Source organism: Chionomys nivalis, chromosome 21 (genome assembly GCF_950005125.1).
Source record: "Chionomys nivalis chromosome 21, mChiNiv1.1, whole genome shotgun sequence".
NCBI classification, from domain to species: Eukaryota; Metazoa; Chordata; class Mammalia; order Rodentia; family Cricetidae; genus Chionomys; species Chionomys nivalis.
The window spans coordinates 31,484,362-31,552,219 of NC_080106.1; the positions used below are offsets into that span (position 1 = coordinate 31,484,362).

Consider the following 67,858-nt stretch of genomic DNA (forward strand, 5'->3'; position numbering starts at 1 on the left):
CTATCTGGAAGACACCCAGTATCAGACTCTGGCCTCTACTCATGAATACACACACACGTGCATGCACGCATATGACCTAGTTTCAAGAAATCTAGTAAGTAAAAATTAAGTAAAAAATAAAGTATGATAATGTAGTCTGCCCAGGCTTGCAGAGGGAGCAGGTGAGTACAGTTGAGTGTGCGGTTGGTGATGGTGAAGCCCAGCGAGACCTGGGCAGGTCTGGGCATTAGCAGGGTATTGACTCTTCAAGTTGGTGAGGTTCAAAACCTGGGAGTTGATGTGGGGTTCACCTCCAGAAGATGCGGGGCACCGTGAGTTTGGGCTTTGAAACACAGAGAAGAGTTGGTATAACTGAGTTGGTAATAGCAGTGAGCTGAGGGTTGGAATATGTCCTGCAATGCAGTTCGGAGGAATACGGCGTTGGCGGAGCTCCGGGACTGGGCGGATCTCTCGGGTGGGGCGTGGCTCCGGGAAGGGGCGTGACACAACGCCAGTGATGGGCGGGGGTGTGGCGGTGGGGCGTGGTGTGGCGCCAGGGCGTCGCGGGGCGTGGCCTCAAGGGGCGTGGCGTCGCGGGATCAGCAGAACCGGCTACCTCCCGAGTCTCCGCTGGATCCGGATCTGTCGGCTGCACCACACTCCAGTCTCCAGCCCGAGTCGTGCGCCACCATCCCGCTACCACCGCTGGGCTGCGCCTAAACGCGGGCATGAGCCCGCCCTGCGACCCACCGAGTCAGAGTCCCCAGCCCGGTCCTTGGCGCCCAGGTAAATGGGGGAGTGTGAGGCGGGGAGGGGGTCCCTAGGCCGCACCAAGCTGTGAGATCCCGGCGTCTCTCACCCTGGGGCGCCCTCGGTCACCTCAGAAACCTGCGGACTCTCCCAGCTACGGGAGTGTCTTAATTTAAGGGAGGAGGGTTCAGACGCGCCCCTCGAATCCAGCGGGACCCTGAAACTCCCTGAGCCGTCCCCCACTCAGCTCCCATCTCTGGGAATCCCAGGTCTGGACCTTCCCTCACCTGCCCTACCACGTATTCCATCAGAGAAACCCTGATCCCTGGCTTCCTTAGCTTCTTTCCGGAATCAGCCTTTCTCGCCTTCCTGCTCCCCAAATTCCAAGAGACTTCTCCCTACTGCCTACGGGACCTGCATGTGGCTTTCCGATTGATTGCAGTCCTCCGGGCCAGCAGTCTCTTGCCCTAAAATCTTCCTCCTCTGTCTCTGGGATTCTGCCCGCCTTGGAGCCAGCTAACTGGTTTCTGTCACTGAAAAGGGACAGGAGGAGAGCCTTGGGCAGACAGGAGCTCTGTGCGACCTGCCTGCCTGGAGTTGTGGGAGCAAAACAGTTACCTAGCACTTGGAGGGCTGGGATGGAGGGCTTTGATAAGCCGGGGCAGCTCGGGGCGGGTGTCAGCTCCAGCACATTCCAGCAGCCGCCAGGGCTGTGCTTTCTGCACATTCTTTGCCGGCCTTTTTCAGGGAAATGTGGCTGCCGTGTAGGCATCCCAGGTGGATCCTGGAAGCTTTGTCCCTCTCACAGTGCTTTTTCTATGTGCCTGGGTGCTGGGTATTCCTGGGCAGGGCAACAGGCTGGATGTGACCTCATCCAACAACCCCAGCTAAGGTGGGGCCCCTAGCCAAGCTCAGAGATGGTGTCAACAGCAGCACAAGTACCCTGAGGCAGCTTTGAACCAAACAGTGGAGCATAGAACCTTGTCTCTTGGACTTCGCTGGTCCTGCCGGTTGGCACGGAGATGCAGAGAAGTGAGAGCCTGCTCGCACACTCACGAACAGAGCTAGATAGTAGTGATGAGGGGGGAAAGGATGGGGACAATCATAGATTTAAAGTAGTGTCCCTCCCTAGATTGGGCACCTACTCTGTCCTCTACCAGTGTCCTGGTCACTGGGATGGAGCTATAGCTAGGTTGAAAAGGCTTGGACATGGGGAGCTGTCATTGTAGGTGTCTCTCCATGACCAAGTGACAGATGAAGGAACAGGAAAATCTCATAGTGACGCGTGATAGACCGTAACGCTGGGTGCTGTAAGACAACTAATCAGCAAGGTCAGGGTGTCAGGAGAGCCTTTAGGAGGTGGCGGACTTTCAGCCAAGATCTGAATGAGGCAGTGGAGTAGACTTGAGACCATGGGAGGGGAGTGTGTTAGAGGTAGGGAGCTGCCCTGAGAAGGCATTTACATCTTGAGAAGTGGCAGGGCACCAGGGGAAACAGATAGCATCGGTGTGGGGCACTGGACCACGTTCCTGGGGACCATGAGTGTTCAGATGTCCTGTCTCCCTTATGTTCCTCTGCCCAGTTTAGTATTTGGTCTATCTTTGTGGCTCTCCTTGGACAGGACCTTCTGGGGCATGGGAATCTGTGGGAGCGCACCCTGCTGGCCCCAGATAGCAACCACAGATGGATAGGGCAGCAGGGTAAGTAGTGGGGAGAGTTCTCCCTGCAGGAGACACCTGATTGCAGGTGTCTCTGCTGTGAGGTGGAAACAGACTGATGACAGTGAGATTGTGTCCAGATAGGGCCGATCTGCAGCCCCGATAAGATCTGATCTGTCAGAGGCGGGGCAGCATGGCCAGGCAGGCAGCAGCACTCAGGCTCGCCACTGGTGGAGCCTGTGTTTGTTCTAGAGCCAAAGCCTCCAGGCGGGATTCTGGGAGGGAGCACTCAGCATTGCCCATGAGGCAGGTGGGTAGGGAGGGCCCCAGGAGGGGATGCTGCCCTTCTTGGGGAGGACAGCAGTGTGCTGTCCAGCCTGGCTCTTTGTGGTGGCCTGGCCCAGGGCAGCTACTGTCTCTCCAAGAATAGCCAGCCACATTGATTCCAGGATAGAGGAGAGGTGTGTGTGGGGTGGGGAGGGTTGCCCCTAGAATCATGAGAATGGCTACTGGAAACCCAGCTTAGCCATCTAGGTATATGCACAGTCTCAAGGGCTTCATCCTAAAGCGGAGGATGGTATAGCTCAGGTCCTCTCACAGTTGGAAGTATCTGTCTCTGCAGGCGTGTGAGAGGCTGGTGGTAGCCATGGAGGGGCAGGGGCTTTCTCACTGCCCCTAGTTCTTGTCTATTGAGCCTTTGAGGGACCTTCTGGGGGCAGGTTAGTAATGGCTTTCTGTTTAAGACAGTATACTCCCTCTTGGCAGGGGCAGGGGTAGGCATGGACCCCTCTCTTGGTGTTCCCTTCTCTGTCCTCACCTTCCCAATCCTCTTTGCACTCCTTTTGGGGCCCTGGGTCAGTATTTGCTCCTACAACCTCAGTGGGGATGGAATGAGATCAGAGGTCAGAGCAGGCTGGCCGGTCTTAGGCTCCCCCATAATGTTGCTTTTCAGTGGTTCTGGGCTGGGTGTTCTGTGAACAGACTCAGCAGGAAGCTCTGAGACCTTGGTGGCCATGGGTTGTATAGGGGAGATGGTTGACAGAGCCAACAGGGAGTGGCCGGCACTGGGCATATGGAGGCTGGTTTGTAGTGGGGTTATGGCCTGGCCTGGGCAGGAGGGTCTGGAGCATGTACCTTCTGGCTTCACTTCCTCAGAGTAGAAAGGTTGGCTTTGAACCTTTGGCATTCCTCCTGCTTCTGCCTCCCTAGCGTTGGGATTACAGGCATACACCACCACATCCTGCCCGGGTCCTTTAGGAAAAAAAAAAATACACAAAAACAACCAATGTGAAACTGAGGAATTACAGTCATATTCCTGGTTGTCTGGGCCACCTGAGCCTGTGGCTTCTTGTAGGAAACTGGCCTTGGGAAACTTCTTGGGAAACTGGCCTTGAGTACTGTGGACTGGCTGCCAGGGGCCAGCTTAGCTTGATAGTCATCTTAGAGGGAACTCCATAGAGCCAGTACTTGTTCTTGGGACAAGACAACCCCAGAGGCAGGCGGTGGAGACAGAGCTGGGAAAATGACCCCCCCTGCCAGAGCCCAGGTGTGACAGGGATGGCGAGGACTAGCCCCGGGAGAGGCAGAGCACTTGCCGTGGGAGCATCCTGGACATGGGAGCTGGAGGAGAGGATGGATGTAAAGGGCCAAGGGGGCTGTCCCTGTACACAGGAGAGAGGTGATCACTCTGCCCCACCTCTTGTTCGCCTGTGCCCACTGGGGTGTCCCATCTGCTGCTCGTTAGGGATGCAATAGACAGGCCTCCAAGAGATTAATTAATGCCAAGGTGCTGGCGGATGAGATTCGTGCTTGCCCTAGGGCCCCATCCTGGAGACACAGATGTCCAGCTAACTCCAGAAACGCTACTGCATTGCCACCCAGTATTCCTGGAGATGTGGGGAGCCATGTTGCTAGCATAGCCTGACTCCTGAGGCTTCATGACAAAGCTTACATGGTGGCAGGCAGCCAAAGGGGGCTACAGGACAACGTTCCACTCAGGAGCGTCCTCATTCCTCTTTGGCTGTGTCCTGGGCTTGCTGTGTGACCTTAGGCTGGTGGCTTATTCTCTCTGGGCAACTTTCTTTTCCAGTGTATAATATAAAGGTGTTGGATTGGGTCATTGCTGAGATTGCCTGAGTCTGTGCTAACTGATCCCAAATCTCCCCCTGCTATTCCCATTTTTCCTGCATTGCCTAGGCTACAGCCCATGCCCCGGGTCATCCTTCCTATAATTAATGCCTGACCATGCTCAGGACATAACACTGCTTGACTTGGCTAGACCAAGTGGCCTGGCGGGGCCATGTCCCCACCCTCCGGGTGGCCTACTCCTCCTAGCTTAGGGCCAGGGTAAGTGTCTACTTCCTCAGAAGCCACAGCCTACAGTCCCACACATTCCTCAGACTTATCCAGGGCCCCACCCCCTGGACTCTGCCCTCCTACCCAGGGGACGCCAGCACCCAACAGAGCTGCCCAAGAGTCCAGGGACCAGGAGCAGGATCTGAATGGCTTGAGCTGGTGACTCCCAGCCTCTCACCAGGGCTGGGGAGAACCAGGTATAGTGTGGCAGGCAGAGGGCTTGGGGTCTGGGAAACCAAAAGTGTACTGTTTTTAACCTGGAAGTGCAGGCTTTTGTAGATAAAGAACCCTGGGCCATTTTCTGTAAGTTCTCCGCTGGGATTCCAGCACCCAGGAGACGGGTGCTCTGGCAAGTTCCTTTAAGTCTGCCCCAAAGTTTTATCAGGATGGCCAGATGCTGCCAAGCTGAGGGGCCAGGCTCCTGCAGAGCCAGCTACCTCCCCTCTTTTTTTGCTATCGCCTCCACAGCAAGCAGAACGGGAGCCAGCCAGCCAGCCCAGGAAGGGGTTAACTGCCAGCCCCAGCCTTGAGGGAGGGGACTGGGCTGGACCATTTTCCTGCTCTGCCTCCACCTCGCTTTTCCTGAATGGTTCTGCCGTCCTGGGGTGGGGAGGAAGGGAAGGAGGAAGGGCGGGCGGGCAGGCGGGCAGAGGGAGGGAGGAGTGTGGGAAGAGGAAGGAAAAAAAAGAACGAGACAGCCAGGGGAAGAGAAAGATGTCACTGGCTCTAATCTCCCTGTCATTTGGGTTTCCAGCAGGAGCTGGGCGAAGCAGCTGCTAGAACAATGCTGAGGCGGGGGAGGTGAGGAGTGTCTTGAACAGGTGATCAGGGAAGACCAAGACCGAGACACCTGGGCTTATCACCTGGGCACCCCTCCCGGCCTCAGCCCAGCTGGCACCCCAAAGGCGGAGGGGCAACCATGGCGACCAATTTCAACGACATCGTCAAGCAAGGCTATGTGAAGATGAAGAGCAGGAAGCTCGGGGTGAGCCACCCTGGCGGGGGCCCTTGTCAATAAACAGTACTGAGGACGGGTCTAGAGGCATGGTGTGTGGGGGCCCTGCCAGCACTGGGTACTGTGTGATTGTGGTTTGAGGCTTCTCAACACTGGCTGGCTGGCAGGTACCCGGTCAGCCTCTGCCTACTGCATCTCTTGCCCCAGCTGGGCTGGCTGGCATCCCAGCCACTGGACCAGTAGCGGTAGCTGACAGTCTGGCAGAGGCATCCCTGCTATTGTTAAAGTTGTGGCCACAGCAGTGGCGGTGGCAGCAGCGGAGGTTGGCAGCCACCACCGGGTAGCAGGAGTGACTGGAAAGCGAAGCTGGCAGAGCTTTGGCTCCTGGGCCTCCTCCCCTTGCTCCCCACCCCCTTTCCTCCCTTCCTCCCCACCTCTCCTATCCTCTTTTCTTTAAAGTGACCTCTCTACCCCTCACCTGCCACCACCTTGCACCCGCTTTTCAACTTGTTCTGAGCCTAGACTCATATTTTAGGTGGTTGTTTTGGGTGCTAAAGAAGTGTTAGGGAAGGGGAGTGGCTTGTTAGGAGGTAGGGGTAGGGGCATGGGGGCGGGGCAGAGGCTGACACTTCCCGATCTGTGGGTGAAATGGCCCTTGCTCTGGGATAGGCTGCTTTCTTTGGAGTTGTTGGCATTGTTGACTGTGGCCCTGAGGTGAGGCTTAGAGGGGCACATACCCATACTCAGCCCATACAGGTTTCTAGCTGGATGGGGAAAATCTCCCAGAGGCATGAGTAGGGCCCTAGGGTCCCTTTGAAACCTGTGCTCTCCTGCCCACCCCCTACTTCCAATGAGAGTATCTTCCCAGCAGGAAAGCAAGCCCTGGTGACAGGTGACTCAAGTCTATTTTTCCCAAGACTCCTGTCCCTCCCTGCTACCTCGATGGGTTAGGCTCAAGGCTTCCTGGGCTAGCCCAAGGGTGAGGAGATGTCCAGGGATCACCTGGCTTCCTCAGGGCCACCTTGGAGGGGGGTGATTCTTGTTCCTCCTGCCCTTCTGGGGTGTCTCATTTTCAGAAAATGCCCAGTAGCCCACTGCCATCGACTGGGCCATCAGGGGGTTTGAGGCAGAGTGGCTGGGCCTGTTTGAAGTCTCACTGGCCCAAGCCTGGTAGAGACCCTGCTCTTTCCTCTCAGACAAAGAACAAGGCTGAGGCCAGGCCCCAAGGCCCAGAGAACGAGGACCTCACTCCTGCCACCATTCCTTATTCCCACACTTAGATGCAGCAAGTCCCCAGGGGCCAGCGGAGCTGAGGTTCTATCCTGAGCGGGGCTTGCCAGGAAAGCACTGGCTACAGGGCAGGCAGGTAGGGTCAGCGTCAGCCCTGTTCACGGGGTGTGTGTGTGTGTGTGTGTGTGTGTGATTCCCAGGCCGCAAGCAGAGAGTGGATAGACAAGGGGAAAGAACTGGCAGGTGGGGTGTGGCCTGGCCCACACTGGTGTCTACTCTACCCAGGGGCTTCTGCTCTCCACAGACCTGAGCTTACCCTGCTACTGCAGGAGGGGCAGCACCTTGCAGTTGCCCCAGGCGGTGTTCCTGTCTCAGTCTCCTGAGAGCCGGGGTGGGCTGGGGGTCCCGAAAGGAAAGGGAAAGGATAAAGCCCGCCCTCCCCACCTACCTGCCAAGGTCTCCCTCCTTCCCTCCCGCCCTCAGCAGAGTAGAGCCTGGCAAAGTGCTTAGGAAAAGCTGATCAAAGCCCTGGGAGAAGTGAGGAGAGCTCTTGAGTGCATGGCTCCCTGGGGTTGTGTGAGTGTGTATCCTGTAACCAGGCAACCAGGGTACGGGGGGGGGGGGGGGCAGGCCTCTACTCTTATGTTGCTGCCTGCTGGGGGTGGGGGTGCTTGGGTAGCTCACACCCATTCATTTATCTGTCCATTCATCCGGCTGCCCATCTTCCTGTCCACCCTGTCCCTCACGTGGCCACTCACCTGCTCAGCGTAGCTGTCAGTAATTGCTAGCAGGTCTAAGCAAGGGGCAAGGAGTGTGAGAATATGGTATACATGGTCTCTGCTTAAAAAGGCTCAAGTGGACAGAGCAGGGCTGAGCTAGGGACAGGGGTGCAGTGGCAGACACACTTCCAGCGTTCCAGACAGGAATTTGAAGTGGCCCAGCTCTAGGGAGTTCCAGTGAGAGGGACTGTCTAGATCCATTTTGTTCTGTGACCTGCCTGCCAAAGGCCTGGTGTACCTCTGCACAGACAGAGGAGGTAGCTCGCCCAGTGACCTCCTCCTCTCCTCTACTCAGCCCAGGCCCCCTTTAAGACTCTCTTGTTTGCACTGACAGTGGTACAGGGATGCCTGGGGAATAAGCCTGCCACGCTTGAAGCCTGCTGGCAGGAGCTGGTAAATCTATCACAGACTGGCTAAAGAGAGCCTGTGGTAGGAGGGAGGGAGGGGCCCTGCAAGAAGAAGTCAGATGGGCAATTTATGGAGGTGCTGGGGCAGCCTTTCATGGAGTCTGACAGGCCAGCTTCTCTCTGGAGAAGTCACCTCCTTGGGAGTTTATGAAGCTCTAGAGAATCTCAGTGGCATAGGGCATTAGTGGTTGGGACAGGCAAGATCCTGCCAAGGAAAGCTCCTGTGTTGTGTGTGTATAACTAGTTCTAAGCTCTGCCCCTTACTCTCTGTGGGCCTCTGGTCCCCATGGGAACTCCCTGGGGCACCCTGGTGGTGAGGGAAAGTCTTGGGGCAAGAGTGATGCCCCTCACACCAGAGAGCCTTGTCTCGGCCCAAGAACAGGGCCATGGTTGTCGCGGCCCCCCTCGTCCAGCAAGGATGACGCGACCACCGGAGCTCTTCTCACTGCAGTTTTATTCAGGACCTTTCGACAGTTGTAAAATTTCTCTCTCTCCTTTTCTCCTCTCTCTCCCAGCCCTTAAGTAGGCCTGGGCCGCCAACCCCAGATTGCCAGGTGGACACTGCCCATAGGTCCAAGCATATGCAAGCAGCTGACAATCATTGCATGATAATAGCATAAGTCAGGCCTAGTTGATATTAGGAGTTGATTATCACAGAGAGCACTCGCTTTCGGGATTGCGGAGGGCGGGAGCCAGCACCATCAGGTGCGACTCCACGCAGCTCTCTACATTGCCATCAGGTGTGGCTTCATGCAGCTCGCTACACATGGTGATGCAGAGCTGGCTGTGTGTAAGGGCCACTTCCCGTCCCTGGGAGACCCTGTATGGTGGCCAGAGCTATCTGTCCTGTGGTGATGGGTGTGTCTCTGGCAATGCCATTTTAATAGGAGCTCCGCCACTTGTTAGGCCCTTCCTTCTTGCCTTCCTCATGATCCACCTGTCTGTCTCTGAAACAGAGGTGACAACAGAACTGGCCTCGAGTAATCTCAACACTGACTGGCTAGGAAGCACCCCACAAATGCTCCTCCATTACATGTTCAGCACACAGGGGGGTCATAGAACAGCTCCAGAGCTGATCACAAACACCACCTTGGTCATTTGGGGAGGACTGCCCCTCTGGTAGCTGCTATCGGGCAGTTACCCTCTCCAGGTTTTCTCTAGGCTAGGTAGGATCCAGGGAGGGATGTGGTACTGCCCCCTCAGGCTGGGTTAGCTCCAGGACAGCGTTGTTGTGGGATATGGTCCAGCAGCCACCTGACCTTTGTTCTTTCCCCACAGATCTACCGGAGGTGCTGGCTGGTATTCCGGAAATCTTCCAGCAAGGGGCCCCAGCGGCTGGAGAAGTACCCCGATGAGAAGTCAGTGTGCCTCCGAGGCTGCCCCAAGGTTAGGGGCCTGGGCCCTAGCTTCCCCTACCTGTGAGCAAAGATGACTTGCTGAGTCTTGAGGTCCGGGCGTACCTTCCTGGGGGGCACAGCTACGGGAGGCAGGGTGAAGTACCCCAGCCGGGCTAAGCCTCTTGGGATGTCCTCTCAGGTGACTGAGATCAGCAACGTCAAGTGTGTCACACGGCTCCCCAAGGAGACCAAGAGGCAGGCAGTGGCTATCATATTCACGGATGACTCGGCTCGTACTTTCACCTGTGACTCAGGTGAGGCCTCAGGGCGACAGGCTCCAACTGGTCTTCTGGGGCTGGTAACAGGCGTTGCTTCAGGCAGTGGATAACAGAGCAGGGCCAATCCTGGCAGGAAGGGTGGGAGGGGTGTGTCCCTGGTGGAATTGGTCCCCAGACTAAGGCGGGCAGGCAGGTAAGGCCCTGCCCTCCCTGCAAAGTGCAGTGGTTTAAACCAAGGCAGACTGGGTGGGCTGCTGGGGCTCTGAACTGGCAGAACTGTGAGGTGCAATTTCTCTCTAGAGCTGGAGGCAGAGGAATGGTACAAGACGCTATCAGTGGAATGTCTGGGGTCACGGCTCAACGACATCAGTCTGGGAGAGCCAGACCTCCTGGCCCCAGGAGTACAGTGCGAGCAGACAGGTGAGGCTGGCACTGGGTCTCCAGGTGGGGTGGGAGGTGGGGCCCTTGGTTAGTCCTGCTGTCCTCATCACCCTCTGTCACCGCAGATCGCTTCAATGTCTTCCTGCTGCCCTGCCCCAACCTGGACGTATACGGCGAATGCAAGCTGCAGATCACCCACGAGAACATCTACCTCTGGGACATACACAACCCCCGCGTGAAGCTCGTCTCGTGGCCCCTCTGCTCCCTGCGCCGTTACGGCCGAGATGCCACACGTTTTACCTTTGAGGCGGGCAGGTAGTACCGTCTTTCCTCCCTCCCTATACCACAGGGCCACAATGGAGGCTGCTTTCTGCATGGCATCCGCATTGCAACCCAGAGGGGATAGAAGGCTTCAGTTTTGCAGGCGAGGAACTCAGGGCCTGAAGAAGCTATTAGCTACAACAGGCAGGTCTAGTGAAGCTGCACACCAAATACATCTCCCCGGCTCAGTCACTGCTGCCAGGGCACACTCGAGCTTTGTGATTGTGGCCTCAGTACCAGTTTGCTACAGGGGATTAAAAAAGCGCCTAGCCTGCTAGGACTTCATCAGCCTGCTTAGAGCTAAAGTCTTTTAACCCTGTGTAACCTTGTGTAACCTTGGCTGAGCTACTCTTAGGCTGGATGCTTTGGTTTCCCCGTCTGTAAAACCCGAGGAAGCTGTTCACTGTGCAGAGCAGAGGGTAGCAGAAAAGCTGCGCTGGTGAATTAGTGCGCTGGTTAATTAATTAGTCAAACCACAGTGTATGTGGTAACTGCTCAGCTCATGTATACTGTGGCCCAGGTCCTAGACCACGGCTACCCTGTCCCTGGAGATCTTGGTACAGCCACAGCTGGCATACAGAACTCGCACACCCACGCAGTGCAGTTCCTGACACCTTGCCCACCTTGCTTTCTGTGTCCTTAGGATGTGTGACGCTGGGGAAGGACTCTACACCTTTCAGACACAGGAAGGGGAGCAGATATACCAGCGGGTTCACAGTGCCACCCTGGCAATCGCTGAGCAGCACAAGCGGGTCCTGCTGGAAATGGAGAAGAATGTGAGGGTGAGGCAGTGGCTGTTGTTCCAGGGCACTGGGAGGTGGGACAGACATGCCAGCTAAATCTCCACCAGCCTGTGCACAGGTGAGTCGGGCAGGGCCCTGGGCTGGTAGCCCTGTCCCCGGAACTAACACAGGGGACCCCATCTCTGTGCCATAGCTGCTGAACAAGGGCACCGAACACTACTCATACCCCTGCACACCCACCACGATGCTGCCCCGCAGTGCATACTGGCACCATATCACAGGCTCTCAGAACATTGCTGAAGCCTCCAGCTACGGTGAGTCGTTGTGTCTCTTCCCTGTGGAGGCCTCCTGGGCAAGGGTCTTTGGTCCTGGATTCAAATTCTGAGCCTGGATTTCTGACCACAGGTGAAGGGTATGGGGCAGCCCAGGCCAGCTCAGAAACAGACCTCCTGAACAGATTCATCCTGCTTAAGCCACAGCCCAGCCAGGAGGACAGCAATGAGACCCAGACTCCTTCCCAGTGACAGCTGGACTGGTGGGCGCACTGACTGCTGGGCCACCCGTTGGACGGCTAACTGCAGCAGCCCATGGACAGCCTTAAGGAGCTGTTGGCCAAGAGCCTGAAGAGAGCAAGCTGTCCCTCCTTGCCCTCCAGGGTGAGGCTGGACCTCAGCACATGGCTGGCCACACCACCTGAGCATGAGGGGCTGGAGCCACCATGGGACTATATACTGTTAATGGTTTTAATATATATGGCTTATGACATATTCTGTATTAATGAGGCGTCCCTTTATCCCTCCCCAACACATACCCATTTTTGATTCCATGACCAGGTGTGGTCAAAGCTGTTTTTGAGTATGAGGGCAGCTGTTCCTGTCCTCATTGAAAAAAACTCTCCTGCTGCCAAGACTGTTTGAGCTGCCAGGGTCAGAGGAGGGGAGCAATCAGACTGGTGCTGTCTGCGGGCTCTTCCTCAGAAGCCCAAGGGCCAAGACAGCAGGTAGCATCTGTCCTCTGGGCCAACAGTGACACAGGAAGGACCCAAACTTGACTGTACCACGTGGTAGCCTTGCACTTAGGAGTTTGAAGCAGAGGTGGCATCGGGTTGTAAAATGCACTTTCTGCACTGGCTCCTTCCTGCTCAGTAGGCTGAAGATGTCTTCGGGCAGGGCACCTGTTACCTCAGCAGTAGAGAATGGCTGGGCCAGCCTGGAAGGCTGCAGAACTGCTGTGGGGAGCACCCTGCTGCCCCCCTTTACTGAGTGGGGGTATAATGCTGCAGCAAGGGGAGTCCCTTGCCCTGGGCCAGCCACCCCAGGCCAGATTCCAAAACCAAGACCTTCCCATCTCCCGACAAGGTGCTGAGGCTCCCTGCTGAAATACAATTAAAGCAATCGATTTTCTAGTGCTGGTATTTATTGACTACCGTGCAGAAGGGCTATCTTTCTATTCACATCAAACCTTTTGTTGCGTGTTTGTTTTTTAATACTTTAGGGTTCTGATTTGTGGGAACAAACCTTGTAAATAACCACTGTTCACATTTGTGGCAGGATAAGGAGGCCCCCTCCCAGAGGGGCCCTAGAGCCAGGCAGGTGACCCAGGTAATGACCACTCAGGGGTCAGCTTGTCTGCAGAAGAAATGGGCTCAAATCCTCGGGAGGGAGGCAGAGCTGGCTCAGTCAGTGGCACGATGACGCATGAAGGAGATTATGTTGTGCTCTTTATTGCCAAAAATAAAAACTTGTAAAAAGACAACTACTGTTAATAAATATCCTTTCCTTTCTGTGCTGGTGTGGGCTTCTCCCCAGGCTGCCTGAAAACCATGGTGGGCAGGTTTGTTTCTATCTGGAGACCTGCTAAGGGCAGGGCCTGAACTTCACTGAAGAGAAAGGAAATGTGGGAGGGGTCTGTCCCCCCCGCCCCAAAGTCAGGTCAGAGAATAAAATAGCAAGTTCACCTGTGGACAGAGAGGATGGCCAGGATCTAATACTAGTCCCAAAGGGTGACATCTCAGCTTAGGGACACCAGTAAGCTGGCCCTGACCCTAGGAAGACTTGAAAGGCCACGGGCTGCTTCAGTGAAGGTCCTAATACTCAGTCCCAACAACAAGTAGGCTGTGAAAGCTACTCTCCCTGGACAGAGATTTAAACAGCTGAACTGACCAGATGTCTAAATCAGTGGCTCTCGACTGAGAAGCAATAGGGCCCCCTATTGCTAGTGAGCTAGGAAACAGGTTGGAAGGGGGTGTCTGGGGTTCTGAGGAAAACCACAGTGATCAACAAGGTAGGCCAGGGATGCTAAATGCCTAGTGAAAACTGCCTTGCCTAATACCAGCGGAACCCTGGCAATCTCTCCGGGAAGCTTGAGCAACTGCAGTCCAGAGCCTTGAAACCAGAAAGCTTCTCAAGACCTGAAGGCCAGCGGTCACCTTGAACCTAGTCTTCTGCAGCGGGCGAGCTGCGGCTAGTTTATGGTGAGCACGTCACTCTGGATCTCATGGCTTAGCTGAGTCTGTAAGTCACTCAGCTTCTTCTTTAACCCAGAGAGGGCTGAGAGGACAATGGTTTCAGGGCGCAGTGAGCCACAGGACTCCACATTGTAGTAAAACCTGAGGGACAAGAGGAGGGTGAGAGCCCTCGTGAGGCAGGCTTCCCTTCTAGCCTGTGAGACTTGATTTCATTCCTATGAGGCACTTGATCTTGGGACAGGGCTGACTTCCCTTTACCTAAAACCTATTCTGCAGAGTGGTCCAGATCCACTTTGCAGTTCCTCAGGGAAGCTACAGCTGCTTCAAAAAGGCGCTGTTGAGCTGGGCAGTGGTGGCAAACACAAGCCTTTAATCCCAGCACTTGGGAGGCAGAGGCAGGTGGATCTCTGTGAGTTCAAGGTCAGTCTGGTCTAAAGAGCAAGTTCAAGGACAGCAAGGGCTACACAGAGAAACCTTGTTTGAGGGGGAGAAAAGGCATTGCTGAAAAACTATAAAATGACTGTGTACGTGCATTTCTACATTGGAGACAGCAGGAAAGGGGGAAAAATTCATACGTGACACTGGCCACAGCTCTCCAGTTGCTTCAGGTAGGGCTATGGTCAGTTCTGCTCTGGCTTGAGCCTGAACAGACAGGCCAGAAACAGATAGCATGGGGCAATAATAAGGCCCTTTCTTCATGGTAGCTAGACAGGAATGAGGACCAACTCAGAATGTGTAACGTGAGTTTGACAGATAATTCTCCTGTTACATGGGGGGGGGGGGGGGGGGCTTGGACATATGACTGCCTAACAGCCTCTCCCATCTATATTCTTACAATTACAGTTCCAAGCAGGACTGGGCCTTACCTCTCTGGCTTGCCATTGGGGTCATAGGGAGCCTGAGACTCATCCTCATCAAGCTCGGAGTACTCGCTCTTTGGCCTGAGGACAAGCATGGGCGAAGCACAAGTGGTTATTTCTGCTTTCAGCAGGGCCCTCAGAGCACCTACCTATGGCATCTCTCATTACAGCCATCGCTGGTACCCCCACCCCCCCACAACATACCATTCCTCGGGCTTGGGATACACCGTGTGCCTAAGTGCGTTGTCTGGGTCATATTCAAAAGCCACCCCCGCAGTAGGGTTCCACTTGGCATGCTCCTTGCCAAAGCCCTTCTTGGCATAGGCTCGAAGTCTCAGCTCCTGGCCCTTCCTCAGCTTGACAATAAGGATGTCTGCAGGGAGAGGGGAGAGTGAGTCAGGAACCAAGAGAGGCCAGCTCTCCGACTTCTGACTGCAGTACTACATGAAGAAACCCGTATTGGGCAAAGGGGTCTAAAGAGACCAGGCAGCCCATCAAGAGGATAGATCTGGTCTCTGTTTCCTCTGGCCACCAGCATGCATGCGCCATCCCCTTACCATCCTGCTCCACATAGTCATTGGGGTCGTTATCCCGGTTCCGGGATGTCACCTGTAGGAATCCCAAACAAGTAAACATTAGCCTCTCACCTCTCAGTCCCCTGGCAACTGTCTCCCAGTAAATCCAAGCTGTAATCTGTCAAGTCAGGGAAAGGAGGCCTGAGAAGGAGATGGCAGAGTTGTCCAAACAGTCTGACGGCCTTTAAGAGGGTCTTTAGACAACATAGGGAACATGGAACCAATACTGCTCTGTTCAAAACCCGGACCAGTCACCGGTCATAGGGCAGGTGACTTTATGACCACATCTCGTAAAGATCCACTCCAATCCATTTGACTTGGAGCCAGAGAGAGAAGAGCAAAGGCACTGACCGGAATAACCCGGGGGCTGTTGGAGATGAGATCCCGAGAGGTAACGTGGCGAGTCTGGTCTTCATTGCACCTCACATCAAGAGTGAATTCCACGGAGCACTCAGGGCAGAACTCTTCGCACGTGCAGTCCTGAGATAGGAAGGGCATCAGGAACAAGGAGTCTGGACTCCCTGCTTCTACTAACCAGCTCCTATCAGTTTCTTCTTGGTGAAAAGGGGCTGACCACAGTCCCAGGCCTCTTCTGGGCTGTGACATCTGGGACACCATCCTCTCAGTTGCTCAGCTTATAGATAACATGTCTACAAGCTGGCAACCACACTTGCTTTCCACGGCCATTGCTGCAGGCTACTACTAGGGGACACACTGCTAACACAGCAGTGTCCAAGCAGGACTGCTTCAGAGGACCAGGGTTGTCATGGGACTATCTACCTGCAGTGCACTCTGCAGACCAGCTGGGGAATTACTGAAAATACAGTAAGTAAGGGAAGAACCAAAAAACAAAACAACATCTCTCAAGGTCCAGACTACTTGGAATAGAAAGTCCTCCTGTGGCCCATGCTAGCCTGGAATTCACTAGGTAGCTGAAGATGAACCTTAAAACTACTGATCCCCGTTATCACTTCTCAAGTGCTAGGATTACAGGCATGGGCCACAACATCCAGCTAATCTTTATTTCAAAATCTCTTAAAGAGAATTTCACCCATATAAAAAAACAGAGAGGACTGATTGCCACCTATCATATACCCACCTTCCAGCTTCCTTAATCATCAACACTTGCCATTCTTTTGGAGACAGGGTTTCTCTGTAGCTTTGGATCCTGTCCTGGAACTAACTCTTGTAGACCAGGCTGGCCTCGAACTCACAGAGATCCGCCTGCCTCTGCCTCCCAAGTGCTGGGATTAAAAGTGTGTATCACCACTGCCTGTCCCGTGTGTTCAAGTATTAAGAAGAGGAGGGTAAGGATGCTTTTAATTTATTTTCTAAAAGGTTAGGTAAAGCCGGGCGTGGTGGCGCACGCCTTTAATCCCAGCACTTGGGAGGCAGAGGCAGGCGGATCTCTGTGAGTTCGAGACCAGCCTGGTCTACAAGAGCTAGTTCCAGGACAGGCTCCAAAACCACAGAGAAACCCTGTCTCGAAAAACCAAAAAAAAAAAAAAAAAAAAAAAAAAAAAAAAAAAAGGTTAGGTAAAAATAAGGCAAATGTAGCAAAACATTAGCATTTGGTAACTACAGAGAAAAAAATTAAATGAGTGTTTATTAATATTTCCCAGACAGGCATGGTGGCACATGCCTTTAATCCCAGCACTCAAGAGGCAAAGCATGTGGATCTCTGTAAGTTCAAGGCCAGCCAAGGCTACATAGTGAGACCCTGTCTTAAACAAAAAAAACAAGAAGAATAAATGGGAGGTGAGGGGATTGGCGGTGCTGGAGAGATGGTCCAGCTGTTAAGAGCACTTGCTGCTTTTGCAGAGGACATCAGCTCAGGTCCCAAAATCTTTATCCAGTGGCTCAAAACTGCCTGCGACTCTAGTTCTGGGGGCTCTGGTGGCTTCTTCTAACTTTTTCCAGTACCCTAACCACCCTGTACATACATACATAGAAGCAGAAAAAATACACATAAAAGTGAAAAAACTATCTTTGAGGAGATGCCTGGATATGCTAAGAACATAATCATTCTGAAGCCCCATCAGAACCAAGGAGCACAGTATTAAAGCATCATTTCCACAATGGTTTTCTAAGCTATGCTACAGTCAGCAGCACAGCTGAAATGCTATTGGAAGTAAGATGTCCACAAAGATCCCCAGGAGAACTAGCCAGCAGCACCCTCTACACACATACACACACACACTTCCCGTGCCTCCAGCCTACCCCCCAACACACATACCCGGGAGTACTGCAGTTTGTCCACAATGTCATCACTAGTGAGGGGGATCAATCCTGCAAGACACAGAAAAGTGTTTCGCAGAATGGCCAAGCCATCACAGGAACTTACAAATAAGCCCCTCGGGCTGGGGACAGGAAACACCCCACTTTAATCCCTTCCACTTCTCAATGCCCAAACTCACCAAGCCTGTGAGCAATGAATTCATCATGAAGGACTGAGGAATTGGCATCAATCTGAACCCAATCGATGGCTGAGAAAGGAATGAAACAGAGTGAGCGAGAATTAATCACCATCTGAGCCCTCTGGCATCCTCCAGCATCTCCAGACCCACAGCACTGTTTTCAATACTGAAGTATTACTCAGTGCTCAGCACTCAGAAGGCAGAGGCAGGCGGATCTCTGTGAGTTTGAGGCCAGTATGGTCTATAGAGAAACCCTGTGTCAAAAAAAAAAATCAAAAAAAAAAAAAAAGAATCACTGTGTGACTCCAAAGTGATAGCCTAAGTTGCAGGCATCTAATTTAAACAAACCACACACACACACACACACACACACACACACACATATATACACACACACACCCCATACCTAACTGCCTCCAGTGAATTGGAGATAGGGCTTGCTGGTACTGTACAAAGAAATGCTCACTTAGAAAATACTGTGGGAGGGCTGGAGAGATGGCTCAGAGGTTAAGAGCATTGCCTGCTCTTCGAAAGGTCCTGAGTTCAATTCCCAGCAACCACATAGTGGCTCACAACCATCTGTAATGGGATCTGGTGCCCTCTTCTGGCCTGCAGGCATACACACAGAATATTGTATACGTAATAAATAAATAAATATTTAAAAAAAAAAAAAAGAAAATACTGTGGGAGAAGAATATTTAGGGAGTTGAATATTTCCCTAAAGAGCACTTTAAATTTGCTATCGGTGTTAATGTCAAATCCAAGAACAAAAGCTATTTGGGCATTTAAAAGTCGGAGGAAACCAGGGTTGAAGGAATGGTTCAGTGGTTAAGAGGATCCCAGCAACCATGTCAGATGGCTCGCAACTGTCTGGAACCCTAGTTCCAGGAGGATCTGAGACCCCTGGCCTCCTCTGGCACCTGCCTTTGCCTGCAAATACCTACAAACAGAGACATAATTAAAATAATTTAAAAATTTAAAAGTTAGGAAAAAAAATCCTAGAACTAACACTACTCATGGTCCACACTCATTTTAGATATAAACAGATCGATCACCCATTTAGGATTTCAGTGTTACTCCCATTAGAGGATGGTCACTGAATGTCTTCAATAGGGAAGGAATAGTAAAATAAAAACCAATTCCTTCCAGTTCATTGCTGAGAGTATAGGACTGTGTGCTTAGAGGCTTCACTTAAACATGCACCTAGTCATTCATAAGCAAACACCTGGATGTGAACAATGAAATTCAGAAATCAAATGGTGCTGGAGCCCAATTCTCAAATAACTGGCGTGGACTTAAGGAAAAGAGGTCAATGGTGGGCCCAACCTGCTCTGCTCTGCAGTACTTCCTCAACTCAAGCAAGGACCACATCCAGGTTTTCCCATGCCCTTACTCTACCTCCCTTCATGCCCATCCTCACACACTGAAAACTGAAAACTGTCAGCCTCTCAAAACCTGTGTGTCTACAGATGCTGCTACTCCCTTACGAACTCCTTCCACTCAAACAAACAAAACTGTTCAGATCCCCCTGAAGACACCTGTCATATTTTGCCTTGTGTTTGCCCATGTCTTGTCTCTACATCTTACTTGGAACTTAGATGATCTACACATGCAGTGAAAATAAGAGATCCATTAAAAAAGACACCTACCAGAACAGATGAAGAAAATGTAATATTACACACACACATGCACACACACTGGGTATCATTCAACCATAAAGAACAAAAGTATGTCATTTGCAGGAAGAAGTCATAACTCTCATGTGGAGTCTCAACTTTTAAGAAGGGAGAATTTGGGGCTGGAGAAATGGCTCAGAGGTTAAGAGCATTTGCTGTTCTTCCAGGGGTCCTGAGTTCAATTCCCAGCAACCACATGGTGGTTCACAACTATCTATGAGATCTGGTGTCCACTTATGGTATGCAGGCATACATGCAGACAGAACACTGTATACATAATAAGTCCTTTAAAAGGGGGGGGGGGGAGGAGTGGTTCAGGGTCTGCGAGATGGATCTGCCGAGTAAAGGCACTTACTTGTCAAGATCCCTAGCACCCATATGGTAGAAGAGAATCCCACCCACAAACTGTAGTGTGATCTCCACACATGTACTCTTGTGCCCAGGGACATACAAATATACATAAATAAATACAACGTTTTAAAGAAGAGAGAGAGGGAGAGACAAGAAAGTATAGCAAGGTACTATCAGGAAAGGGGAGGGGGGACCAGTGGGAGGGGAATAAAAGGAAGGGATCGGGGAATAACAATCCAAATACTCTGTGTGTGTGTGCGAGTGCATAAAAATGTCACGACGAAACCCATTATTTTGTACAATTAACATACATTTTCAAAAGACACCCACTAGTACCCCAACACTGACTTAAAAGTCAAGGCGCGGTATCTTTTCGACTTCGGTAATCCCGGGTATCACCTGCTAACGACTTCCTATCGTCTACCCCCTATGGATGAGGAGGCCGCAGCTCTCAGCTGTTTAACAGTGTTCGGTCCTAATTTCTGTTGCTTTGGGGTAGATGAAACAGTGCTGGAAGCCAGGCTGCTGGGCACGGCACGCACCGAGGCTGGCCTAGGCGGCCCCAGGCCACTGGGCAGCACCGCGGTGTTCTCAGCCCCCCTACCTGGAGCGGAGGGCCGGTGGCAGGGCCCCGAGGGAGGGTCGCATACCTATTATGGGCACCTCGGCGATGAAGACCCTCCGAATGGAATTGGCCACCCTGCAGGAGGAAAGTCAGGCAGTGTGAGCGGCCCTGAAACCACAGCCCCGCAAGAGGTCCGAGCACCCGGCCGCTCGCTTCTCCCCTCGTCGCCTTACGCCAGGTCCGTGTTCTCGATAATGAACTTGACGTTCTCTTCGGTGAGTTCAGTGATCCTCACAGTGGGCTGGTTGGCGTACGGCATCGCGACCTGCTGCCAGCCTCCCGCGCCGGTCCCGCGGCGCGCCTGCGCGGCCACCAGCAATTTGTCGGCGGGGTCCCCTGCGCTTCCGGCTAGACGTGCTCGCAGCGCCACCTGTTGACTGGAGGCCGGAACTCTCCTGGCCTGCGTTTTCTAACTACTCTCTCCAAAATGCACCAGGTCCTAAGGGCTCTTGAAATCCCCAAGATATATAACACAAAACTACCTGTACGAGGTTATTCATGCCAGTATTATTTGTAATTGCTAAAAATAACGGACTTGGATTGGATTCCCAGCACCCACATGGCGACTAACGTCTTAACTCGACCCAACGGGCCCTCTTCGGCCATCTAAGGGCACCAAGTATATACATGGTGCACAGACATGCATGTAAGCAAAATATCCATATACATAAATAATTTTAAAAACTCTGCCTTTTGTCCTTGGATCTGTTTGTAAAACTTTCAGCTACTTCTCCAGCACCATGCATGCCGCCATGCGCCCCACCATGACGATAAGGAACTAAGTCTCTGAAACTTTATGAAGCAAGGAGACTTTTGACTAGTGTGTGAGGGCTTCATTTACTAATGTGAAAATTTGACACACTTGTTTGAGGGAACATCTGCTGGTTTCTGAAAGAGGGATCAAGGCTCGGAAGGTTCTCAGAGGGGCCATGTGAAGATTCGTGTAGGTCTCACCTCATTAAAGAAACTTCTCTTTGCAAAAAATGGAGACCATTACAAAAAAACAAACAACCTCCCCCAAAAAACAAACAAAAACCTTCCACAACCAATTAAAACGCAGAGAACAAGCCCCGGGTGGTGGTGGTGCACACCTTTAATCCCAGAGCTCGGGAGGCAGAGGCAGGCGGATCTCTGTGAGTTCGAGACCAGCCTGGTTTACAAGAGCTAGTTCCAGGACAGGCACCAAAGCCACAGAGAAACCCTGTCTCGAAAAACCAAAACCAAAACCAAACCAAAACAAAAAAACCAAAAACGCAGATAACAAGAGATTGTTGGGTGCCCAGTCTCAACTGCTATATCTACAACTAATTCAATACCTGAGGCCCAGGGATCATTGTAAAAGAGGGAGTGAAAAGCTTGGAAGAGCCAGAGGAACATTAAGTTTGCCATGAGATAAAGTCTCCTAGAAAAGTTACAAACGCCACACATGACGAAGTCCCACCAACATGACTGCCCAAAGGAGACATGAACAATGACACCAATGGACATTCTAACACGGAAGGGGGAGGGAGCTCAACTCTACACAGACCCGGGGGTGCTGCAAGTGGGAGAAATAACCTTGCTCAGGGAAGGGCCCTGCAGTGGGTTATCCATTAGAGTATCAAACGCCCTGAGATCATATAAATAACTTTATAAGGCCTGAGCAGGTTGTATTTATGTATTAGGAATGTGTATGTGTGACAATAACAAGACAGGACATGAGTTTGAGAGGTGTACGGAAGGAGTGGGAGGGAAGAAAGGGAAAGGGGAAATGATGTGGCTGTATCATAATTTTAAAAATAAAAATTATAAAAATAATTAAAAATGCAACGAATAGGAATACAACGAAACCTTTTTTAAAAATGAAGTTGTACACAGATAAACAAGAGGGCTGACCCAAGTGTGTAAGACGATTCATGTGCGAGAATGAGGGCCCGAGTTCCAATCCTCAGAGCTCATGGGAAGCAGGGCATGGCAATGCAGGGCACAGCAATGTAGCATTTCAGTTTTAGAGCTTTTAGCTGGAAGGTGGAGAGAGAGGAACCCCTGGAAGTGCTCCACCAGTTAGATTCCGTACAAAGGACGTCCTCAGGCCAGTTGAAGTACTATCACACACACACACTCGCACACATACACACACTTCAGCTTGAGCGCTGTATTTTACTATGTATATGTACATGATGGTACCAGCACATGATGTATGTAGAATCAAAGGACAACGTGGGACTCCATCCTCTCCTTCCACCAGGTGGGTCCCTGGGACTGAACTTAGGATGTCAGGCCTGATTGCTAGTGCCCTTACCCACTGAGACGCCCCAAAGGTCCCCAAGTATGCTTCAGCAACGATACACACACTTCCTTTCTGCTCTTGCTCGTCCGATGTTCTTCTGAAGCAAAGATACAATGCTCTCCAGATCTGTGTAGTTGCTCCTGAGGAGTTTAAACGGGCCTCACAAAAGCGGCAGCTACTCACGCTGACAAAAGAGGTAAACAGAACCCCCGAGGGAACTACACTCAGAGGGCGAAAGTTACCAGAGAAGAGTTTGCTGAAACGAGTGACATTTCTTCCTGCGATAGAGGGAGGCCTGCTCCACAGTACACACCATCCCAGTGAGCTATGAATCACGTTCGTCTGCTGAGAGAGAGAGGGATGCTATAAAGGATAAAGTGTAATGGCTATGGCAGTAATTTTATGGGATGGCAAGAGGCAAAAAAAGAAAAAAAAATCAGAGGTACAGAAAGAGCCTGACAGAAAGCTGAGACAAAATCTGAAGCTTGACTTTCCCTATCAGTTGACTTAAACAAAAAAGCTCTTCCAAAGTTCAATTCCCAGCAACCACATGGTGGCTCACAACCATCTGTAATGAGGTCTAGTGTCCTCTTCTGGCCCACAGGCATACACACAGACAGAATATTGTATACATAATAAATATTAAAGAAAAAAGAAAAGCACAGCAGAAGACAGTGCTAACCATGGGGCAGCCAGCATAGAGGACTATGAAAGCAAAGGGCTGCCCTTAGAGACCAAGTGTAGACAAGGGAGCTCATGGCCTGGGGAGAGTTTTTATCCTTGTTTGACTGAGAGAATACTTAGGTCCAGAATGCAGAGCTGTCCCAGTGACCCTGAAGGTATAATGCAGTGCCGAGGCCGGAACTCAGGCCTCTTCCCCACACTACTGTCTACTGCTGGAGTCTAGGATACTTAACATTGTCTAGATGGAAACTGGACAACAGGAAATTGTTTCAAACATATTTATTATTTTTACAGATTCTAAATACACTAGTGACCTTGTGATTCATGCTGGTCTCTGTGATGCCAGGCCTGGGATCACATTTCTGGCCAGGCTCAGCATGACTGTCCAGAAGGCACCTGTCTCGGGGGAGGCAGCTTTCTGAGGGGACCCAGACAAGCAATGGTCAGTAGCAAATACCTCTGTGAGCACACTGTCTGTCCTGCACTGGGGAGGAGTTGCTGCTGTGTGGTGGTTTCTATCCCTGGCTGTGAGCTCCTAAGAACTTTTCTCAGGCGATTTTGTTTGAGACGAGCCTGGCTTTGAACTCTCAATCCTGCTGTGGCAGTCCCCTGAGTGGTGAGAATATAGGTTACCATGCCCAGCTCCCAGAGAGCAGTTCTAAGGTCAAGGCATGATCAAGATGCCTGAGACCATGGCAGAGTCATGCCAAGTTTCTGTGGCTTGAAAGCTTGGATTTAAGTCTCATTTTTCAGTCACACAGTTGCAATGCAGAAAGGCATCGGGGGCCAGGCCTGGTATTAGGAACTGAAGAAGTGGCCTGATTCCAGATTAGAACAGGAGCAAGTGCATTGTGATTTCCGGCCTCATGGCTATCATCGTAACTCCAAGTTCTTCCCTGTGTTCTCGTTAACATCTTATTTGATGGATGGCGCATCTTGTCAAAGCCCGTCATATGTACTGCTGCTCCTTCCAGGTACGTGGGTTCCCCTTTCATCGGCGCTGGTTTAGACCTGTTAGGTTCTTGAGCTAACACAGGGACAGAAACAGAGAGAGTGGTGAAGCTTGTCTTACCTCTGAGACTACAATAGGAATCCCTGGGTTATTCAAGGTAGTAGGTACAATTATGACACAGATTCAAGCATTCTGGGGACCCAGAGGCAGAAGTGATTTTTTTTTCTTTTTTGAGAAAGCTTGTCATTAAGAATTTTTTTTTTTTTTTTTAATTTTCGAGACAGGGTTTCTCTGTAGCTCTTGGTTCCTGTCCTGGAACTAGCTCTTGTAGACCAGGCTGGCCTCGAACTCACAGAGATCCTCCTGCCTCTGCCTCCTGAGTGCTGGGATTAAAGGCGTGCGCCACCACCGCCCGGCAAGAAAGCTTGTCATATAGCCAAGCTGGCCTGGAACTTTTTATCCTCCTGCCTCAGCATAATGAGTGATGGAATACAGGTTTGTACTGTCTCTCCAACCAAGCTCTAGTAACTGTTTCTTGATGCCAGCAAAGAAGGGGTGGGGTATTTATTTGAGAATTAGATACTGAGACTAAACCAAGATCAGCTTTATGCAGCTTGCAAGCCAAAGCTATTTGGGTTGGTGACATGTTACAAACAGCCCAGGACCAGAGTGGAGTGGGAGGCAGGCAGTGGTGAACTGGGCAGGACTTACCGTGACCGCTGCACCCATCAGTCCTTGCACCAGTGCTTCTCCAGTGGACTTCACCTAAGAGGGGTCTGGGTCAGATTCTGTTAAGCCCCTGAGTGAGCTCAAAGGGGAAACAGAAAGGACAATTGAGGAAGCCTACGAGCCCGACAGTGGAGTCAAGATGGATTAATGTACTGGAAAAGAGCCTACGGACAACTCGGGCACAGACACACAGAGCAGACAGCCTCAAACTCACAGAGATCCACCTGCCTTTGCCTCTGAGTGCTGGAATTAAAGGTGTGCACCACCACCACCCTGCAGACAGTAAACTTTTAAGGCTAGCATGAGGAAAAAACTGCCAGCCTCCTTGGGAAGGCCTTTGGGACCGTCAGTTAAGAACAGGAAGCAAGAGAACAGCCAGGTGATCAGGTATGGTTTGAGGTCAACAGGTGTGCCTACTGAAAAGGGTTTCCAAATGTCCAGTCCCCAACTACCTGCTTAGCTGTGTGGCCCATGTTCATTGCATCATTAATCCGGTTTTCCAGGAAACGCCAAGTATCTTCAAAGTCCGGGGAGGAGTCCTGCATCATCACCAGCTCTGTTGTGTTGTAGATGCCAGCCAGCACTGCACGGCGAGTGTACCAGTTAAACTGCAGAGAGACCCACCCAGCAGGCAGGAAATCACTGCTCTGTGCGCAAAGGAAGTCCTGAGTTTTTCTCACTCAAGACCTCAGGGACTCCCAGGCTCCCTCCTCATTTCCTCTCTCTCTCACTGACACACATGGCCCTCTGGATACTACTACTGCTCTGAACTTGGCTGGGCATCAAAGCTGTCTGTGAGATGAAAACTGTAAGCTCCTGGTCCCAACCTCCTAGGCTGAGAGTCAGAGAATTAAACACTAGGAACCAGGAGGTTTAACCAGCAGCCAGGGTGATTTGACTGGTGAAGTGCCCTGAGTCCTGGGGAGGGTCCACAATCCAACAGTCACGACTAAACCACATGGGGAGAGCTGCCGCAGGATCAGGGGCAGGTTATAACATCTGGATGAAGCTGAGAGTTCAAGTCCCCGGTGACTTCTGCCAGCTCTGGAAATTGCTCTTCAGAGGACCAGCTCAGCTACTCAGTGTTTTATTCCTTTAATTTCTTTGCTCTCTAATTTTGTTTTCCACCATCTCTGTTGGTGGTTGTTGTTCCCACACAGAGAAAGTTATTAAAGCACTTCGTTACAAGTGTGGAGGGAGGATGTATCTGTGCACCTTGCCATCCCCGAGACCTCAAAGTACTATCACATTTTAATTTCCTTTATGAAGTGTATATATATATTTTAATATCCCACCAGAAATATGGAAGCATTTAACAAGTCATATTCTTCCTGGTGCCTCCTTATAGAGGCTTATTGATCTCTCAGCAAAATGGGTCAAGATGGGGGAGGAGTTTCTTTGTAAAGCAATGTCTCAAAGTCAGTCTCAGCAAAGGCAGACACGGGGGAATCTGCTGCAGAATCTATGTCTCAGGAGACTGAGGGGAAATGGTTATGACAGAGCTGCCCTGTCATAAGGCCCCAAGGTCTGTGCCCCCTCCACAAGTGGGAGGGAGAGTCAATGGTTCATGCTCAAATGCTGGTCACCAGAGGACAATGGTCCACATGCCACTCTGGCTCATCAAAGACCTTTCCCCCTGAGATGGGAATGACACTGCTGCCCTTCCAGACTTTTCATCAAAGAAATTTCACAAACTTCAAGAAACGCCTGGCCCAAGCCTTTGCTAGCAAGCTATGGGCCTACAGAAAATACTCACATCAGTGGACTGGTCCCCAGCATAGTGCCACATGTCATCCACCATGGTGGTGAGCAAGTTCAGGCTGGGCGGGATGTTGTGAGGAAGCAGGAGGATGCTGAGGGCCTGAAGAACAAATGACAGAGGAGGTACTGAGTGCAGGAAACGGCAGCACACACAGGACTCACATGGGGGGGGTGTCACAGGGGACAGTCTAGTTCTTGCTCTTTGAAACCCATTATGGGTGGAGGTAGCAGCAAGAAACCCTGACTAGAGGTGATGGGGCCAGGAGCATGGTTTTGTCCTAAGATGACCTAATTAGAGTCTCCGGGCCAACATTTGAAACTGGGAATACTGACAGCTGAAGGGGTCACTCCTGTACAAGAGTCCTGGAAGCAAGGATGGAAAGGGTACCTCATTCAGTCACAGTAGATTCCTGTTGACACTAGTGCCAGAACCAATCCTAGAGTCTCCCTTAGCAAATACCAGTCTCTCCAGGCCCGACAGAACAAGCTCTCGACGCTTTACCAACTCTATAATCCTCTGAGCTGGCGAGAGGTCCTTCACTAGCAGGAAAGCGTTCCCTTGTAAAGGGCCCAGAAGGCAGCAGTGTGCTGACTCAGGTGGGCAGCTGACACCCAGTACCTCTCTGCCCGGGCTTTATGAGCTCTAGGTGGTCAAAGTCCGTCAGCTGGCTGACCAAGGTCACACATTCAAGTCTTCCAGCTGGACAGAGGATACTGGGTGCTTGAGTCATCCTCGTTGCTGATGTAATTTTTAACTCAGAAAAAGGCCACACTGTGACATGCTTCAGAAAGGAGAAAAATGGAGGCAGTCCTTGGAATGAATACTCCTTTGGCAAGCATTACCCTAGCAACACACCAAGAAGCCTAGTACTGAAGACCTGAAACACAACAGAGTATTCAATGAGTAAAGATGGCTGGTACAAGCTCCTGACTATTCTGACCTTGTTCAAGGAAGACTGCTCCTCCTTGAAGACCTGATGGCACTCTCAGGCTACTGGGTCCACCTGTGATATGAACTAGTATGCAGGGCCACTCACAGGTCCAGGATCTTGACTCAGAAGGCTTGAAATTGCTCCCTATGGTGTGTCCTAGCAAGAACCGAGCTCTGTCAAGTGTGCTAGGCTTTCCTGGCCCTATGGTAAAGACTCATGAACTAGCTTCTCAGCAGTGTGCATGGTGAGGGGGTGGGATATCATTACTGTTGCTCTGGAGCTTTAACATGGACTGTGTACCCGGGGCCAATGCTCAATGTAGGGGATCAGCATTCTCAGTCTGGTTTCCACTGCATCCCTCAGGAACTGGTCTGTCTTCCTCTTCCTGGAAGAGGGAAAGAAAACAGTGTGTCACTAGCTCAAAAGCAGGGGCAACACTGCCTACTCAGTCCCAGCAGCGCCTGAGGAAAACTGTCACTCAGGCTACTGATTGCAGACCCATCTAAGCTGCGGGGTATTAGCACTGCTCTCTTGGTGTTACTCGTATCCGCTTCCTGGGGGACAGTTGCTAGAGCAAGAGGCCCACTCCATGCTGCGACTTACTCTGCCTGGCCCAACTGTACCAGCTTCTGCTCCTCTTCCAGTATGTGGGTAAGGCGAGCATTGCACTGGGTAACAAAGTGCAGAATCAGCTCACTGCCGTCACTCCCAAACATGCTGGCTGCTGCGCTGGAGAGACCCAAGGACTATAGGAGAGATAGCAGAAAAAGTGAGCAAGCATATTGGAGCTGAAAGCACAATTATCACAACACCTCTTTCCTTAACAGGGACTGGATTTTCAGAGGAGACCCCTGGCTCTCGCTCTGAGCTCATGTGATTTTAGGGATCAGCACTGGTCCACTGAGCCCTTTAGTTTATGCAGAGCATGGCTCCAGGCCTGCATGCTGGAATTCAGTGCCTGGCTCAGGGGGTGGGTGCATGACCAAATACAGAACTCAGGAATCTACCTTAGGAATTTTGCTTAGTATGAAAAGGTTCTAGTTTCATTTTTGTTGCTGTGACAACACCCCAGCACTCTGGAAGTGAAGACAGGCGGGTCTCTGAGTTTGAGGCCAGCCTGGTGTACAGATCAAGTTCCAGGACAGGCAGGGCTACACAGAGAAATGTTGTATGTAAAAAACAAACAAACAAAACAAAAAAACCCAGAGCAACATGGGAAGAAAGTTTATTTGGCTTCCTATTCCAGGTTTTATATACAGGAACTCAAGCAGCTAGTCTTTTCATATCTACAGTCCAGAGCAGAGAGAGACAAGTCTACCCACCCTCGTTGCTTGTTTGATGTTGCTTAGTGCCCAGAGAGCTTTCTCTGTGCTTACATGAAACGGTGCCATCCACATTCACCTCAATTAATAATCCAGACAATCCCCCAGAGGCATGCCCACAGGCCAACCTGATTTAGATCAATTTCTCAGTCAAGGATTCTCAGGTGACTCTAGGTTGTGGAAAGTTGGCAACTAAAAACTAAGCCTCACGGGAGGGAGAGTCCTCTTTCTACGGGACTGCTGCTCCACTTCAGCCCCGCATGGGAGCCCGCTGCAAAGGAGCCCAAAAAGAACCATGCGATGATCCCCCTGGTGAACACATCCTAGCAACACCGACTATGACACTGGACCAGGCTCCTTCTGGACTTTACTTCGTTACAAGGGTCAAAGTACCCCTTTCTATTATAGGCCAGTTAGAGCTGAGCTGTAGCACTAAACCTGGGGCTCTAGCCAACTCTGCTCAGAGAGAATACTCTCTTCCTGACATGCTCCCTTCACCTAGAGCTCCAGCACAGTGGGCCTGACAGGTTCTGTCTTTTAATCATTCAATTACTTTTGTAGGGTGGGGATCAAACCTAGGGTCTGTGCACAGTAAACAAGCGTTTGACCACTGATCTTCTGTCAGATGTTTAAACACATTTCTTTCCATTAGAACCACTGAGGAGCTAAACAAGCCAGAGACGGCCTTTGTTTTCCTGATCCATATTGATTGTTGAGAATCTACTGGAGACAGTGACAGGAACAGACAGCAGGAAAGGAACAAAAGTACGTTACTATGACTTCCTCCTGCAGGGCAGGGGAACTGCCTCTCTTCTGTAGACGAGCAGGGCCGTGAAGGAGAGAGCAGCAGTGCTGACATGAATGACTGCAGGTCGCTGAGCACATCACACACGCCATCTCAACGTCCTGTGTACTAGCTCCACTCGGTGGGCAGGTTGTGGCTATATTTCACAAACCAGGAAACTGAGGCTTACAGTTCTCACCCACAAACTGAGTCGGCGGTCTATAGTTATCATGTATCCAGTATGAAAGAAGGTAAGAGGAGCCGGGTGGTGGTGGCGCACGCCTTTAATCCCAGCACTCGGGAGGCAGAGGCAGGCGGATCTCTGTGAGTTCGAGACCAGCCTGGTCTACAAGAGCTAGTTCCAGGTCAGGAACCAAAAGCTACGGAGAAACCCTGTCTCGAAAAATCCAAAAAAAAAAAAAAAAAAAAAAAGGTAAGAGGAAAAGCCAGTTAACAGAGGGTACCGTTTTGTTCACTTTTTCCAAACAATCCTATTAGTTTCTCTCACATTTGTGAAATCTCTATCAATTTCTTCCCTCCCCAGAAATTTCTGCTTCCTCCTACTCCTTACCAACCTTAGGTTCCCCAAGCTATCACATGTACTCTGAAAAGAAATCAAAAGCCATCCTGTGGGGATTCCCTTAATGTTTACAAACTAAACCCAGTGAATTTGAGACTAGTCTAGTCTACATAATGAATTCCAGGATAGTCAGGCTATATGGAGAAACCATCACACACACACACACACACACACACACAGGGGTGGGGGTGAGAAAGGGGGAAAAGAAAAAGAAAAAAATGCAAAGCTGTCTTCTCCAATGTGTAAGGCCAGTCCTTCCACCCATTTTCCAGATCTTGCAGCTCTTGCCTTAGGAATCTCATGGTTTTGATTTCGCCTGCCTTCTTCTATTATCTCCACCCTCTCTTGTGCTTCATTTTTTCCCCACGCTCAACTTCCATCCTGCTTCTGTGCTTGACACAGTCTTCTCAGCCTAATGGTTCTCTACTTCCTCAGTGTCACAGCCCCTTCCCTCCGACTTCTGACTTCACTATAATAGCTGATTGCTAGCTGTGGAAGGTATCTTTTGTTCTCTCTCCAGTACCGAGATGCTCTAACCCAGAGCTACTCCTATACCCTCCTTCTTCCCCAGCCCTTCTCTTGATGGGCTCTCAATACATAGCCCAGACAGCCCTCAACTTGCAGCAGTCCTCCTGCCTCAAAGTCCCACGTGCTGGGGTTAGAGGTGTAAGGCACTACATAAAGTGGGATTCTCTGCGCTTTATGCTCTTGCATACACTCACATCCACACATGCTACAATATTCAAACAGCCATCTGCAGTCCTCCTAGCTCCTCCAGTGCAGACCCATTATACAGGCTCGACACCTCCAGCCTGGAGGAGGGACGGATGGAAACCAAACTGTACAGAAGACAAAATGCTAGGCCCAGATAGTGAAGCACGGGAAGAAGCATATCCCCGCCCCTAGTTTCTGCATACAATCAGAACAGCTCTCATTAACAACATTAAGCCTAAGGCCAGAGGATGGACCAATCTCTGGAGCTATTTATCCACCTTAAAGTTCACTACTATACACCTTCATCTGTCCAGGACAGTGAATAATGTTTACTGGGTATTGAAGACAGACAAGGCACTTTGAGACACAGGCATAGGCAACGACTTTCTAAAAAGGACCAACAACACAGGAGACAGAGAATTGACAGACAGGATTATATCAAATTAAAAAGCCTTTGTATAGCAAAGGAAACAATCATCAGAGTGAAGAGACAGCCTGCGAAGAAATCTTTGTTAAGGACATGTAACCGATAATATTTAGCATCTCTAAAGAACTCCAGCTCCTTCACTCAGAGCGGGCAGTAACACTACCACCAATTTAGCCATGGCTACGAGGAGGGACTGGTGCCTTCTTGGCAAGGAGACGCTGATGAAATGCAGGGACAGCGGAAGATAGGGCTGTCACAGCTACATGTCACTAAGGTGATGTGACAAACTCTAAGTTGCCTGCACATCTGTCACAGTCATCAACTACAGTCTGAATGATCAGGGTGTGGTAGCGCAGACCCTCAATCCCAGCACGCAAGGCAGAGGAGAAAGAACCTTTAGAAATTCTTCAAGGACAAGCCTCTGGACCTGGGCTCGAGAAGGTATGAGTCGTATTCTGTGCTCCAGGCTCTCAAACATGAGAAGCTGGGACAGAAAGACAAGGCGCCATGCACCAAGGCTCCCAGGCAGGAAGCTGGAGATAGATAGTAAGTCCGCAGAACCCCTCTGCAAGGCCTGGGTGTAGCTGCAGCAATAAACACAAAGCCGGCACAAACAAGACAAAATGAAACAACACCCCCAAAATTAAACAAAAAACAAACCATGCAATCAGCAAATACATTAATGAACTGAACACAAAGCCTCATGAGAAAAACACAATAAATACGTGAAAAATATTCTTAACCACCGGAGAAGCACAGAAGTGTTTTGAGGGCGGGGAGATGCCTAGTAGTTAAGAGAGCTTGTTCTTCTCTCCAGTTCAGTTCCCAGCACCCACACTGCTCGGCTCACAATCTCCTCTGCCTCTGGCTCCAAGAGATCCAATGCCCTCCAACTGGCATATATACACATACACACACATACTCACTCTCATAATAATAATAATAAATTTTTATTTAAAACAAAACTTCTTGCCGGGCGATGGTGGCGCACGCCTTTAATCCCAGCACTGCCAGGCGATGGTGGCACACGCCTTTAATCCCAGCACTTGGGAGGCAGAGGCAGGTGGATCTCTGTGAGTTCGAGACCAGCCTGGTCTACAGAGTGAGTTCCAGGACAGGCTCCAAAGCCACAGAGAAACCCTGTCTCGAAAAACCAAAAAAAAAAAAAAAAAAAAAAAAAAAAAAAAAAAAAAAACTTCTTTGAGGGATGGGCATGCACAAACCTACAATCTGAGTTCTTGGAAGATGAATGTAGGAAGATCAGTAGTTTGGAGTTCAAGGCCAACCTCAGAGACAGACAACTCTGAGGCCAGTCTAGCCAACCTCAGATTACTTTAAAACAAACAAAAATTTGCTTTGAGAGTCCACCCTACCCTGGTCAAGATACAAGAAATGATGTCAAGGATATGCAAGAGAAATTTGGGGAGGACTTCACTATGAAACTGTAGCTGGCCTGGAACTGTGTAGTTCACTGGCCTCAACCTTGTGGTGATATCCCTGCCTCTGCCTCTCAAGACCTGGGATTACAGGCATGAGCCACTATGCCTGTCGATAAAGAAGGTGGGGACTTTAGACACTGCTGGTGGCAATGTAACTAGTACAGGCACTGTGGAAATAAGTATGGAAATTCCCAAAAAACTAAAAAGGAACTGCCATGTGATCTAGCTATACTACACAATGGTGTATACCTCAACGAGTCTAAGTTAGTGTTCACAGAGAAACTTACACATTTATGTTTATTGCTATATTACTCTCAGTAGTCAGGATATGATATGGATCTAGTCCTGATCTGCCCATTAACAGATGGATGGATAAAGAAATTCTGTTAATTATATACAAAAGAATTATATTCCGATGTAAAGAAGGAAATTGTTGTGGAATATTATTTTAACTAGGCAAAGATGTGTTACATTTGTTTATGCTGCAGAATATTACTTTAACTGTGTAAAGGTGTGTTACATTTGTTTATGCTGCAGAATATTACTTTAACTATGTAAAGATGTGTTACATTTGTTTACGCTGCAGAATATTACTTTAACTATGTAAAGATGTGTTACATTTGTTTACGCTGCAGAATATTACTTTAACTATGTAAAGGTGTGTTACATTTGTTACACTGCAGAATATTTAACTATGTAAAGATGTGTTACATTTGTTTATACTGCAGAATATTACTTTAACCGTGTAAAGGTGTGTTACATTTGTTTACACTGCAGAATATTACTTTAACTATGTAAAGATGTGTTACATTTGTTTATACTGCAGAATATTACTTTAAATGTGTAAAGGTGTGTTACATTTGTTTACACTGCAGAATATTACTTTAACTATGTAAAGATGTGTTACATTTGTTTATACTGCAGAATATTACTTTAAATGTGTAAAGGTGTGTTACATTTGTTTATGCTGCAGAATATTTAACTATGTAAAGGTGTGTTACATTTGTTTATGCTGCATTGCTTAATTATGCAATCCTAGTATTTTGGGGGCAGAGTCAACAGGGCTACTGCAAGTCTGAGGCTGGCCTTGTCTACTTAGTGAGTTCCAGACTGGCCCAGGCTACATAGTAAGACCCTTTCTCTAAATTAAAAAAAGAAAGAAAGAAAGAAAGAAAGAAAGAAAGAAAGAAAGAAAGAAAGAAAGAAAGAAAGAAAGAAAGAAATGAAAAGAAAAAATAGGAGCTATCAAGATGGCTTAGCACAGAAAGGCCCCAGGTTGCCAAGGCTGGACCACCTGAATTCAATCACTGAGACCCACATGACAGAAGACAAGACCCTCCTCCTCTAATTTCTATCTATATTCTGTGAGTTCTAGGCCAGCCTGTTCTACATAGCAAGCCATTTCTATCCTATGGGGAAGAAAGTCAAAGATAACCCAGACAATCCTGTGCCTGTGAAGCTGTGAGCTAGACTGGAAGAAAGCAGAACGTCTGTGGTTCTGGCTCTGGGTTCACCTGGGTCTGCTGCCCCACCTCATCTCTACCCACCTGGGCTCCTTCCGCAATGGCCTCTGCAGTCCAGCCATGCGCAGGCACAAACTCCAGGGCTGCTGTCAAGATGCGATGCTGCAGCTGCTCCTCACTCTCGTGGTCCTCTTCCTCCTCTCCACTCTGGTCTGTGTACCTGATACAGAGCCCAGCACACATCACCTCACTGTCTACAGCCTGGCATCAGAACGAGCCCAACCGGAAACAAAGGATGGGTCTCCTATAGGCATGTTAGGAGGGGCTTCTGCATTAGTATGGATGTTTTAATACCAACAAGGTTCAAATCCTATCATCCTTGCCCTCTTCCCACAGGAAGAAAGTGTCCAGGAATTTGAGTTCTTATGATAAGAAGACAATGGCCCTGTCCCAGCCTAGGTTTCTGCTTATCATCCTTAGACAAGTGGGTCCAACCTGGGGCCCATAGGCTACCTGTGCCCCAGGAGAGCTATGGCTAAACGTATTTATAGATGACATAGTCATGTTGTAGAGTGATAGGTTGGCCACTCGTGATAGAACATGGTGTTTAAAGGTTTTTCTTCTGTCTGTACTGGGCTGTTACTCCAAAAAAGTAAGAAAAATGGTTATTTTATTTATAGGTATAAATACTCAAAAAATATTTATTGAGTTGCAAGTATTTAGCTAGATATCTGCCAGCAATCCCAGCACATGGCAGGTTGAGACAGGAGGAAGTTCTGGAGTTTAAGGCCAGTCTCAAATACTCAAGAACATGTCTCAAATCAATCAATCAATCAATTGATCAATCAAATAACAGGGCTGGAAAATATCTCAGCAGTTAAGAGCACTGACTACTGCTTCTGAGCTCGGTTCCCAGAACCCACACCGGGCAGCTCACAACTGTCAGTAACTTAGCGCTAGAACAGCAGTTCTCAATCTGTGGGTCTCAACCCCTTGAGGGTTGAGCGACCCTTTCACAGGGGTTGCTTACGACCATCAGAAAACACAGATATTTACATTATGATTAATAACAGCAGCAAAATTACAGTTACTAAGTAGCAATGAAAGTAATTTTATGGTTGGGGGTGACGACAACATGAGAAACTGTATTAAAGGGCCACAGCATTAGGAAGGTTGAGAGCCACTGCACTAGGGGATCTGATGCCCAGTTCTGGCCTTTTTGGCACCAGCACCCATGTGCACATACCACAAAAGACAGATACACACACACACACTTTTTGGCATCAGTACCCACCCATGTGCACATACCAAGATACACACACACAATTTTCTAAAAGAGTACTTTAAAAGCCAGGCGGTGGTAGTGCCAGCACTTGGGAGGCAGACACAGGTGGATCTCTGAGTTTGAGGCCAGCCTAGTCTACAAGAGCTAGTTCCAGGACAGCTAGGGCTGTTATACAGAAAAATCCTGTCTCGAGAAACCAAAATAAAATAAAGTAAAAAATAAAGTACTTTACAAAAACTAGTAAAACTGGGCTAGGCATGGACATGCATACCTTTAATTTAGCACTCAGGAAGGCAGAGGTAGGGGATCTCTGTGAGTTGTAGGCCAGCATAGTCTACAAGGAGAGTTCCAGCTCAACCAGGGTTACATAGTGAGACCTTGTCTCAAAACAAGCAAACAAAACTTGGTAGGAAAATTGAAAGAAAAAAAAAATTGAACACTCTAATCTTCCATTGTGGAAAGTTCAATTTTCAATGGCAGGATTAACAAGAAAAACAGATCTGCTGTAGATGCACTCGGGAGACAAAGGCAGGAGGACTCTGTGAGTTCGAGGCCAGTCTGCTCTATATAACCAGTTCTAGGACGGTCAGAAGAGAGACCCTGTCTTAAAAGAACAAAACCAACCAAACAAACAAAAAACCCAGATCTAATGGAAATGTAGTTATTATTACCTTGTAAAAGCTAAGTCTGCCCTACATAGGCAATGAAATTTTAAACGTGTTTATCTTTTGCCTCTGCTCTCAACAGTTCTGTATCCCAGGCAAGCAACAGAAAGCAGCAAAGCACAGTAGCTGACTCCTGCAATCCCAGCACTTTGGAGACTGGGGCTGGAGGATTCCCAGAGCTCGAGGCCATCAGGGCTATCAGCCTGGGGTGTAGAGTTAAAGACCTGCCAGTTCCACAAGACCCTAGCAGAAAGGAAAGAGGGAAGGGGAGGAGAGGAAGGGGAGGGGAATAGAAGGAAGAAGGAGGGGCTGGTGAGGAGGAAGCTGCATTCTGAAGCATGCCAAGTGACCAGCAATGGGTAGATACGGACACAATGCTTACCTGGGGGGCTGACGAGGAAGCTCTGAGTCGGGTGTTTCTGACCCTGGTGTCTCAGAATGTTGCTGAGAAAAAGACTGAGGAGGCTGCCGCTTCTGCTCTTCTGAAGACCTCAAGCCCACAGAAGTGTGGAGGGCACGCGGCATCAGAGGTGACCGGCAGCGGGCCACTGAAACAGAAACAAGACTGTTGTTCAGGGACATTCACCGTGGAGCACCGCCTGAGACCCAGAGTGGTGATAAAAGTGAGGAGGAACACTCTGCAGGCACTCATTCCAGTGTTGAGTAACCAAAAGACACCTTGTAAACAGAAGCCTTGAGACACATAAATCAGTTAACCGAAGACCTAGCTGTCTCACTGGCCTGTCTGTAGCACCAGTCAGCTGTATGGCTCTATAAAACATTTCCCTCAGTATACAGATTAAAATAATTGTCTTAATTATTACCGTGTGTGCATGACGTACATGGATAGTCATTCAATGACACACGCTTGGAGCTCAGAGGGTTCCTTTGTGGAGTTGGTTTTCTTTTTTAACCCTTACATCCATTCTGGGAATGGAACTCAGGTTGCCAGGTTTATTTGTCAAGCACCTTTACCCATTGAACCATCTTGCTGGCCCCATAATATTCAGCTTTTAAAATCCCACAGATTAAGAGTGTTAATCTCAACTTGTTCAGTGGCAATGTTAAGGTACCCTTCAAACATGAAATGCTATACCTATGTACATAACAAGCCTACGTTCCAAGTGTTTACATGGCATTTCTTTTCCTTCTTTATCATGTTTTTGTATATTGTATGCATATGCATGTTTGTGTGTATTGTGTGCATGTGCGTGTTTGTATGTATGTACATAGGTGAGCATGCACAAGTATGTGGAGGCTTCAGGTCAGTTTTGGAAATCATTCTCAATCTGTTCTTCTACTTTATTGATTGATAGGGTCTCTGCAACAGAATCAGAGCTTACTGATATGGTTAGTCTTGCTGGCTTGCTTGAACTAGAGATCTCCGGTCTCCACCTCCGGGCTTCTTTCTTTCAGTTTTTATTTTTCTGTTTGTTTTGTTTCTGAGACAAGATCTCACTATGGAGTCCTGACTGGACTGACACTCAAACACCCAGAAATATGCCTCTCTGACTCCTTAGTGCTGGATTAAAGGCATGTACCACCACAGGTTTTATGTTTTAAAGGTGTGTTGTATGTGGGCTCTAAAGACCAGAATTCTGGTTCTCATACTCAAGCACTCTAACCTCTGAGCCAGCCCCCTAGCCCTTGCAGCCCCTTACTTTAGGAAATATCAGCAGTGTCTCCTGTGTAAAAATCCTTACTAATTTTTTCTTCCTCAACATTTTATCATCAGATTACATGATGGATTGCAAACATCTGGATATCCACTCCAGTTTCTACAGATATGTTCTTCACCAGCATATTTCTGATTATTTAGTGCAGATCTCAAGGGTTCTGCATCTCCAACATTTCAGTCCATGTATCACTAGAGCTCACTGATTACTGTCCCTTTATGAACTGTTTATATATGATGAAATATACAAATCTTAAATATATCATTCTGTGAGCAATGTAAAGAAATACACCTGTATAACATGAATCCTATGTAGACATTACTATCACCCCAGAAAATTCCCTCTCACCTTTTCAGCTCCCATACCTCTGTTCTGAAACTCACACCCTAGGTTTTTGCTTGCCCTTGGATTTCTTTAATTTACATATTCTAATGTTTTTCTCTGAAGTTTCTTTTGTTTCATATATATTTTAAAATTTTGATTGTTTGTTTGTCAAGACAGGGTATCTCTGTGTACCTGAATGTCCTGGCACTCACTCTGTAAACCAGGCTGGCCTCGAATTTAGAGACTTGCTTGGATTAAAGGCATGCACCACCATCGTTTGGCTAATTTTTAAAGATTTATTTATGTGTATGAGTGTTTTGCCTGCAAGTATGTATATGTATCCCATGTCTGCCTGATGACCACAAGGAGAGAAGAGGGGGTTGGGAAGTGAACCCTGGGTATCTGCAAAAACAGCACACACTCTTAATGATGAGCCATTTCCCAAGCCCTGCTTAGTATATTTTTTTCAAAGATGTATTTTCTTTTAATGAGTCTTTTGCCTGCATGTGTGTATCTGCACCATGTGAAGGCCTGTGTCCATGGAGACCAGAAGAGAATATCAGATCCATGACTGTTAGAAACTGAACTTGTGTCCTCTGGAAGACCTGCCAGTGCTCTTAACCACTGAGCCTTCTCTCCAGGACATTATTTAGTTTTTAATTATATATTTTGGTGTCAGTTTGTGTGTGGGGATGAAGAAGACATGAGATGCCCTGGAGCTGGAGTTGCAGGTGGTTGTGAGCTGTTCAACATGTGTGCTGGGAATCCAACTTGGGTCCTCTCAAGAGCAGTATGAACTCTTAACTGCTGGGCCATTTCTCTAGCTTCCCAGATGAGTTTATTTTAAAAAGATTATCCTATGCAACTCTTTAAGAAGTCTACAAGAGGGGGCTGGAGAGGTGGCTCAGCGGTTAAGAGCATTGCCTGCTCTTCCAAAGGTCCTGAGTTCAATTCCCAGCAACCACATGGTGGCTCACAACCATCTGTAATGAGGTCTGGTGCCCTCTTCTGGCCTGTAGGCATACACACAGAACATTGTATACATAATAAATAAATAAATATTTAAAAAAAAAAAAAAGAAGTCTACAAGAACACTTAGGAATGCTTTACTTTCTGTGACTCTTTGAGAACCCATGTTCCTGGATCTGTCTTTCTTTCGAGTGCCTCTTTTCTTTTAACCCTTGTGCTCAAGCCTACATTAAAATCTCTTCATTAAACCGTTTTAAACATGTACACACAAAATATCAAAAGATCAGCTTATATTATTTTGAGACAGTCTTCCAAATAGTTCAGATTGAGACAGGACTATACAAGTTTTAAAAAGAAAATCGTAATAAGAATGAAAAACATGGGGTTGGAGAGATGGCTCAGAGATTAAGGGTACTGGCTGCTCTTCCAGAGGTACTGAGTTCAATTCCCAGCAACTACGTGGTGGATCACAACCATCTATAACTCTTTTCTGGCCTGCAGGCATACATGCAGGCAGAGCACTCATCAATATATAGATAAATCATGATGGCACACTCTTTTAAGCATTCAGGAAGCAAGGACGGACAGGCCAGTCTCTCTGAATTTAAGGCCAGTCATAGCAAGTTCCAGTCAGTCAAGGACACAGAGTGAGACCTTGTCTCAAAAGTTTTAGAAAGGGAGGGGTGCTTTGGAGGCCCCTGTTGCAAAGTGCTTGCATAGAGCTACAAAAGACGAATGTTTGGCTTTTCAGGGTCCAGCCATTATAAAGTTGCTGCGAATACACTTCAATGTTTTGTAGACACAATTTCTTGATTAAATACCCAAGATTGAGTTTCTTGGACCCTGGTATTATTTTTACTAAACATACCTTGTCTGAAACTTAGGATAAAATTGACAAAAAGGAAGTCACTGAAAACAATAATATGGAAAGAAACATAGAACACCATGCATAAAATCAGCATTTTGTTATATATGCACAGAAAATTGAGCAAATACCCACAAAATATGAAGTGAGGGGTTTCCCAAAGTATGGCTGTGAAATCTCTGCAGCTCGGAAATTTTAGTTGCATACTTATGTTAATGTGTTAGTGTGAAAATATTCTATTTTTGGACAGTGATTTTTGCTTTTCCACTTAATAACAGCGTCCAAAGTTTTCTTTTTAAAATAAAAGTCTAGATTAACGTGGAAGTAAAAATACTGAACATTCGGCAGCAATGATAGTAAGAGAATGTCACCAACTTAGTGACGTGGTGTGGCAATGACTGACTCTGGGGAAAGACCGGGCTGGACGCTCTCCGGCGGTTCCACTTGTCCCTCCAGCGAGGCTGGCCCAGTGCCCATGGCAACGGAACTGAGAACACGTCTGCAACGGACGAGCTCGGTGACCTTGGGTACACCGAGCCCTCTCTGAAGCTCCATTACCTCTGGGGAACCGGGGTGACAGGCCTGCTCCGCTGCTTTTGCCCCTCACAGCTCCAGTTTGTGAGGAGACCCACTAAGTGATTTGGTTTTTTCCCCAACTCGAGACTCCAGGGGCTCCACGCCGATGCCCTTCACCTTTACCTTGCTATCCCCCACCATGGCCTTTCTCGCCCTATGCCAAGCCCAGGCCCGCGAAGCTTCTCCTTCCCCGCTCTCCCCCGCGCCCGGCCTCGGTCGTCACCTCACCGGGCAGGCATCGCAGCTGCAGGAGCCTCCAGCCTACCCGGCCGAGGACGCCAGACACTGCTGCCGTCGCCGCCATCTTGGAAGTGGGCACGCACGCCGACGGCGGCGACGTGCCGGGCAGCGTCACGCCGTCGGGCGGGGAGGGGGGGAGGCGCGTCTACCTTCTAGGACTGGGTGCTGCGCCGCGTCTTCCCGCGAGAGACCGGAGACGAGAAGCCGGCGTCTGTGGAGCGGGTATTCAGGGTAGGAGGAAGGTGAGCTCGTTCTGGGCAGCTCGAGCACCCGATCGGGCCTAACGGGCCTCCTCGGGCCCACTCTCATCCTCCGTCCTCTCGTTTCCGCTCCCCGCGCCGTCATTGGCTTGCCTGGGGGAAGCCGGTGTGAGGGATCACGGTGACCATCATGGCCCTGCATGCGGCGGCATTTCTATCGCCGGGGCTCTTCTGCCGCCTCTTTTTCTCGTGAAACCCGGAGCTGGCATCGGGATCGCCAGTTTACTCCTAGCCATCTGTGGTGACCTTGGGTCTCCTTCAGGGCATCTGGCGGAAAGCACGAAAGCTGGGGAGAACCTGGAGTCACAGGTTGTCCCTTTGAGCTTGGCACTTATTTCCGACTTATCTAGGATGCTTGTTTATAAAAACAAACCCAGGCTTTTGCCCGGATAGTTGACCCTGTGGTCCAGGGATCTAGCTTTAACAAACCATTTGTAAGGTTGGGAGAGGCTTGCCTCTTAGCGTCTGGCGTACCTGAGTCCAGGTTGCAGTCTTCAGAGGGGACCTGAGCGACTCGCTGCTCCCCCTGGGAAGGAGCAAATAGTGTGTATTTATTATCATGATCATGGAGGGAGCATTTATGTGGAGGCCAGAGGACAAGTTTGTTTTTCATCAGACTGTGGCCACCTCCCTCGTGACAGGGTCTCTAGTGGCCTGAAGCTCACCAGTTAAGGCTGGACCGACTGGCCAGTCTGCCCTCCTCCAGCTCCCCGGTGCTGGATTACTTACCCGGCCAAATAAGCTTTAAAAAAAAAAAAAGCCGGGCGGTGGTGGCGCACGCCTTTAATCCCAGCACTCGGGAGGCAGAGACAGGCGGATCTCTGTGAGTTCGAGACCAGCCTGGTCTACAAGAGCTAGTTCCAGGACAGACTCCAAAACCACAGAGAAACCCTGTCTCAAAAAACCAAAAAAAAAAAAAAAAAAACATATATTCTATTTCGTATTATTTTATGGGGGTTTGACACGTGTAGAATGGAAGTCAGGATAACTTTCAGGAGTGAGTCCTCTACTTCCTTGGGTTCTGAGGATTGAACTCAGGTTGTCAGGCTAGTATAGCAAGCGCCCTTACCCATTGAATCATCTCAATGGCCCACACATCCAGCTTTTCTGTGGGTTCTGGGACTCGAACTCAAAGCCTTGTACTCGCAAAGCGTCTGCTCTACCTACCTAGCCATCCCCAGAGCCCTTAATGATCTTGAGATGAGTTTCACTGAAGGGTCCAGGCTGTCCTCAGAACTCGGGATCCCTCTTCAGTATCCTAAGAGGGTTGGGATTACAGGCAAGCGCCATTCTCGGCTATTAAATTGGTGTTTGTTTGATTTTGTGGTATTGAAGTCTGAACTCAGGACCGTATACATGCTAGCTAAGTACATACCACTGAACTGTACCCCCGTCCCTAATGAGTGACACCTGCAACAATGTATTGTGTCATATCCAGCCCTCTTAAATGGGACCAAGAGCCTAAGAATCTGCTTGTTGGGTGCCTTAAAGATAAATATGCCCATCTCCAGTCGTCAGATGTTTGCTCTTGTTCTTACTGCCCGCTGGTAACTTTTTTTTAAAACAGGGTCTCACTACGTAGCTGAACTTGATGTGTAGACTAGACTGGCCTTGAACTCCCAGAGATCTGCCTACCTTTGTCTAGGAAGTTCTGGTACTAAAGGTGAACACCACCACATGGGGCTGCTAGGAACATTTTTGGAAAGCCTTGGGTGGCTGCTGTCAGCCTGAGAAGCATCTAACAAACAAGATCAATTATGTGACGTTGACGTCCACTTCACCTCTCTGAAGTTGTGAAACAGCCCTGAGTCACAGCTCCTGAGTATGCTGGCTTAGGCGCTGGATTTATATATATATATAGTTCTGGTTTTAAAAAATCTGATCAAAATTGTCACACTTTGGCTCTAGAGCTTAAAAAAAATTGCCTTTTCAGGAAAGGTTGACTGAAAACTGTAGGTGTGTGTGTGTGTTGGTGAGGGGAGGTTTAAGGTTTAATCTACTCATGAGGTCCCTCTTGTTATGGGAAGAAGAATGTTCTGTTTACACTCCGCTAACTTACTGGCACAGTCCCACTGGCACTGGATGTCAAAGGCGAGGCTCTCTGTGGGTTCTAAGGATGGAAAGGAAGCTTTGCATTCTCCCCTCACAAGCATCTGTAAGGAGAGAGGTTTTACCAAGACTGTTGGAAGCAAAGACAAACTGCAGATTATTTCATTGAGCTCTGTGGACCAGCATCTGCCGAGTGCTTTACATAGCTTGCTGTTCCAGGGATTCTTACCAGTCGTATAAATATGAGGTTGTTTATTGACAAGGAGACTCAGAAAGTCTGACTTGCCATAGTCCTGTCCCTAATGAAACAAGTAGTGGACAGATGTTCAGGCTCTTCATTTTTAATAACTTGCCACCCATCAGTAAGTACTCTTGCCTTCCCTGCAGGCTCTTAAATGTGAGATTGATCCCATGTTACCCAATTGAGAGATTTGCAAGGTTTCTTTCTCAAAATCATGTGTCAGTTAGAAGCTGTTCATTCTTGACGGTGTGCTTTTTAGGGATTTAAAATCCCACACTAAAGAACCAAAGACTCCTGCCTGTCTGATAACCACGTGGTGTCCTCTTGGGCTTTGTGCTGAGTCAGGATAGCACAGAGCTGGTGTTCGCAGGAAGAAACTAGCCAAAAAGCTGTGGTGGAGTGAGAATGCAATAGGGAGGGAGTCACGTTGGAGTGGAAGTCAGGTGTTGAATCTAGCCAGCTGAGGGTTTCAATTTTGCTGTAGACATTAAAACCATTAGTAGCATTTCTGAAATGGCAAAGCACTGTGTAATCAAAGGTGACGCTGGTTAAAGGTCATAGTTTTTAGATACAAAGGTGAACAGTTTTCAAACCAAGCATGATGTTGCATACCTGTAATCCTAGTACTTGGGTATTAGAGGAGGCAGGATCAGAAGTTCAAGGCCAGCCTGGGCTAGATGAGACCCCCCCCCACCCCGCAAAAAAAAAAAAAAAGTAACAGGAAAATGAAATAAGTTATGTTTTATTTTTGTGTGTGTGGCCATTTGTACCCCACCTGCACATGTGGAGGTCACAGGACAACCTGTAGAAGTCAGTTCTTTCTCTCCATGTGGTACATGAAGACTGATCTCAGATCATCAAGGTTGGCCACAAGTGTTTTTACTGGCTGGTGCATCTGCTGCCTCTGGATGTTTTTATAGAAGGGAAGTGTAAGGGCATGTGACCTAAATACAGCCGGGAGTGTGGGGTGTCACTCTTACAGAGCTGGCCATCTCTGCAGAAGTCAGAAGTGTTCAGCATGAGTCTGCTGCCACTGCTTCTTTGTTTCCCATATTTGAAGCTGGAAACTTGGTGCATTAATGTTTAAGGAAGGAGGAGCTGACAGATATCCCTTGGCCTTCTTCACAGTGGGCAGACTTGCATATCAGGTGGAAGAGAAAGCTAACCTGGGTGGGATGCTTTCATAGTTATGCAGGTTTGCATTTGAGTCCCAGCTTTTGTTTTACTCACACGATATTGTACTGTACATTGGGAATAACCTAACATCAGCTATTCTGAGAGTCATTTGAGATAATGTGTGTATAAGGTGTGTTTCAAAGAGGCTGGCTAATGTGAAATGTTGAAAATAGTGTTGGTCACTGTAGATTTGGTGCAATTGAATTTTTATAAGTAATGTCAAGAAATATACGTAATGAAAATGTTTAATTTGCAAATTTTAAATATCTTTTTTAAAAACTATAACTATGGTTAGGCTAGCTGCCAGTGTGTTGCCTTCCTCTATGAGTCACCTCTGCCTAATGAATGCCCTGTTTGTTTTATAGTCAGCTCAGACTTGATTCTAACCCCCTTTTGTTGACGTTGCTATATCCGTCTTGTCTACCTGTCATGTCAGGGAATGTTGGGATTATGAAACCTTGAGACTGAAGGTTCATTTACTGAGAATCTTAGGGTTTACACCAAGCTATAATGCATCCTCAGCTGGAGGTTGTTAGAAGTAGGTTATGATTCTAATCATACTCGATGATAACCCGGGGATTAAATTCCACTGTTGTCTTGATTTCTCTTGCCAGTAGCTTTTAGGTACGGCTGCACTGCAGGAATGGCAGAGTTTGGGATCTCCCCTGGCCAGCTTGTGGCAGTGTTCTGGGACAAGTCATCTCCTGAGGAGGCCCTAAAAAAACTGGTGGATAATCTTCAAGGGTTAACTGGCAGCGAGGGCCAAGTGTTCACGGAGAACCTCAGCCAGCTGCTGCAGTGTGAGTGCCTCCTGCTGTTCCTGTCTTCCTTATGCTTGAGTTTTGTCGGTCACCCCATTTTTTGAGCACACTTGAGCATATTGTTGGTAGTTTCTGTTCTTTTCTTTGGTGGCTGTTCCTCATTCTAAAAATCTCCTTTTTTCTTATGGAGGTTGAGGAATTAGTGTGATGGGGCAGAACAGAGTCTTAGCCCCCTTCTGCTGCTATCGGGGGCTTTATTCTCCTGTGGTGATACCGTACCCTCTGTGGGAGGTCTGTGGGAGTATGGGGAGGTGGCTCCCCGGGTAGGCAACTGTTCCTTATTCTTTTCAGCTGCCCATAAAGAATCCAGCTTTGACGTTATTCTGTCGGGTGTAGTCCCAGGAAGCACCTCTGTGCACAGTGCTGAGGTTCTGGCTGAGATGGCCCGAATCCTTCGGCCAGGAGGATGCCTCTTTCTGAAAGAACCAGTGGAGATAACTGTAGGTAAGAATGTCTTTACTCAGAAGGTGGATGTTTAGCACAGCCGAGTCTTTGCATGTGCACACTGTCTCCCCAGCCAGAGGGACCACTTGGAGATAAGCATTCCTGTAGTAGTTTTTCCCAGCTTTGACCATGACGCCATTAATGGGGGTTTTCCTTGACAGTTAACAATGACAAAATGAAGACGGCCTCTAAGCTGTGTTCTGCCCTGACTCTTTCTGGCCTTGTGGAAGTTAAAGAGGTAGGTGTGTAGAGATAGCCGTCCTTGTTAGGCATGTAAACCTTGGGGGATAGAGTTTGTCCATATAGCTGGGGGCAAGTAAGGTTAGAGGTGCTGCACAGAGTTAGAAGGTAATTTGAAGCTTGCTGCCTGAGAGATAAAATACGAGATGCCTTGAAGAAGAAGCCCTTGGGAGCAGATCCCTTCTGAAGACTCTGAGTGGCTGTTACTAGTCTTCCTGGAACTGTTTAACAGTGGTGGCTGTGCTTCAGGGGAACAGAAGAAGGTTTGCTGCTTCTCCCCGTCTCAGTACACAACCCTTAGGCCTAGATGGAATGCTGTCCCTTAGACGCTGGTGGGACTGCGGATGGGTGTTGTGCCTTTATGACAACTGAATAGAGTTAAGCAGAGGCATTTATACTTCCGTATTCTTCTCTAGAAGCTAAACATAAAAATATTAGCATTTCCTTGGTTTTGGAGAGGTGTTATTCCATGATAACTGTTATTGTTATATTTCTGATTTTTAAAAATGCTATTCAGGGCCTTAAGTTCTTTTCTGAGACAGACTCACTGTTGGATGTTGTCCAGGCTGGCCACAAGGCCGGCTTGGCAAGACAGTGGCTGAAGAAGCATGAACTGATGCGATGGATATCTTCAATTACAGTTGCAACGGGAGTCCTTAAGCTCGGAGGAGGTGCAGTCTGTCCAGGAACACCTGGGCTACCACAGTGACAGCCTGCTCGTAGTTCATATCACTGGCAAGAAGCCAAACTTTGAAGTGGGCTCTTCCAGCCAGCTTAAGCTTTTAACCAACAAGAAGACTTCTTCAGGTAAGGCTAGCCTGAGGACATCCTATATGGGTGGGCCTGAGGAGCATGTTAGAAATTGAACCATGATCTAAATATTCTTAGATTAGTCCTTTCATTTTTGCCATTTGCCAGTTGCAGAATGTTCCCTGCGCTTTTATCTTAGACTTATTAGTATTCAAACCTGTAATAATGTGTAGCTGTTCCCTAGTGCGCTGAAGGCCCCCTCATCTTGGAGGCCTGAGTCTCTTGTTCAGTTGATGCTGTTTCTTCAGGCTCTGGGAGGATGGGTTTATTCTCAGGAGACATCATTATGGGGCTAATGGTGCACACGGGCTCTCGTTCAGTTTCCAGGGCTTTTTTCTTTTCCCTTTTCTCTTTTGACTGGGAGGGATTGAAATAGGCTTTCTCTATGTATCCCTGACTGTCCTGGACCTTGCTCTGTAGACCTTGCTGGCCTGGAACTCATTCAGAGAGATCATCTGCCTCTGCCTCCCAAGTGCTAGGATTGAAGGCGTGCGCCACCACCTCCTGGCTAGGGCTTTTTTCCTGTGCCTGTAAAGTCACAAACTTATTTCTAAAGATTGTTTGCTAGTTTGATTTGTGCATGTTTTGTATATTTCAGAATTTTAAAATTGTAAACATTGTTTAATTTTTTTCTATGTGCAACAGCCATTTTTAACATGCCCTTTTGAGCTAACGTTTTCATATACAATGTATTCATACAGAAAAATGTTTTTGTCTTGACATTTTCATATGCATCATTGTACCTTGCTCCTACCATCCCCTGTAGATACTATTTTAATGCTTTTGTCAGAGCTGTAATCACAGTGTTGTTGGTTTGATTTTGATGGAACATCCTCCAGGCTGCATCCTGTTGAAATGCTAAAAAACAAAACTCATGTTTCTTCTGCTCAAAAGTTACGTCATATTTGTGTGCATGCATTGCTCGTCTCTCGTCCTTGCTGTGACTGCTTTCTTTTGTCTCAGTTGTTTCTTGGCTGTGAGGAATGCAGAGATATAATAGATGCTTGCGGCATATCCATATCCATACTGCATTCTTCTGTTATCTAGCCTCCAGTCTTTTTTGTTGTTGTTGTTGTTGTTTCTATTTTTTTGAGACAGGATTTCTTTGTGTAATCTTGACTGTCCTGGAACTAACTCTGTAGACCAGGCTGGCTTCGAACTTACAGAGATCCTCCTGCCTCTGCCTCTCAAGTACTAGGATTAAAGGTGTGCACCACCCCTACCTAGCTAGCCTCAATCTTTATGAAGTACTTTAACCTCAATTTCTGGTCCCCACTTCTTTGTCTTTTGAGTGGCAGGAATTAGAGGCCTGTGTTCTCAAACTTGGTCTCAGGAAATATTTGGACCTTTGATTTCATGGTTCCTGGAGGGTTGGGATGGCTTAGGTCAGCGGTTGACCCTGTGGACGTTCTGAGCATCCAGCTGTGGCAGTGATGACCCCTGGTGGTGGACGGACCCTAAAAGCCTTACTGAGGATCTGCCCCTCTAAACCCCCAGCCAAGAGGCTCTTAGATGGTTTCTGGTGTCCTGACCCAAATGCACAATGTTCTGTCCACCAGCAGCCTAGAGTCTGTTTCCTTATGTAACAGGCTCACATAGGCTAAATCTTTGCTATTTTTGAAGTTGCTGATACTTCTCTCATTTGATTCTTAAATTATCTGCAGTAGACAGGGGGAGTGCCAAAACCTATGTTACCGGGGTGTAAACTGAGGTGATAAGAAAAAGGCAGCATGGAATGGAGGTTGTAGCCTCATCTACCCTCAGCTATAAGACTAGGGTGGCAGGCACCTCACAGATTCCTTAGTAGGCTTAGGTGAGATAATGGAAGCGCTGGTGGACTGCCTAGCACAAACCAGGCATGCAGCAAATGCAGACTTGACTGTGTGGAGCTGAGTGTGAGCCTCCCCTCTGTCTGTCTTTCTCTTCTAGTCTCCACTGGTGCTAAGGCTTGCTTGTAGTTTGCTTCTCACTGTTTAAAGAGTTCTTTTTCTTTTATGTTGGACTAGTGAAGCCCGTTGTGGATCCTGCTGCTGCCAAGCTCTGGACTCTCTCAGCCAACGACATGGAGGATGACATGGTGAGTTGGCCCTGAAAGTCACTTGACTGCTCCCTCTCGGGCTTCACATTGAGTGTGAACAGCTGTAGTGAAAGTGGCCTTAAATTTTTGTTTTGTTTTGTTTTAATTTTGTGTGTATGAGTGTTTGTCTGTCTGTTTATCTGTATGTATGTACATGGTATGCATGCCTGGTACCCTGGAAGCCCAGAAGAGGGTATTAGATCCCCTGGAACTGGAGTCAAGTTATAGGCAGTTATTAGGTGCTGAGTGGGCACTAGAAACCACACCACATTCTCTGCTAGAGCAGCAAGTACTTTAACCACTGAGCGTGTCTCCAGCTCTGAGAGTGGCCTTTAGATTTGTAAGTGTGAATGTGTTTAAGACACAGCACATAGCAGTGCCTGAGTTTGGTATCTTTTATTAGTAGTGTTTTAAATTTATTTCTATAGTATCTTTTCCATGTAGATGGAAGTTTCTGTCCTGCCTAGTCCCACAACCATTCAGTCCCAAAGAAACACACAAAGACTTATATTAACTATAAACTGTTTGGCCTATTGCTGAGGCTAACTAGCTCTTACAACTTGAATTAACCCATAATTCTTATCTATGTTTAGCCACGTGGCTTGGTACCTTTTTCAATAAGTTATTCCCATCTTGCTTTTTTCTCCTTCTGGGTTACGACTGGCTCTCTCTGCCTTTCCCCATCCCAGAATTCTTAGTCTGGTTGCCCCACTTCCTACCTGACTACTGGCCAATCAGCGTTTTATGAAATCAAATATGAATGACAAATCTTTGCAGCGTTTAAGAGCATTTTCCCCTACAGATTTTCTTGTCTTCCCTTTACATGAAATAGTAAAGATTCTTGTAGACTTAAACCAGGAGAGGATTTAGCAGCTGAGGTATTTTATTGGCCTCTGTCTAGGCAATTGAATACTGACTAAACAAAATTCAGTGAAAGTCACTGAATGCTCACTGTCTTGAACTTAGTGTTCGCACCTTTGATCTGTCATATCTATAAGAAATTTAAACTGGGCCATGGTGGCAAATATCTTTAATTCCAGAACTTGGGAGGTAGAGGCAGATGAATTGCTGAGTTTGAGGCCATCCTGGTTCCAGAACAGCTATGGCTACACAGAGAAACCCTGTCTTAAAAAACCAAAAAGAAAGAAAGAGAGAGAAAGAAAGAAAATTGTTTAAACACCCTTTTACTATTGAGACAAGAGTGATGAGCAAAATACACCATGGCTGATGCTCTCAGAATTTATAGATATAACTCTTCACATTTACAAAAAAGTTACACAGATATATGTGTGATTTTTTTATATGTATAATTATTTGCTTTTATTCCTCTGAAATTTTATGGGAAATGTTTTGCTTCCATTGACTTTATTCCCATGATTATCCATATGTTGAAATAAAGAAATGTCTCTTTATTTCACCTGCTCCCACCCTCACTATGCACACGCGTGTGTGTACACGTACATGCACACACGTTCTCTACATAGTATCAGCCAGTTTTGCAGCTATTTCTGGCCTTATGCAGTTTTCCATGGACCGTCGGCCTCTTCAGCACATGGCATAGTTCACAGTGGGTGTAGCTTTGACTTTGTCTTGTACGTGCATGCTCTTGACCTGTGATTACCTCAGCTTTTCATCAGAGAGACCGTGGCTGTGTTCTTAAATGTTGTGCTCACTCTCCAGGATCTCATTGACTCAGATGAACTGCTAGATCCAGAAGATTTAAAGAAGCCCGATCCAGCCTCCCTGAAGGCCCCTTCATGTGGGGAAGGGAAAAAGAGGAAGGCCTGTAAGAACTGGTGAGTGCTGGGGGCAGGTCTGGGCTGCAGCTTCTTCTCCAGTGGTCATCTGTTCTGTGCCTCTTCTCCTGAGAACGGGTTTTCCTGTGAGATGTGAGGTGCACAGAGAACTAGGTGGAATAAGAAGTATCCTGACTGAGCATCCCAGTACTCGGGAGGCCAAAGCAGGCAGATCTCTCTTGAGTTCCAGCTACCCTGATCTACATAGAGAGTTCCAGGCCAGCAAGGCTTCCACAGTGAAACCCTGCCTCAAAACAACCAAAGGAGAAAAGAAAAGAAAAGTATCATAGTATTCCCAATTCCCAGGTCAGAAGTCATTTTAAGCGCTCAGAGACTGTCCTGCTGTTTTCTGTCTTCAGAGGACCCTGATAATAAGACAGGCCAGCTGTCTTTAATCCTTCCCTAAATCCTTGATCCAGAAGGTCACTTTCTCCATTTTGTAAAGAGATCCTTGGGGCCCTCGTTTCTTGATACCATTTTGGGTGGTTTGTCGTGTGTCAGGTGTCATTTGCTCTCTTGTGCACTGACCACCCAGTGCATCTTTTTTTTTTTTCAAGACAGGGTTCCTTTGTAGCTTGGAAGCCTGTCCTGGAACTAGCTCTTGTAGCCCAGACTGGCCTCAAACTCACAGAGATCCACCTGCCTTGCCTCCCGAGTGCTGGGATTGAAGGCGTGCACCACCACCGCTGGGCTCATCCAGTGCATCTTTGCAGTCTTAAAAAGCCAAGTCTGTGGTCCTGGGCGAAGTGTTTATTTTGTTTATGAGTTTTTGTCTGAGTAGCATGCGACTTAGATGTTGAACCTCTTTGGTTCTTTTTGTTTGCGTATTTTTGAGATGGGGGTTTTACTTTGAAGCCCTAGCTGGCCTGGAACTTGCTTTGTAGAGCGGGGTGGCCTTGGATCACAGAGACTGAGTGTTGACTTTAGATCAGCATCTTGCTGGTTCTGTCATTTTTTTCCCCCCTCGTTTACATTTTTCAGGTTTTTCCTTTTGTTCCTTTCTGGGAGATTATCAATCTTCTAAACCTTTAGTTATTATTTTCTTCCTCCTATCATGATTTTAGTTTGTAGTTTTCTCTTTGCTATTGTGCCCTCCCCCCAATATGTTGATTATCGTTTTTCATTTGGATATAAAGAAGCTAATATCCTCCCCTGACTTTTTGAGACAGGGGCTCTCTATATCCCTGACTGTCCTGGAACTCACTGTGTAGACCAGACTGGCTTCGAACTCACCGAGCTGCTTCTGCATTTGCCTCTCAGTGCTGAGATTAAAAGTATGTGCCATCATGCCCTACTCTGCTTTTTATGTTGCTGGGTTTTTGTTTGTTTGTTTGTTTGTTTATTCATTTTATTTTGTTTTTGATTTTTCAAAGCAGGGTTTCTGTCCTTGGCTCTCCTGGAACTAAGTCTGTAGACCAGGCTGGCCTTGAACTTAGAGATTCACCTGCCTCTGTCTCCTGGGTGCCACTACCACCCAGCTTTTTTGTTACTTAATTGTTTTTGTACACTGGTACCCATGAAGGGAACCAAACTTGAGTCCTCTGCAAGAGCAGTATGCACTTGTTAACTGCTGGTCCATCTCTTCAGTCCTTTCTCTCCTTTTCTGTTCCTTCCAAGATGCCTTTTTCTTCTTGTTGGCCTCCTGTTCCCTGGTTAGAGGATTTCCTAGGATGCTTGGTGGTCATAACCTTCATAATTTAAAAGTGAAGGACAGAGTCAGGTGTGGTGGTGCTAGTGAGAATCCCAGCATGCAGGAGGCTGAGGCAGGGTTGCAAGTTCAAAGTTAGCTTGGACTATATAACAAGACTCTCAAAAACTGGTTAACACAAACAAGAACACGCTGATCATGGTAACCGAGCATCTAGGTGGACTGACTGGTTCACTTTATCAGCCTAGGTGGGTGTTTGGAGGCCCGGATTCCCAGCGCCCTGTGTCTTATACTCAGGTTGGCTGGATTGCTCAGGGGAAGTCCTCCAATGTCTGCTGCTGGCCCTTTGGCACCCTGAGGTTTCCGCGGGCAGTAGGAGTGGTTTATCTGTTGATTCTCCAACAGTATCGTTTCTGTAGCTCTGGAGGTTTGAGAGGTGAAGTTGTAGGTATCTGTGTCATTCTGTCCTGACGTGGAAGCTTTGTGTTGGTGTTTGTGCTAGTGTGGGGCAGGCTTGGCTTGTTTATTCACCCACCGATTGTTTTTATTATATTTTTCATTTGTTTTTTAAGATAGTCTCTCAATATAGTTCAGGCAGACCTTAAACTTGGAGTTGTTCTCCAGCACTGGGATTTCAGGCCTGACTACCACGTGCAGCCCTCATCAGGCTCCAGGTGTTCCAACTTCCCAACATTTACAAATGAGAGGATTGCAAGAGAAAATTCAGATTTTCTTCTGTTTATTGCTTTTGTATGTTTGTGGTGTTGGGGATTAAGCCCAGGGTCCTATACAGCTAGGCGTGTGCGCTGCCACTGAACTGCATCTCAGTTCCTCCTGTTCTTGAGTTTGGAAACTGGCAACTTTGCTGTCTTCCCCAGCAGCCTCACCCCGAGCCTGCTGGTTCCATAGCATTAACTTGAAAAGTCTAGAAATGTATATAGCTCTGTTAGAGGTGGCAAGTCTATTCACCAGCCATTGGTTTTCCCTAGCACCTGTGGCCTTGCAGAAGAACTGGAAAGAGAGAAGTCAAAGGAGCAGGGCACTCAGCCCAAGTCAGCCTGTGGAAATGTACGTACCTGCCCCTTACCATCGTGTGCCCACTCCTGTGACATCAGGACACAGACTAGCTGAACTCAAGGGATTTGTATCGGGTTTTCTCAAGGGCCAGTGTGAAAGGCCATGTATGTAGCTGTGATGAGAGAGGCTGTCCTGAGAAGGGTCAGCATTCTCGAGCCCGTGTTCAAGTTATTTCTTTATTTTGCTACCCAAGTCTCTTCCTTGGTGTGGGATGTGGTTAACTCGGCGATTTGGCTGACGTTGCTGTGATCCTATAGTGGTCCTCAGGGCTGCCTGAGATACCAGCCCTCTTGCCTCCTTCAGACGGGGCTTGCCCGGTAGCTCAGGCAGGCCGTAAACTTGTCTCAGCCTCCCAAGCACAGCAGTTACAGGTGTATATCACCTCACCTGACTGGAACCCTTACTGATTGACTTTTCATAAAACAAGAGACCTGTGGGCATACTAAGATGTCCTTTGGCCCTTACTTAGCCTCTCTGGGTGACTCTCGCTCTCTCCACAGTGCTACCTGGGAGACGCTTTTCGATGCGCCAACTGCCCCTACCTTGGGATGCCAGCCTTCAAGCCTGGAGAACAGGTGCTCCTGAACAACAGCAATCTCCAGGATGCCTAGGAGGAACCTCAGGCACACACCCCCTCCTCCAGCCAACTCCTAACCCTCAGCCCCACCACTGCCTCCTCCCACTCTGAGAACATCCGCAGGGAGAGGCTTGTAGCAGAGTGAAGCCACGGTGGTGCGGTGCTGTGCGGTGCTGCTATGTCTTGAAGACCAAGGTGTGAGGGACCTGCCTCTTGATAGTGTTAGAAGAAGGTGCACCCTAAGGAACTCCGCTCCTGGTGGGACCGTGCTGACCTCTCCACCCTTGAAGCTAGACCCTTGAGTATTTATGCTGTAGAAGCGCCAGGCTCTTCTCGGTGATGCTGCCACCTACTGATCTTCAGTGTGCAATTCTTGGAGCCATGGGTCAGCTGTCAGAGGGCCTCAGGGGCACCAAAGAAGTCACTCCCCAGTTGCTGTGATCCATCTGTGTCCCTCTGCCCTTCCCTCACCCCATTTTGCTGTAGTGTTGTATCTGTGTCCTGATGTCATCTCTGTTAAGCAATAGACAGTAAACTTCTGTGTTTCTACGTGTCCCTTGTGATGTGTGTATATGTGTGGGGTCTGCCACAGTCATCCACATTCAACTTGGACTATGGAAGTCACACGGGAGTGGGGCCAGAGCTGCCTTTATAGAGTAGGGCCTGTCTCCATCTCCTGTAGGAGAGTCCAGGTTGAGAAGGGCAGGAGAAGCAGGCCAGGCCAGCAGCAGTAAATGTCAGAACGGGGGCCCCTTTATTCTCCCTGCTGCCCATCCACACACCTATAATCCATCGTGCCTGGTCATTTCTGTTTTAAATAAAAATACCACTGTTAACCTGTCCTTGAAACTTAATTCTCCTAGCTTGTTTCTGCTGCTTAAGAAGCAGAATCTCCATTGGCCCAAGCGACCCTTGCCTTGTGTTGCCTCTCCTCCAATTACAGCAAGACCCGGATGACATTGGAGTTTCTCTTCTGATAGGAGAAGCTCCAATAAAGTGAAAGGCTTTGTAGGTAGACTCACAGTCCCTGCCGCTCTTACTGTTAGTTATAAGGGAGATTATCCTGAGTGAGCATGGCCAGGCTATTGATCCTTTAAAAGGTCTAGAAAACAAAGTGTTTGTCTTACTGCCCATGCAGAAGCTGGCTGTGAAGGGGATTTGTTTTGAATTTTATTTTTTTATGTACACTGGCATGAATGTTTCAGATCCCCTGGAACTAGAGTTACAGTTATGAGCTGTCACGTGGGTGCTGGGAATTAAACCCGGGTCCTCTGGAAGAGCAGCCAGTGCTCCTAACTGCTGAGCCATCTTTCTACCCCTAGTTGTGAAATTTTGAGAAGTAAACAGCATGCCCCAATGTACAGCTCCCAAGAAAATGGGGGCTGCATCCCTACAACTACAAGGAGCTAGGTTCTGCCAGCACTGTGTCATCTTGGAAGAGGACTTAAAGGGTTTCTAATGAGAGCACAGCCTGCGCCTGAGGTAAGGCCTGGATCCGTGGATAGAGCACTTGCTATGCACAGGGCCTTGGTTTTGATTCCCAGTACCAAAACCAAAAGCTTTTCTCTGGCCAGAGCCAATGACTGAGATAATAAGTGGGTATGTGGCTGACTGGTTTGTCACCCAGCAACGAAAACTGACAGCCACAGACTGTTGATTGCTTCTGCAGTTGCCAAGGTGAGGGACAAACATTTTTTGGCCTCTGGGTCGAGGAGGAGCTCCTGGGCCAGAGCTTCCTTGTGAGCTTAGTAAATGCCACAAGCCCTTGAGACCTGCTTGCTGATTTCCAGCGACAGCTGACAGGACAACGGTGCCGGTGCCGTTGACAGGCCCCGGTGGCAGTCCTGCGATGGCAGAGAGTGCCCCTGCCCAGATCACGGCTGGACACTGAGGGCTGGTGGAGCACAGTTTGTCGCTGAGCAGAGTCTTGATTCTGTGATGCCTGCCTAAGGGGAAGTTTAGCCGTTTGTAAGCTTAGGGTAGAGAATCCAGAAACTGTCAGCTGTCACTGAATTCAACCTGAGTTTCCGTGAATGCAGGTGTGGGCCTGGGAGCCTTTGTAATGATTTGTTTGTGTGTGTGAGGGCATACAAGCCATGCTGCACACATGGGGGTCGGAGGGGCTGGTTCTTCCATCATGTGGGTCCCAGGAATCAAGTTCAGGGCTTCAGGCTTGGCAGCCATAATCTTTACCCACTGAACTATTTCACTGGCCCTTGTTTTCTTTTGAGACTGGGTTACTGTAGGCCAAGCTGTCCTCCATCTCCCTCCCTCTCCTCTTCCCCTTGTCTGAAACAAGGTCTGGCTACCCTAGCCTGGAACTCACAGTGATCCTCCTCAGCCTCCCAAATATTAGCATTGCAAGAATTGTGCCATAATGCCAAACCTGGTCTTAAAATTTGTTTTTTTCCATTTTTTGTGTATATGTCTATGTACCAGATTTGTTTAGTGCCCATGGACACCAGAAGAGGGTATCAGATCCCAGGGACTGGATTTAGAGCTGTGAGCCACTGTATGTGCTGAGAATCAAACCTGGTCCTCTGCAAAAGCAGCTAAGTTCTTTTTTGTTTTTTGTTTTGTTTTGTTTTGTTTTTGTTTGTTTGTTTTTTAAGATAGGGTTTTTTCTGTGTTGCTTTGGAGCCTGTCTTGGAACTCACTCTGTATTCCAGGCTGGCCTTGAAATCACAGATCCGCCTGTCTCTGCCTCCCAAGTGCTGCAATTAAAGGCGAATGAACACCTCCACTGCCTGACTTCTTAACTCTCTAAGGTTTCTGGCTTAGTGTGGCATCAAGTCACCCCTCGTGCTGAAATCATCCGCTTAGTACTGGCAGCAGAGACAAGCCACATCTTCCCTGAACTTTGGTGACTGCTGGGACTTAAGGGGGCTTGGAGCTGAGGTGTGGAGGGGGAATGAGTGAGGCAGGCTGCTGAGGTGAAGGTACTCCCTAGGTGTTTGCAGGTGCTTCTGGTTGGGAGGGGTTTACAGGGAAGCCGGCCATGGCTGGAAGCACCTGGCTGATAGCTCTCTGCTGATAGGGAACAGTGTTGCTTCACCTAGTATGTGGGGGATGGAGATGGAGGCTAAGCAGAAACCCTACCAGCTAAGGGTGGAGGTGTGGCCAGCTGGGAACACAGCAGGATTAGCTTGAACAGTTTAACACCTGCTGTCCATTAGAATCCCTGGCAGCTTCCAGAAATAAAAGACAACCTCCTATGCCTGAGTTTTATTAACAAAGACCAGTTAAATCAGAATCTTCTGGAGTGGGTCTAGGGCAGCAGTGCTTTGTAAGGCTTTCCCAGGTGTTTCTAAAGTATTCTGAACTAGAGAAAATTTTTTCATACATCAGAAAACAAGCTAAAAATTTCCCCACTGGGCATTGCAGTGAACACCTGTAATACCAGCTCTTAGGAGGTTGAGGCACAAAGATTGAAAGTTTGAAGCTAGCCTAGGCAAAAGTTCTAGGTCAGGCTAGGCTAGAAGATGAAACTGTCAAAAAGCCAGCCCAACACTGGTGGTGGTGCATGCCTCTAATCCCAGCAGTTGGGAGGCAGAGGCAGGCAGATCTCTGAGTTCGAAGCCTGTCTGGTCTACAAAGTGAGCCAAGATAGTCAGGGCTACACAAAGAAACTGTCTCAAAAAGCCAACCAACCAACCAACAAACCCAAATTCCAACGAGCTCTATTTGAAGAACAAGAACCTAGGATGGATTCAGGTAGCCATTAAGAGAATGGAGGGGTGAGTTATACGGCCACACCATGGGACTTGGAGTGAGCGGTAGGATTGAGCGGTAGGGGTGAACTATAGCCGTGGAACAGCTGCAGGTGCTGTGTGTGTGCATGAGCACACACAGGAGAGAGAGACGGGGTTGAAAGGATACACACATCTACACTAAACGAGTTCATGTGACAAGAATCTCCGGAAGACTGGTGAGCACACCCAGGACCAGGCATGTTCTGGAGTGGAGATGAGAAGGGAAGTGGGTGTTTAGGGAAAGTTGGCTGGTTGGTTAGTTGAATGCTGGGTCTCATACAAATAGCCTAGGCTGGCCTGGAACTCACTTTGTAGCTTATACTAACCTCCAAAGGAGTCCTCCTGCCTCGGCCTCCCGAGTATTAGGTAGGTGTGAGCCACCACATCCACTAGCAAGGCTGTTTATTTTTGTAGTGGTGGAGTCAACCCAAGGCCTCTACACAAGCTCAGCACACCTAACCCCTGGCTCCAGCCGCTCATCGTTGTCTCCCTTGAGCTGGGGAGAGGGATCTAGATTTTTTGTTTTGTTTTTGTTTTTTGAGACAGGGTTTTTCTGTAGCTTTGGAGCCTGTCCTGGAACTAGCTCTTGTAGACCAGGCTGGCCTCGAACTCACAGAGATCCACCTGCCTCTGCCTCCCGAGTGCTGGGATTAAAGGCGTGCACCACCATGCCCCAGCCTGGGATCTAGAATTTTATGATTGATTAATGTACCTAACACATGCATGTGTTTTGTATTTGGGGATACTTCATTTGTATAACCGAGGAAATGTAAACACTGGGCCTTAAGAAAAGTTCCACTAGGCCAGAAAAAAGTCCTGGACCCCCTGTCACGGGCCTTCAGGGACTGTCCCATGTATGGAACAGCAGATACACAGAGTCCACACAGCCTGGAAACCCCAGCAGGCAGGAAGCAAAGGCAGGAGGCAGAGGGCTCGAGGCCAGTCTGATAACAAGAGTCTATCTGAAAAATAAAAGTTAAGAAATAAAGGTAGCATGCAATACCAATAATATGGAGAAAGTCCCCACAGAGCAGGTGAATACTGACAAAAACCGTACATTTTTTCACTTCTTTGTGTGTGAACGCATGTGCTTGTCACAGTTTGTGTGAGGAACTCAGAGGACAATTTGGAGCTGGGTCTCTCCTTTAATAGGTGGTTTCCAACATCAAGCCTAGGGAGTTGTTAGGCTTGGTGGCAAGTGCCATTACCTGCTGTGCCATCTCACTGGCCCTGGGCAAAATTTCTGCTAAAAATGACATAACTAGCCGGGCGGTGGTGGCTCACGCCTTTAATCCCAGCACTCGGGAGGCAGAGGGAGGCGAATCTCTGTGAGTTTGAGACCAGCCTGGTCTACAAGAGCTAGTTCCGGGACAGGCTCCAAAACCACAGAGAAACCCTGTCTCGAAAAACCAAAAAAAAAAAAAAAAAAAAGACATAGCTATATAAAATATGAGAGCAAGACAGGAACTGTAAAAGGCATAGGGAGATGTGATGAAGATGCTCACCAGCAAAGGTCGAAGGTCGCCTGAGGACAGACAATTCTGGGTGCTGGGAATGTCACAAGAAGAAAATGCTGAAATGGAATAGAACAGAATCAGCCCAAATTACTTGTATTGGAACGTCATACGGGGGGGACTCCTGCTACATATGCATACTTACATACATGCATATACAATTTTATGAGTCACTTAGCAATTAAATTTTTTTGAAATGTGTTTCTGTTGGCATCTATAAATGTGCACCATGTGTATGCAGTACCCATAGAGGTTATGAGAGGGCATGGGATCCCCTGGAACTGGAGTTACAGATGATAGTTAGTGGCTGTGTGGATGCAGGGAACTGAAACCAGTTCTCTGGAAGAGTGGCTGATGCTCTTAACCACTGAGCCATCTCTCCAACCTAAAATTTTAAAACTTAAAAGCCTTGGGAAATCATCAAGAGCTATGTAGAAGTAGGCAATAAAAACCCACATTGAAATTGAAAGGAAAAAACCCACAAAATATCAAAATAATTACTTAGAGATGCAATTTAATAATTATCCAGAAATTGAGAGTTGATCTGTAGGTCTGGAGAGAGAGCTCAGAAGCTAAGAACTCAGTGCTTTTCCTGAGTACTGAGTTCAGTTCCCAGCACCTGGGTCAGGCGGCTCACAACAGCCTGTGAATCCAGCTTCAGGGGATCTGACACCTTCTGGCCTCTTGGCAGCAACACAAACTGACACACACATACACACACACACACACACAAATCTTCAAAGAAAATGTCATCTATAAGAGACAGGAAGAAAGGGAGAACGAGAGTGAGAAAGAGTGTGTGTGTGTGTGTGTGTGTGTGTGTGTGTGTGAGAGAGAGAGAGAGAGAGAGAGGCCCATCATGGTGGCCCATGGCTTTAATCCCAGCACTCAGGAGGCAGAGAGGCGGGTGGATCTCTGAGCTCTAGGCAAGTGTAAGTACAGTCTACATAGTGAGTTCTGGAACGTCAGGAATACATAGAGAAACTCTGTCGCAAAAGAAGAAGAAGAAGAAGAAGAAGAAGAAGAAGAAGAAGAAGAAGAAGAAGAAGAAGAAGAAGAAGAAGAAGAAGAAGAAGAAGAAGAAGAAGAAGGAAAAGAAAGAAAGGAAAAAGAAAAAAATAATTTATAGATTTTTATTTTTAAAAGGTGGTGGTATTTCACATGGAAAATAATAGTTTTATTCAAAACCATCCTTAGTTCCTGGGAACCCTGTACACAGTGTACTGTGAATTGTCAAGGAGGCCTCATCAATTCTCAACCCGCCTGGCCTGCAGCTGCTGCCGCTTGACAAAGTCCTGGCATTTCAACATTGCTGCCACAGCTCTCCGACATTGCCGTCACAGCTCCGGTCACAGCTCCCCGCCACCATTTTACTTTCATTTTTATGATTCTCACTATGTGTTGTGGGAGTTCCTTATGCCTCTTCCTTTGGGAAATTTTGTGGGCTTTGGTGAAGGATGAGAACACATACAATGGCAGTCTCTTTAAACAAAATAATTCTTTAGAAAACATCCCTGCCACTGTAGAACCATGTAGCATGATAACTTTGCCTACTTCCACAAGACTCCCCATTGTGACCCCCTGATTTTGCCAAGAATAGAAAAGTTAAGGATTTACTAACTGGGCCTACCTAGTCCCGGGGATGAAAAACACAGTCAAGAGAAACAATGTACCCAGATTCAGAGCCTGAGGTCATTAAGGTCAAGAGTTTAGTATAGAATACTGTCCAGGATTAGTGGTTTACTGGATGAATGACAAGATCTGGTCTGCCCCATGAAGGTGAGGGGCAGATTCTGTTAAGCAATTAGACTGGTTTTATCCCCCTCTGCCATATACAGGAGTATACCCTGAAGGACTCAGAATGCTATGGTATAATGGAAAAACAGTAAGCCCTCAGGACCCTCCCCTGTGGGAACTTATGAGGGGAGCAGGCCCATATCATAAGACTAAGGCACACAAGAACGCAATTAGGAGATAGCTCAATGCTTGCTGTGCTACATGGTACAAACGCCGCACCAAGCCCCTTGAAGAATGAAAATTGCTCTTGGGTTTGTTTCTCAGGACTCAGTGTCTGACACCTCCTGACCACAGAGGCAGACACCATGCAAGAGGAATCTAAGAGGGCACCTGGCGGGGTCACTGAAACTTAGAACACAAGAGGCGTTTACAGTCTTGCTAAACGTAGTGGTTCTTTGCGTCCAGAAAATGGCCTGTAATGACGTTAATGGCTGCTTTCACCCCAGGATCATTAAGTCTGCTTTCAGTACTGCTTGTGGTTAAACTTTAGAGCAATTTCAGAGTCCAAAGCTGCAGCCTATTTTCAATAAACGGGCAGCCACTCTGATTCAAGCTCAGATGGCGTCAGTCTCCTTCCCTCGCTGACTCCACATTTCCTCTTTGGGACCCGAAACCCTGCTGCAGCCAGACTCGGGTACACAGCCTTACTTTGAAGGCATGCTGTGGTCAGGTGTTGTTCACGTATGTAACTCTGGCAAACAGGCGGCTGAGGCAGGACTGAGTTCAAAGTGAACCTGGAGTACATAGGAGACTCTACTACCTCACACAATCAACCCACCTCCCCCTATAGAACCCCATGAGTTAGCTACAACAGTCTAGAACACTCTGGATTGTGCTTACAGCCTTGCCCTCCTGCTTCCTTTGCTGTCTTGCCACGGTGACATATGTCGGGAGGGGACAGTGATGCTCTCTTGGCAGGGATTCCTTCACTCCAGGGAGGGAAGCTTCCCCCTGGCCCTCAGGGACTTCGGGCTTCATCCCATGTGTGCCTTTCTAGGGGCCTGACAGCTGGTGACCTGTGGCAGGAGTTCTTTACATCTGCAGACCCTGTGACGTTCAGAAACCACAGGCTCCAAAGTGCTCAGAAGTCCCTCCCTCCCATTCATCTGTGGATGGATGAATAGGTGTGCACATATGCCAACTGAACCCATTGAAATCTTTTGTTGTTACTGTTTTCTTTTTTGTTTGTTTGTTTGTTTGTTTTGTGTGTGTATGATAGGGTTTTCTCTGTGTAACAGCCCTGGCTGTCCTGGAACTAGCTCTTGTAGACCAGGTTGGCCTTGAATTCACAAAGATCTGCCTGCCTCTGCCTTCTGAGTGCTGGGATTAAAGGCGTGCGCCACTGTTGCCCGGCTATTTTTCCCCCATTGAAGTTTTATGTGTACTCTAGACTTGCCTCAAACTTGCATCTTCCTAACTTCAGCATGCCAGCAGGTCTCACGTCTAGACAAAGTCCTGAGTATTTCATCCCTGCTGTGGCTGTGTTGGCTTTGGAGAACAGCATTGCTGGTGTCCTAGTCCCTATTGCTGTGATAGACGTGGTGACCTAAATCAGCTTGGAGAGGAAAGGGTTTATTGGCCTGCGTATCTCAAGCCATAGTTCACCATGGAGAGAAAGTAAGGAATGACTAAGCGGCCATAGAAAAACACGGCTTCCTGGCTGCACCCGATGGCTTGCTCAGCCTTATACAGCCTAGGACCACCTGCCCCAGGGTGGTCCTGCCCACCATGGGCTGGGAGTGGGCTGGGAGTGGGCTGGGCCCTCCCACATCAGTCACTAATCAAAAGGTCTCATAGACCTGCCTGCAGGCTGATCAGAGGGAGGTATTTCCTTAGTTGAGCTCCCTCTTCTCAGATCAATCTAGATTGTATGGAGTTGACAAATCAACCAACCAATGCAGGTAGGGAATGCCCACATCCTGGCAAAGGGACCACAGGGCCACAGCAGGGTTTCTGTAAGGGCAGCATGAGAAGCAGGAAGGCAGGGACTTAACAAGGTCCACCCTCAAGAGGTCAGTGGAGGTCCAAGTTCGTTGTTGTGGAGAAGTGGGAGGGAGGGGAAGCGAGGGTCTGAGAGCCCACAGCTAGGTCTCGGCAGAGACTGGAGGCAGAAGAGAGAGAGGCGGGGCGTGTGGAGAGGATGTGGCAAGGAAAAGGATCCCGCACCCGAGTCTGGTTGAAGACTTTGCCTACCGAGAGCCCAAAATGTCAGCAAAGCTAACAAAACTTGCCACGAAAATTGCCCACACAGAGACATACTTCCTCTTAACAGAGATGATTCAAACGCGGCTGTTAGCGCGAGCCTTGCTGAAGGCCAAAGCGTGTGTGACCTTTAACCTCAAAAGTCCTGACGGGTTTACAGCGGGAAAGGCGTATCTTCTTTGAGAATCTCACAAATATGATAGTGAATTTCTTTTGTAGTCAAAACATGTATTAGCTCCCTTGTGACCTAGGACAGTAAGGCCTTTAATCCCTTGGATCTGTGTCTTTATCTCCTCAGCCTGGACCATGCTCCAGGGTACTCGAGAAACCACCCTGTGATCTCATTTTGAAATTTCCCCAGTTTGGCACGGTGGCTCATGCCTTTAATCCCAGCACTCCAGAGGCACAGGCAAGTAGATGTCTGAGTTCTAGGAGAGCCAGGGCTACATAGTAACACCCAGTCTAAAGGGAGGAAGGGAGGGGAGGAGAGAGGGGGAGAGGGTGGGAGAGAGGAGTATCCTAGAGACCCTTGGAAGGTTTGACTTCAGAAGTCTCTAAGGCTGTACCTACACGGCTCTTGCTAACTCTGGGGACACACCACATCTCAAGTGTTTTCCTGCCCATTCCCTAAGTGCCTTTCTTCCCTCCTTATTTTCTCTGTATGGGTGTTTTGTCAGCATGCATGTCTGTGTACCATGTGCATGCCTGGTACCTTTGGAGGCCAGAAGAAGGCTTCTGAAACCCTGGGGACTGAAGTTACAGACAGTTGTGGGCCGCTGGGTGGGTGCTGGAATCAAACTGGGGTCCTTTGAAAGAGCAGCCAGTGCTTGTAGCTCTTAATCACTAAGCCACTTCTTGATAAATACCAAATCTGCTTCATACTGAATTACTCTGAAATTTTTTTTTTTTGTGTGTGGAAAAGTTAAGAATCCTGATGGAGGTCTTCGGAAAGACCCCAGAGCCTGGCTGTGGTGGTGCATGCCTTTAATCCTCGGGATTAAAGCTCTCAGGAGGCAGAGGCAGGCGGATCTCAGAGTTTGAGGTCAGCCTGGTCTACAGAGTGAGTTCTAGAACAGCCTACACAGAGAAATCCTGTTTCAAAAAACAAAACCAAAAGATGTGGACTCTTATAATTGTATTAGTCATCGTGTTTTTATCAGAGCAGTAGAGAAAAAGAACTAAGACGAAGGGGTTCTCGATATGTTCCCCAGGCTGCTCTTGGGTGCAAGCAATCCTCCTGCCTCAGTCAGCTGTGCTTCACTGGCCCTGGCTTTATGATTCCTATTTTGTTTTGTTTTGTTTTTGGAGACAGGTTCTCATACATTCCAGGCTATCCTCAAATTTACTAAACTACAGAAGCTGGCTTTGAACTCCTGATCCTCTTGCCTCTACTTTCCAGGTACTGGGATTACAAGCTTGAGCCAACATGCTTAACTGATAATGAGTTTTAAAACCTCACAAAAGCTGGATCACAGATATCTAAACGCTGTTTGGTACTTGTGGCCTTATGATAAACTGATGTCAGAGATAGACAATTATAGATGAAGGAAGTAGAAGCACCGTCCGGTGCTCTTGGTAGCCTTCTAAGCACCTGTGCTGTCCCCCTTCCCCCTATTTCTGCTAACTCCGCCAGGGAACCATTCAACCAGACACCCCTGCCTAGGTGCCTTCTGTAGCTTCAATCTAGGTGCATCCCCCCCTCCCCCGTTAGTCTTGACCCTCTATTATAGTGCCAGCGCGCCCCCTACTGGCAAATTGGAGAACTGCCCAATTTCAATTTCCACATCTTCAGCGGTGCTTCGAGTCCAGGTGTAAGTGATTCTCTGGCAATTCCTTTCCTCACAGGTGTTTCTTTAGGAATCCATTCAGTCACGGCTGACAAAATATATCATCGAATGTCCGCTATATAAATAATTCATTTACTGAGTTAGCTGACCCAAACTACCAGAGACTATAAACTTATTGGGGGAATCTATGTCCCCCCCCCCAAGTGACAAGTGACATTTGGTCAAGATTAGGCATGTGTATGTTGGCCTGGGGGTGTCCTACAAAACTAAGGAGACTTTGGAAGGCCTCATGGGGTGGTGGTATTGGCAGTGAGCGCTGAAAGGAACCTGTATTTCAGAAATGAACAGAGGAGGCCCATTCAAGTCAGAAGGAGCAAAGTACGCCTCGCCCCTTCCCAGGGTCCACCCGCCCTTCCCGTCCTGTTCCTCTCTCATTAGTCACGAGAGTCTCCAAGCCACAGTTCCTCAATGCCCCAGGACTGTGGTGGCACTTTGCCACACACCTTCACCCTCCCTCTCCTGACCACTTGGGTTTAGAACGCTGATTTTGTTGCCCATTGTGGCCCCACACATTCCCTGCCCAGTGGCCTGGAGACAATCCCTGTATTCCCTCCAGAGTCCACAGGAAATCTGTCACCCTTCAAAGGTCTCTGTGGTCTGCCCTTCCCATCTGAGTTTACCCAAAGGGTTGCCGCTGAAGACTTCAACAGCCAAGGAAAGCCAAGTGAGCAGAACCGAGCATACCCTGAGAGCGTCCAGGTTCTAGAATACAGGATACAGGCCTTCAGGCCCCAGTTCTTGCTCCTCCTCTGTCAGTAGGGTCTCCTCTTTGCCAAACTGGTCATCCTTTCTCTAGCCCCTGGGATCCAGAGGCTATTTTTTCACAAGGACTAAGCTGAGGCTGCCTCAGGACTGTGGGACACTCCTGGTCTTCAAGAAAGAGAAGCCCACTATGGTAGAAGGAATCTTGGGTTCCTTAGGAAGCCATTTCATGGCCACCAGCCTCCAGATTGTTAGTGTTGATTTTATTCCCGCCCCCTTGGCATTTGTTATGCAGTGCCAAAACTGGCCACAAGGTGGAAGCAACAAGTTAAAAACCTTCTTCCAGATAACTCATTAATGCAGCCCAGCTCAGACTGCCTTCAGCCTGGCAGAATCCAGGGAAGAGAAGATCTTGGCTTGTGCTATATAATCTGACCCAGAAAGAAAGGCATGCTGGATAGGCAAAGATGATCTGGAATATCAAGACCCTAACTCTTCCCACAGCCTGTTGTGGCTCCTGCTCTGAACTAGGCTTGGACAGAGGGGTCTCCCAGACTTCTGTGCCAATCTTTCAGTGACTCAGGATGATCCTAGAAAGCTCATAGAGCCCCCAGTGGAATGGCAGAGCCAGGTCTACAAGTACACACAGACATAGTTTGGAGAACCAGCAGCAGAGGCCAATGTCAAGACAACCCCTAAGTGCTTGAGAGGAAACCCCAGGGACTGTGCCCCCCACGCACAGCAGGAACTCAGGAGGGGCCAGGGGCCAGGGGCAGGCTGGAGCTGGGGGCAAAGAAGATGAAGGAGGCTGGGCGGGGGCGCTTAAGTGATCAAGCTACTAAAAACCCACGGGACCCAGGGCCCCATGAAGTCAGCTTAACCATAGAACTAAGTTTCAGGTAGGGAGGCGGCCAAGGCTCGGAAAGGGGATGGTTGACAATTTCCCAGAGTCAGACAGGCTGCAGGGAGGGGACTCAGAAACGAAAGGGAAGGGACATGGGCAGCAGGAAGACAAGCACATGCAGAAGGATCTGGATATGTTTGCCACAGGTTTCAGCACAGGAAGGATAACTTCAGCTTCCTGGGGGGCTAGGATAGGGACTGGTCTTGGGGTGATTGGGAGACCTGGGGTGCAGAGAAGACAGGCCCTCCTTGGGACTCCTTTGGACACTTTCCCTGGAATGCAGAGGGAGGAGGGGCCCTTGTGAAGGTCCTACTGTGTCCACCTCTGCTCTGCCTGCCCCGCCCACCCCGTGTCCCCACGTTTCCACCTCTCACTTGTATGGGACTGAGTCTCTCCCTCAGCCTCAGTTAACCCTTTCTGACCTGGGCAGAGCAGGACCAACTGTCCTATGAGGATGCTTCCAGTGTGACTGGCCAAAGTGGAAAAGGTTCTTCACCGTGGAGACAGAACACACCGACCCAGACTAAAGGAGGAGGGTTTTAATGGGAGTTTTTGGGGTCTGTATCTTGAGTCCATAAAAGGGGACAGGGACCCCCACTCCATGGCTTCTCTTGCGCTCTTCAGGCCTCCACTGGATGCAGGGAGCTTTGGGTTGAGATCATGGACACCAACGCTGGAGTCTCCAAATGCTCCCGGGGGCATGATCACAGGCTATGACTCCAGGCTTCTGAGGTATCTGAGGGCCTTCTTCACATGTTTGTCTTTGGGGTCTGAACAGATGTTCTTGCCCTGGACAGTCACAAACCTACACAGGGGAAGCCAGTGGGTGTGAAAACAGCAAGACCTTCTGGAGCTCCGCAACCAGCCGCGCCGGCATCGACCTGAACTCGGAGGTCCGCGGGCAATAACAGGATGAAGTCACATATGCCATTAGCAAGTCTTTACTACTGGGGTCCTGACTCCATTCCAGCCTTTGTAGAGCCAGGGTTACAGGACTTCATGCCTGGTCCCCAGAAGCCCCAGGCCTGACAAGTAGAGCTGACACAGAGAGGCTTGGGTTGCCTGCTATCCTCTTCTCAGCTCGGACCCAGAGTGGGGACGTGACTGAACTGCTGCCTACTGGC

At 48.6% G+C, this 67,858-nt stretch overlaps 5 protein-coding genes across 9 annotated transcripts in view; 2 read left to right on the plus strand and 3 right to left on the minus strand.

The window, feature by feature from the left end:
- The first annotated feature begins 5,425 nt into the window (after positions 1 to 5,425).
- Dok4 (docking protein 4) lies at positions 5,426 to 12,724 on the plus strand. Its single transcript, XM_057753786.1, has 8 exons — positions 5,426 to 5,727; positions 9,392 to 9,499; positions 9,650 to 9,764; positions 10,029 to 10,148; positions 10,235 to 10,424; positions 11,074 to 11,212; positions 11,367 to 11,487; positions 11,579 to 12,724. The coding sequence occupies exons 1-8, from the start codon at positions 5,662 to 5,664 to the stop codon at positions 11,695 to 11,697; spliced, it is 978 nt and encodes a 325-aa protein (XP_057609769.1). The 5' UTR covers positions 5,426 to 5,661; the 3' UTR covers positions 11,698 to 12,724.
- Positions 12,725 to 12,875: 151 nt separating this feature from the next.
- Positions 12,876 to 20,436, minus strand: Polr2c (RNA polymerase II subunit C). The gene is made up of 9 exons (XM_057753787.1): positions 20,318 to 20,436; positions 20,170 to 20,219; positions 17,493 to 17,561; positions 17,312 to 17,364; positions 15,427 to 15,555; positions 15,058 to 15,109; positions 14,705 to 14,873; positions 14,507 to 14,581; positions 12,876 to 13,781 (listed from the first exon to the last, which is right to left on the minus strand). The coding sequence occupies exons 1-9, from the start codon at positions 20,401 to 20,403 to the stop codon at positions 13,637 to 13,639; spliced, it is 828 nt and encodes a 275-aa protein (XP_057609770.1). The 5' UTR covers positions 20,404 to 20,436; the 3' UTR covers positions 12,876 to 13,636.
- A 2,933-nt stretch (positions 20,437 to 23,369) lies between these two features.
- Positions 23,370 to 40,898, minus strand: Coq9 (coenzyme Q9). 3 transcript variants are annotated; one of them, XM_057754336.1, is made up of 9 exons: positions 40,789 to 40,898; positions 36,533 to 36,698; positions 34,285 to 34,420; positions 28,075 to 28,217; positions 27,772 to 27,856; positions 26,535 to 26,639; positions 25,231 to 25,386; positions 24,761 to 24,814; positions 23,370 to 24,124 (listed from the first exon to the last, which is right to left on the minus strand). In XM_057754336.1, the coding sequence occupies exons 1-9, from the start codon at positions 40,862 to 40,864 to the stop codon at positions 24,089 to 24,091; spliced, it is 957 nt and encodes a 318-aa protein (XP_057610319.1). In that variant the 5' UTR covers positions 40,865 to 40,898; the 3' UTR covers positions 23,370 to 24,088. The 3 variants fall into 3 exon arrangements, with proteins under 3 accessions (XP_057610319.1, XP_057610320.1, XP_057610321.1); XM_057754337.1 differs by having other exon boundaries at positions 40,784 to 40,861; XM_057754338.1 differs by having other exon boundaries at positions 40,684 to 40,801.
- A 41-nt stretch (positions 40,899 to 40,939) lies between these two features.
- Ciapin1 (cytokine induced apoptosis inhibitor 1) lies at positions 40,940 to 56,736 on the plus strand. 3 transcript variants are annotated; one of them, XM_057754322.1, is made up of 9 exons: positions 40,940 to 41,042; positions 45,141 to 45,326; positions 45,639 to 45,791; positions 45,953 to 46,029; positions 46,673 to 46,838; positions 48,848 to 48,918; positions 50,599 to 50,714; positions 53,352 to 53,430; positions 53,940 to 56,736. In XM_057754322.1, exons 2-9 carry the CDS (start codon positions 45,170 to 45,172, stop codon positions 54,048 to 54,050), a joined length of 930 nt encoding a protein of 309 aa, XP_057610305.1. In that variant the 5' UTR covers positions 40,940 to 41,042; positions 45,141 to 45,169; the 3' UTR covers positions 54,051 to 56,736. The 3 variants fall into 3 exon arrangements, with proteins under 3 accessions (XP_057610305.1, XP_057610306.1, XP_057610307.1); XM_057754323.1 differs by having other exon boundaries at positions 45,144 to 45,326; XM_057754324.1 differs by lacking the exon at positions 40,940 to 41,042 and adding an exon at positions 41,335 to 41,369 and having other exon boundaries at positions 45,144 to 45,326.
- A 10,533-nt stretch (positions 56,737 to 67,269) lies between these two features.
- Positions 67,270 to 67,858, minus strand: part of Ccl17 (C-C motif chemokine ligand 17) — a 1,860-nt gene continuing 1,271 nt past the window's right edge. The window contains exon 3 of the mRNA XM_057754234.1: positions 67,270 to 67,539. Within this exon, the coding sequence (XP_057610217.1) occupies positions 67,446 to 67,539 (94 nt within the window). The 3' untranslated portion in view covers positions 67,270 to 67,445. The remainder of the gene's footprint in view (positions 67,540 to 67,858) is intronic.

What these genes read in the sequence shown, in the direction of transcription:
- Dok4 (XM_057753786.1), top strand. Translation starts at nt 5,662, where the DNA reads ATGGCGACCAATTTCAACGACATCGTCAAGCAAGGCTATGTGAAGATG. An exon ending in TGAAGAGCAGGAAGCTCGGG is followed by an intron (nt 5,728 to 9,391) that starts GTGAGCCACCCT and finishes CTTTCCCCACAG; the next exon opens with ATCTACCGGAGGTGCTGGCT. An exon ending in GCCTCCGAGGCTGCCCCAAG is followed by an intron (nt 9,500 to 9,649) that starts GTTAGGGGCCTG and finishes ATGTCCTCTCAG; the next exon opens with GTGACTGAGATCAGCAACGT.
- Polr2c (XM_057753787.1), bottom strand. Translation starts at nt 20,403, where the DNA reads ATGCCGTACGCCAACCAGCCCACTGTGAGGATCACTGAACTCACCGAA. An exon ending in ATTCATTGCTCACAGGCTTG is followed by an intron (nt 17,365 to 17,492) that starts GTGAGTTTGGGC and finishes TGTGTCTTGCAG; the next exon opens with GATTGATCCCCCTCACTAGT. An exon ending in CCCAATGGCAAGCCAGAGAG is followed by an intron (nt 13,782 to 14,506) that starts GTAAGGCCCAGT and finishes CTTGTCCCTCAG; the next exon opens with GTTTTACTACAATGTGGAGT.
- Coq9 (XM_057754336.1), bottom strand. Translation starts at nt 40,864, where the DNA reads ATGGCGGCGACGGCAGCAGTGTCTGGCGTCCTCGGCCGGGTAGGCTGG. An exon ending in GTACAGTTGGGCCAGGCAGA is followed by an intron (nt 27,857 to 28,074) that starts GTAAGTCGCAGC and finishes TCCCTCTTCCAG; the next exon opens with GAAGAGGAAGACAGACCAGT. An exon ending in ACATTGAGCATTGGCCCCGG is followed by an intron (nt 26,640 to 27,771) that starts GTACACAGTCCA and finishes TTTGTTCTTCAG; the next exon opens with GCCCTCAGCATCCTCCTGCT.
- Ciapin1 (XM_057754322.1), top strand. Translation starts at nt 45,170, where the DNA reads ATGGCAGAGTTTGGGATCTCCCCTGGCCAGCTTGTGGCAGTGTTCTGG. An exon ending in CAACAAGAAGACTTCTTCAG is followed by an intron (nt 46,839 to 48,847) that starts GTAAGGCTAGCC and finishes ATGTTGGACTAG; the next exon opens with TGAAGCCCGTTGTGGATCCT. An exon ending in ACGACATGGAGGATGACATG is followed by an intron (nt 48,919 to 50,598) that starts GTGAGTTGGCCC and finishes CTCACTCTCCAG; the next exon opens with GATCTCATTGACTCAGATGA.